The sequence below is a fragment of the Adiantum capillus-veneris genome, chromosome 21 (assembly GCF_014529385.1).
Source record: "Adiantum capillus-veneris isolate H3 chromosome 21, ASM1452938v2, whole genome shotgun sequence".
In the NCBI taxonomy this organism is placed as follows: Eukaryota; Viridiplantae; Streptophyta; class Polypodiopsida; order Polypodiales; family Pteridaceae; genus Adiantum; species Adiantum capillus-veneris.
Window position 1 is genome coordinate 42,670,367 of NC_140951.1, and position 72,089 is coordinate 42,742,455.

General features: G+C 40.2%; 1 protein-coding gene and 1 pseudogene across 3 annotated transcripts; one reads left to right on the top strand and one right to left on the bottom strand.

The window, feature by feature from the left end:
- The first annotated feature begins 22,638 nt into the window (after positions 1–22,638).
- Positions 22,639–41,391, top strand: LOC147430853 (uncharacterized). 3 transcript variants are annotated; one of them, XM_086493393.1, is made up of 4 exons: positions 22,642–23,345; positions 37,421–37,476; positions 40,929–41,048; positions 41,136–41,391. In XM_086493393.1, exons 1-3 carry the CDS (start codon positions 22,967–22,969, stop codon positions 41,025–41,027), a joined length of 534 nt encoding a protein of 177 aa, XP_086349519.1. In that variant the 5' UTR covers positions 22,642–22,966; the 3' UTR covers positions 41,028–41,048; positions 41,136–41,391. The 3 variants fall into 3 exon arrangements, with proteins under 3 accessions (XP_086349520.1, XP_086349519.1, XP_086349518.1); XM_086493394.1 differs by having other exon boundaries at positions 22,639–23,345; positions 37,421–37,553; positions 40,929–41,391; XM_086493392.1 differs by having other exon boundaries at positions 22,643–23,345; positions 40,929–41,391.
- A 19,762-nt stretch (positions 41,392–61,153) lies between these two features.
- Positions 61,154–72,089, bottom strand: part of LOC147430854 (L-gulonolactone oxidase 3-like) — a 25,045-nt pseudogene continuing 14,109 nt past the window's right edge.

Below are 72,089 nucleotides of genomic sequence, written 5' to 3' on the forward strand. Positions count from 1 at the left end.
CCCTCTCTGGCTTGTGTGTGCATGTAGGTTTGATTGGAGTGTGGTGCTCAATAGATCTATGTGTGTGTGCTTGCGATTAGTGTGTTGCATGATAGGATTAGTGGTGTGTGCATCTTGCAATCGTTAGTGTGTGTGATTGGGTTGATTAGAGGTAAAGGGAATTGGATGTGGAGATTGCCCATCATTGTGGCTTAGCTCCTCCATAGGCCCAGAAGCTCACCTCATAGAGTTAACCATTTGTGTTGCCACAATTAGCTCACTAATCGTGTGAGTGTTTCCATGTCCTAGCCGGGTAGCTCGTCCCTCCGGATTGATAATTTTGTTGGTCATTGGAGCTATTGCAACGATGGGACCCCCAACATTGTGTGTCATCACATTAGAGATAAAGAGGCATGATGCATCTCTACATACATGATTTCTGTATGTGACCACATTTTTATTAGAAAAGATTGCTTTTGTGGCATTCAAATCAATTGCTATAAATAGTATAATCTTCTTCTTACTTTGGCAAACACATAATGATATTGAGAAATTTCAAATGGACTTCATTAAAGCTCTAATATTAACCTTATCAATTCCATGCTTTTGACTTTAGTCTAATACAACATAGTAGTAGAGCTATTTTCATTCATAACGATAATGTGGAACCATTCATAATCAAACTTGGGGCCTTTATTCACCCAAACATATGGACCTAACCAATAGGCTACTAGTAAAATTTGAGCCTTGATGTAGCAAGAGAGAATCTTATTCTTTATTTTATGGATAAAATAAAAGAACAAATAAAAAATGAGACTTAGGAATTCTCTAATATGGAGCTAGGTGCACGATGTAAGCCTACGGGCTCTTCTTGTGCTCGTGTCTTTGATTTAATTTTTGCCTCCTTTTGTTGTTGAAATAGCTCTCATTTTGCATCTCCTTACAATACAATTCAATTTTGGTTTCTCTATGATCTCTAATTGTGTAATGTCGAAGGGTTGTGGATTGTACCACAAGACACTCTAAAAATATTCACCCCAATTGTCTACCAACTTTTAGATGCCCCAACATAATTGAGCCAATTTGTGGTGGATCTCTTTTTCTTTATCCTAGCACATACATTCAGTCAATATCATTGCCTCTTATATCGCTTAATCATCTTTTCTAGTCTTTGATTTTGGGTTACTTTTGGTGTAGACTCACTAGATTCATCCTCTTCACTCCATGATAAATTGTTATACGATGTACTACTAGGCACCGAAGATTTTATTTCCAAACTTAAGCTAATATGTGATTCCGATTTTCTATTCAAGCTTGGAGTCTATTTTGTTAGTGATTGAGTCCCTAAGTCACGTTGGTCACAATATTTTGAGGCACTACCTATTTCAATGTTAGTCAAGTCTTCATTCTTTAGAGTATAGGTATTGCTCTTATCATGTTTACAGGTACAAGTTGTGGCACTTTGCTGCCCTTAGGTGTTACCGAAGTTGTTCCTCCTCTATTTACCCAGGTGTGTATGGTTGTTGTTAGGTGTACCCAATCAACTTTGTCCAACTTAGCCATTCTAAGTAGGACATCCATATAAGAAGAGTCCTTCCCAATGTCTATCTCTTTTTTATAGCTATAACAATAATATAGTGGGGTAGAGTGAATTGTGGTGTCAATTCAATTTGTCAATTATAAATCTATTCCCTAAAGAATGTGCTTGATCGTTTACAAGATCAACTCAAATGATATAGTACTGGAACTACAACTAGACATGGATTTTAGACAAGTCATGCACTATTTTTGCTTCCCTCATGAAAGGACATCTTAGGATCATCTCATATGACATAGGATGCTTGGAGAAATCCATAACAATGAACGTATGCCTTATGTTGTGTCAAAGGACCTTGAGCTTAATATCTTTAAGCATTCCAATAGGTTTGGCAATAAATCCATTGGCCATTTTTGCCTCTATGTTTGTGATTTCTAGGTGAGGTCTTCCCATAGATTCCTAGCAGTTTTTAGTGACAATGCTGACTCCAACACCTCCACCAAGGATTCCCTTCATAGTTTATTAGTGAGTGGTAGTCTTGCATCAAATTCATCGCCTTTAATGTATTTTCCCAACTTGTTAACAAGTATTTCAAAAACACATCTTTCATCTAGATTTGGTTGTGGATCCAAGCGTTCCTCCTCAACTAGAATTTTCTTGGGCCTATCCATCTCTACAAATTATGGTGACCTGACTTTTAGTTCTCCATTGAGATATTTCCAAAGAGCCAAAAATAGCTCGAGATCTCTATACACTTTAGACATGGTAGTGGTTCTGACTTCAAAAGCCATTGTGCTTCTCACCCTATTGGCCTCATTACCTTATTTCAAAGATAGGGAGGTGTTTCCTTCCTCTCCTTCACAATATTCACTTACTTTTTTTGTAGGCATTGGTTCAACATTCTTTGGTTTGCACATTTTTTCCTTGGGTTCTACTTCCATGGTTTTAAATAGAAAATTATGATCAATTTTTCTAGGTTCTTTTTCCACTTTAACCTATCTAATTTTTAGCAACTCTCCTAGTATTATTGTGCAATGAATGGGTGTAGACTTCAATTCTTGTAAACTCTTAAATTCAATCATTTTAGGTATTGCCTTTCATTACCATGGTACATCTCTTACTTTCAATTTAACCTCTGTTCTCATGTGTAAGAGTGTAAGGTTCCCATGGTGCATGGTTTGCTGTCTCTTGAGGCAATAAATCCCAAGTGACCATAGTGTGATTGGATATTAAGGCTTAGATTCTCATGGCCCATGTTTATCTCAAGGTCTCGGGGTGGATTGGTAGGTTGTGCTCCCTACCTTTGCATTCCTAATGGCTTTCCATAATTCATTTGGCCATGGTTCCTCAATTTTTGAGATAAGCGCTATCAAATATGATCTATTGTCATCTGAGGTGTTCACAATCACTAGCTAGATTTTTGGCCCATTAACAATTTGTGGTCAAGTTTCTACCACAATGTTGGTTTGTAGTTCAGGTGCTATCTCTGTTTGAGGGGATGATTTGTTAGTCTTCTTTGGTGTCTCAGTCTCAACTCTTTGTCGTTTTGTTGTGTTGTGTTGTGATGTTTGGATAGGTTCAATATGGCTTGTGCAAACCTATCAATTTCTTACACATTTCCCACCTAATAGAACACAGTGGTTCAAAGACTTTGTCCACCAACATTGATCCTCCTGAATTGATTGATGGGATTGTGTTGGGATCTACAATATAAATTTTTTTCTCTTGCTCTTGTCTCAACTATTCTTGATCTTGTGAGAGCTATGTGTCCATGGTTGCTTCTTTTTTCTTTCACATGGCTTTCATTCTTTCCCTCTTGGCTTTTCATGATTTATGTCAAGTCCTTATTAGTTTAACATTTATTTTTGTACAATTCTCCTTTATAAACTCCTTTCTATTGTTCTCATCGTTTAGGGATTCTCGAACTTGGGCTCTTATGATGACATTGTCTGGAGCACTTTGCTTTGAATTTTATATGTTGGATGTTATCGTGTTTATTGGTATTGTTCTTTTTTTGTCAAGATTTTTGGGTTAGTCTCAAATGACATGTGTTTTTCCACAACTCAAAAAAAGGCCAAAGAATTTGACATATCTTCTTTGGGTGGACAATTCAAGGCCCACTTAAATTCTAAACATCATGGCACTGACAGAATCTGAAAAACTGCTGAAAATAGTAACTTATTCCATTATATTCAGTTCATGGTACAAGGGTGCTCTTTTTGATCGGGGTCAGAGACCTTACAAGTTTGTACCCAAGAAGTAGTACAACTGAACCACTCTCAGTTCCTCAGCCCAGTGTAGTTTCTTTAAATCCGTGGTAAGACATCCCAGCTTCCAAGCATTGATGTAATAGGTCCCGCCTTCATTGCTCCATTCGAGCTCCCAGCCTTTATCTATCCGAGAAGAGACTAGATCTCCCATGTACGTGTATTTTTTTCAACTATTTTTTGTCAATTGTCCAGTATTCTCTCCCATACCTCTCTCATAAAAGGATATAGATTCCTTGGATACCTGAGTACATGAATTCTTACAAGTTTTTTAGTCAATAATTCCTTGAAATTGGGCTCTAAACATTTGTAGAAATTCTTATCTTCATTCAAAATCCTTTAAAGGCCCATATAAATGTAGTCTATCCAAATTCTCATGGCCTTGACTGTCTTGACGTACTTGGCATTTGGCTTATGGATTAGAGGTGGTTTCTCCTCTGGATTATTGTCTACCTTTGCCTTCATTCTCATCATGTCCCACTTATCAACAATGTAGAGATCAAACAAAACCCTATATTCCATTCCATCATCATAAAAATATATATCCCCATTAAAGTCCATAGGCACCAACTCCCTAAACACACTGGGTCTATTGTCCACCTTGATGTAATATTGATCCATCAAATCCTTGTAGATCTTGGCTCCTTCATCATTATCAAAAACATGTTGCATCTCCATGAGTTTTATCTTAGGTTTGGCATTAGAGGTCCCGATAAACTCTTCTTCACTTTTCAACCTCACATGGGCTAATCTTTTTAACATGATTTAGTAGGGTTTGTCAGATCATATAGCTGATAAAATTCCTTCCAAAATGGTCTCTAGAGAAGGTTGGGATTGAAAGGCGGTTTGTTATGCTCTTTGGTGGGTGCCAACAACAAAGGGTGTCAAAACAACATCATTTTGAGATGCTCTCTATGGGTGTGGAGGACAATGGATTCAAAATAGAAGCATTTTAAGATGCATTGATACTTGGAGGTACCGATGATGCCAAGATTGCTAATGGAATTTCAAAAGGCATATGCAGATCCTCCATCCATAGGAAACTCCATTGTCAATGGAATCTTGAGAATCTGTCGACTAGGTAAGAAATGGAGAATCTCGCCAAGGCAATAGAGGTAGGGTGTCTTGAGATGCATGTTTTGGTTGCACATGCAATAAACAAAATCCATAACTCATGAAGGTCAGTGAAGAGGGCATTTTGAGATGCATCTATGGGTGGGTTGCAAAGGATTCAGTTAGGGTAGTGCTAGTGGATGAGCGTTGTGAGTGAAGGCAATCAAGAGCCACATGTTGACTTTTGGTACAACTTGAGGACCTCCACATGAAAAGGTGCCCCCTTTCCCACTTTGCAGTAATAATCTTGATAGCTTGATAACTTTGGAGGTTAAGATCCTTGGACTTTTTTCAAAAGTTAAATGTAGCTCCACACCTCTCTCTCTCTCTCTCTCTCTCTCTCTCTCTCTCTCTCTCTCTCTCTCTCTCTCTCTCTCTCTCTCTCTCTCCCCCCCTCCCCTCCACACACACACACACACACAATCATACAAAAAACTGAACAGCCATCACATACACCTAGACTTGGAAAAAAATCAAGAGGTCTTGGTCTCCTCTATTTCCAGAGATTAAGAGCTCTATTAATGACATAAAATTAAGAAAAATCTACACAAACTGATTGGATCAATTATTATGTAGAAAGCGCGCGCGCGCGCACACACACACACACACACACACACACACACACACACACACACAAATTTATGAGCATAAAACAAAACTCTTGATTAGTTTCAATCGCACTCATGAGGGTAGTGGCCTATGGACATGCCCTCAATGATGTAATTGAAAACTAATTAGAGGCTTATTAGAGGTATGAATGATGATTGTATGGCAAAGAGAGGTGCCAAACAATCTAGCATAGGGAAGTTGAAATGCATAAAGATCGACAATCATGGACTCTGATACCACGTGAAAAGTTATGGTGGATAGAATAATGTGGCATTCATTATGTAATCATAATGATTGGAAAGAGAAAGATTAACTAAGAGGTTAACTCAATGCACAATAGACTAGAATGTAGACACACACAACTTGATTATTCAACTTATGAAAATGATTACAAAGCTCATTATATAGGCATATCATGCAATTATTACACCTATCCAAATCTCAATTGACTCTTCATGAAAGGGCGACATGCCTCTTGACTCCTTTACACATGACTCTTGGGACATCACATGCCAACACATGGGCTATCACAAGACTATACACACATGGCATCCTACATGGAAATCTACATGGATAGGGTGAGTTCTTGTGGTGAACATGTGTATGAGAGATTCTCTATTAGAAGAAGCATACAGGTTCTATTTTTGGCTTTCTCTCAACACAATGTGGCCCTTGGTCACTTGGTTAGCCCACAAACTATTATTAGTCTTGTTGGGTCCTAGTTTAAATTGCCTATGTTGGGCCTTGCCTTGTGGGTAGACTTTACTTTGGTAGTGAATTTGAGTTGAGGTTGTTTTTAGGTCCACAAGGGAATTCTCACGCAATCAAATACTTTTTTGGATGAAGCCCTGCTTTTGAATGCACTTGTCTTCTTCATTTCAGCCCATAAACTTGCTTTGGGTCTGCCAGAGAGGAGTCACATGCAAACATTATCGTTCAAAAGGCACTTGGTGCAATCTCCCTCAAGGGGAGGTTTTCCACCATAAGAGCTCAAGGTTTTCTATTTTACTATAGGTTGTTCCCACAGTATCAGAGCTAAGCTAGACTATTGTTAAAAGGAATTTCCCATAGCTTTATCAAAGGTTCCAACATCATCAATAATCAGCAATGGTGTTCCAAGCATACCAAGGAGCTTCAAAGATCATCATGCAAAGGGAAAATTCTCACGGCCTTTTCTCTCTCTCATTAAACTTGAGCATCCAAGCATAAATCAATCGAAAATTATCGTGATCATTCAATTTGTGAATGACATTGTGTAATGCTCTTATAAAAAGATCAAACATTGACATATATTGGATACATCAAAAGATCAAAGGTTCCAACATCATCAATAACAAGCAATGGTGTTCCAAGCATACCAAGGAGCTTCAAAGAATATCATTGCAAAGGGAAAATTCTCAGGGCCTTCTCTCTGTCTCTCATTAAACTTGAGCATCCAAGCATAACTCAATTGAAAGTTATCATGATCTAATATTAAAATATATTATGGATGGTAAAAATTTGAAGTGGCTTACTTAGGCCTGGTAAAACTGTACACCTAAAAGAGTATACACATAACTCTTATATAGTAGAGTAATCAAAATTATAATATAGTTAGGCCCAAGGTAAGGGGAAATATCTACACACAAAGAGTGGACCATAATGTTTTTAGGGGTTTTATTTTTATTTTTACTTTTTTGGAAATAACTGGTAACTCACACACACCTATGTACAATGAGAAGAGAAGGTGAAGTTTTCAAACTTGTGCCTTGGGTAAAATGTTTTGTTGCTTTGCAAAGATAGCCTACCCAAGATCACATGTTTTATTGTAAGAATAAAGAGCAGTATCTTGTTGTTCCAAAATTAAAAAGCCAAAAAACAGATATCATTCAGGCCTCCCCCAAAATGATGGTACATTCATGTACTCTTTTCCGAAGAGAGTGGTTTTGAGTCCTTTAGGATATTTGGTATCTTGACAAGATTTTCATTGTGTATCTCCTTGTCATTTCAGCTCCTTGTCATTTCAGCTCAAGTTACACACATGCATCATTTAGTAATACTTACATGAGGTAGTAGCTCTTTGACAATGCTTTGGTAGATCCATTGGTAGAAGGAAACTCAAATAGGGATTTAGCCGATACCCGTTTACCATCCTAGAGTGCTCTTTACCATTCAAGTCCATGAGTTGGTAGTAGCTTGAACTAAAAGCCTTCTTCACTATGTATGGTCCTTGCAATCTAATTTCAAACTTGGCATCAAACCAATTATCAAGTCAATTATCATACCTTAGCACAAGATCTCCTTCCTTGATGCCTTTGTCCTTCAATTTCTTGTCAAGCTTCTCCTTTGCTTATGTAGCTTTCCTCTTGTAGCAATCATAGGTTGCTTCTCTCTTCCACTCAAGCTCCACTAATGTAAGAATTTGATCCATCCATGCTTCTTGATCATCTTGTTCCCCTTTGTTGTGAAGCCGCATTGTTGGAATGTTGAGCTCGATAAGCTGCAAAGCCTCTTGACCATAGACCAAATGAAATGGTGTGAACTCTGTGGCCTCCATATAGGTGGTACAATACACCCACAATGCTCTATCCAAGAAGTCATCCCACAACTTTGTCTTGTTTTTTATGATCTTTTTTATGATACTTGCAATGACACCATTAGCTTTCTCTACCAAACCATTTGACTATGGATAGTAGGGTGTGTTGTGCCGATGTAGAATGTGAAGTTCTTCACAGACTTCTCTGAGCAAGCCCTTCCTTAACCCTGGACCATTATCAGAAACAATTTCCAAAGGTGTGTCAAATCTGCAACTCGGGGGTTCACTACATGTAAAACCTATATATCCCGGTGAATCCTTGAGGAATCTTGGCTTTTGTGAATTTTGCTAGAGTGGAGTCACACCTAGCTTAGTAGAATCTTGAGTGAGGACATTACAGTCAAGGAGATGTAGACATGGATGATATTAAAATATATTACGGATGGTTAAAATGCAAAGTGGCTTACTTAGGCTTGGTAAAAATGCCACCTAAAAGAGTTTACACATAACTCTTATATAGTAGAGTAATTAAAATTAAAATATAGTTATGCCCAAGGTAAGGGAAAAATACATACATGCAAAGAGTGGACCATAATATTTTTTGGGTTTTTTGCTTTTATTTTTACTTTTCTGGAAATAGCTAGTAGCTCACACACACCTATGTACAATGAGAAGAGAAGGTGAATTTTTCAAACCAGTGCCTTGGGTAAAATGCTTTGTTGCTTTGCAAAGATAGTCTACCCAAGAGCATATGTTTTATTTCAAGGATGAAGGGCAGTAGCTTGTTGTTCCAAAATTGGAAAGCCAAAAAACGACTGTCACTATCACTAAAAAAACAACCTAAACTTGACCATATGTAGGCCAGAGACTCATCTTTTAAAATCAACAAACAATTTCAAGCTAAAAATGAACAAGAATAGGGCATTGATCATCACATTACATGTCAATTATGCTCATTTCATTGACGATGTATAAGTGACTTTGATGCTTGGGATATCTTGGAGGAAAAATTTGGGGCACACGCGAAGAAGAGTAGAGTTAGGCTCAAAATGAAATTCTCTAGGCTCACTATGAAAAATGGGAAATATATTGCAATCCTAGATAATAGACTCATTATTCTAGTTATTAACCTCACTTATTGTGAAGTTGAGGAAGAAGATAAAGTTGCAGTAATGCTAAGAGCACTACCACCTTAGTATGATAACATAGTCACCATCTTGGAAGAAAAGGAATCACCACCAAATTCTCAAGCTACTACCAATTCCCTACAACAAGAAGGAAAGAGGCACAAGAACCAACCAAAAGGAGGAGTGTATATAGCTTTGACTTCAAGGACCAAGTGTTTTACTTGTGGCATGCTAGGTCACCAAGCCAAGAAGTGACAGAAGCACCCATTTTGGTAAGATAGGGAACCCCCTCGTATAATGCTTCTTCAAGGATCAACCAAAAAAGAAGGTCATCACCAACAAGAAGTCAACCAAGAACAAGGCCAATGTTGTAGATGAACAAGAGGAAGAGGATCAAGAATATAACCACTTCTATGTAGGTTCTTACTCAGGCATCCTCTAGAAGACACACATGATTATCACTCTCTCTCTTTTTCAATTATATTAATTATGAGATATCCCCCATGGGTGCTTGAGCACTAGTTTGCAAGGATAGTACATGAGTATGAGTTGCATTGGCACCCGGGTACAAGTATGAGCCTTGTAGACATATGATTACTTTCACATAGTCTAAACCCCAAAGGGAGCTTTGTTGTGTATGGGCTTTAGCCTATGAATAACCTCTTACTTTATGCACATTGGAATCACATGATATGGCACCACATGATGTCAAATGGAATTTTCATTAGAGTTCATGCACTTTGCACTAATGTCCAAAAGCATCTTCTACATTGTAGTGTTGACTACTCCTTCTAGGACGCCGTCCACATGGCCCTTGGCCTTTAGCATGAGTCTTCACCTCCACCAGACACACATACACTCAATGTCAAGCTCTAGGATATAAGCTCGGCTCTTATGTAGGAATTTTTTTCCTAGTTCAATAATCAAGCTTTCCATATTCATTTCTCCATTATGTAATGTCTCAATGGTTATGCTCATTATGAATGGGTCTTTGACTCATCATCCATAGCTATATACTCCATCAGAGTCTTCTACACATTTCTTGTAAGCATTGAGCTTATAGAGCCTAAATGTGGAGGCAAAAGTATGATAAAAACCAATAGCAATATAATACTCATTTAAATATCTAATGTTCGCAAGAAAAACATCCACATCATTCTCCTTATGCATAACTTGGACTTTAGCTCCTTGCAAAAGTAGGAATTTTTTACCAAATTAGGACTTGCAACAAATAAGCTAGTGTATTCCATGCTTATTTTGCTATTTGTCCTTACCAATTGTGTGGAATAATGGTGCACTTAATATAAAGTGCAATCAACACATAATCCTATGCATGCTTTGCAACCTAACATGCCTAATCAATAGTAGACAATAAACTTCCCTAATAGAATTGCTAGAACTTGCACCACCATCCATTGAACCTGTATCCACAAAAGGTGCAAGGGAAAAAGGTGCCTTGATTGTAGCATATGTGATCATAGTACCTCCCTTGAAAAATATGCAAATAAGCACACATACAAGCAAAAAATACAATACATTTGCATACCTAATAACTCATACACACACATAATCCAACCAAGACCGGTTTGAGAGGAATAGAGAGTGGCATGGGCACCTTTGAGATTGGAGTGCTACACACACACACACACACACATACATATAGAGGATCAACACTAGACAAGGGCAAAGGCTCCTCCCCCCCACATGGATCCCTTAATCTACCCATGTGAGCTTGTTTATAAATTTATGAAGCATTGCAAGAAGAGAGAGAGAGAGAGAGAGAGAGAGAGAGAGAGAGAGAGAGAGAGAGAGAGAGAGAGAGTTTAGAAAGTAGACGTCTTTGCTAGCCTTCTCCGTGGGTGCATTTAATATTTTTCATCTTTTCTTTAGAAATAAGCAATTGGCCTAGGTTGCTTTCCATCTATCATCCATACCAAAAAAAAAATGTTAACGCAGCATGAATAAATACCTTACACCTATGGTCCTAAGTGTGTCCGCATACATCACTACCATAATATGGTAACAATGAGAACAAAAGGGAGGTAATCAAATTGCAATATCCATCATTCAATCATTGATTAAATACCTAGATACATGGTGAGGAACAAGCTCACCCTCTAACACATTGGCATGAAGGGAATTGAATTTTTAAAGAACCCACAACTTATATGTGGAAATCCCTAGTGTGCCCTAACATATAAGTGATAGTTTAGTGCTACCATTTTGGAGGCAAGAACCCATTACAAAACATTTTCTCAAAAATTTTAAAAAAATGACATCTCAATTTGGCATGGAAGATATTGCAAATTTGGCCGACTTGCCAAGGCAAGTCTGGGATGAGGCTAAGTCTGAGGGATCCGACCATCAAAGCATCACTAGCACCTCCAATCACACTACCTCCGTCTTATTTTTTCGAAACCCTATCCAGTTTGACTTCTGCCTTGGTAAGTAACTCCAACACAATCACATTATAAATATGAGGGAATAGTGGCTTAATGGTTGTTAAGGTTGAACGGTCATTGACAGGACAAATTATGATGGTGCAATTCATAAGGGTATCTATTTTGACACGTGTTCATGACATCAGTGAGTTAGCTCTTGTCAGTGGCATGATTGATGGCTGGACAGAATTGGCACCGATAATTGGTGAAGGCCACAATGTAGAACAACAATGAAGAATTGGCATGCAATATACGCGACAACTTCCACCAGCATGACAAGTTGGATCCAAGTAGTGATCCATCATAGGTTGTAGCACTAACATAGCAATTAAGAAATTGAAGAGAATTCTATAAGTGGAGGCAATGGTGCTACTTGCCAAGTGGTGGGATGAAGCTGAAGAGGTTGAGGGCTACGATGAGGGTACCAATGACACAAGGTGAAATTGCTAAAATTGAAAGTGGTCATCAGTGATAATCCCACATAATGCCAAGAAATTTAGGGTGGCATTCCTACATTGTGAACGAATGTGTGTGTGTGTGTGTGTGTAGAGGTGTGATCGTGGTGTGACGAGTGAGGGACAAAGGAACCCTGTGCTCTAGATTCTATAGCCCCTATTTGTGTACAGCTTGCTCTGTGCCTATAGGCTTCTGCGCGTCGCTTTGTCCTGAGCCCTTCCACTTCTGCACGTTGTCCATTTCTGCGCCCAGCGGCCCTTGCGTGTGGCAAAGTTTGGCGTGCAGTTTGCAGCCTACTATTTTGAGTGTTCTCATCTGCTAATGACTCCTCAGCGCCTGTTTGGCCAATTTGGTTCGTCTCGACACTCTTTTGTTCTCTGCATAGGTTCATATGCAGTAGTGTTTCACAACATATTTTACATGTATGCTTTTGTGGGTGATGTACATATCTCTCGGGTTTTCAATTTTTTGTACATAGCTAAGATACAAGTTCATTTCTTGCAATGTGTGTTCCAATAGGCTCTCTCCTTTAGCTATGGGTTTCCTGCTACATGTTAGAGTTTTGGTGTGTGTTCAAACGTTGAAAAGCTATGGATAATTCTTTGGAGGACGCTTTTGAAATTAAAGCTTGTTTGTTTGAGGACTTCAAAGAGGTCGAAGGCTTGGAATGGTCAAGCACCTGCCTTCGAAGTGCAGATTCCTCTGCAGATCTTATGGACCCAGTTGTGCAGTATGCCATGGATGTAGTCATCTTGATTTTCCAAGGCAAAATGCCTACTGTGCAGGATGTCGTGCAATGGGTTGATTTCCTTCTTAAATGTTAGGCTATCCTTGGCGTTTATTTTGGTGCTCATGGTTTCTATGAAGTTTAATTAGCATGTATATTGAAGCCAATAAACTTTTGTTGGAGATGTCCCCCCTCTTTTTTGGTACACAAATGACCCATGTTCTATCATGGCCGCTCATTAAAGATTATCAAAGTCGCCACAAATGCCCAGTGTGGGTGGAAATTGTCCATTCCCCATGCAGGTGGAGACATTTCCTACCAATGTTGGCTGTGCAACTTGGTTAGGTGATTTGCTCTCCGAACTTGGATGCCAATACCAACAGGTTTTTCATTCTTTGGGACAATGACAAGCAAACCCTCAAAGGAAGAATGGTTGACTCAGGGGATCCATGGGTGGGCAAGCGTCCTTTTAAACTCAAATAGGGCAAATTTGCCAATTCTTGCTTCTGATGTGGTAAAAATTGGTCATATGCAATCTAAATGTCTGGAGCCAGTATTGTTGGAAGTTCCTTTGTTTGCCCCTATCCAAATAGGCAAATTTGTCAGTGAAGTTAAGCAAAATGGAGCTTCTGCTTCTAAGGTGGTTCCCAATGTGGAAAAAGGGAAAACCAAAACGCCTTAGTCTACGGATCCTGGGAATGTGAATGATGCTAAAGGCAAAAATATTGGACTTGGTGATACTAGCTCATGGGTGGTGCCTAAAACGATAGTGAAGATGTGTACCCCCTCCTCTCGTAATTATGTTCCCCCTATTAATTCTAATAAGAATGCATCTTTCAAGCAGCTTCCATGTAATGAGACAACCGCGCGTTAATTGATGCATGAGAAAAAGCGATGCACTCTTACAAAGATGTACTTCTTGGGGAGACCTCCACCCCTCATGTAAATCATGTGGACATGTTTCTTGCATTTAATCAATGGATGGGTTCTGGTTTCGAGGTTCTGGTATGGATGTAGTGGATGAGGATGTGTCTATGGGCACCTCTGCTTGATACTCATGTTTCTTTTGCCTCTTGTACATATGGTTTCAATGCATAGTCAAGTCAGATTTATCTCAAACAATGTGCGTGGGTGTAACCTTGATAGATGGAGACTGACCTGGCACTATGTACATACATGTAGGGCAAACATAGTTACCTTGTAAAAGCATAACCAACATGAGTTTTCAGGTTAGTGCTCCTATTTTATCAGTTATTGGATTGTGTATGCTGGCTTGAGAGATTATTTGGGTGTATTGATGCTTGTTTTTCATGAGCTTCAACCTATTCTGTTGCATAACTCTCTCTCTCTCTCTCTCTCTCTCTCTCTCTCTCTCTCTCTCTCTCTCTCATATGATCATACTTCAATGGATGAGAAAGAGTCAGATCACTCTGGAAAGTTACTTTTTCACATGTGCAATAGCACGGGAATGCTCATATGATGCACCATTTGAAACTAAATGAGAAGCTTTCAAGAAAGTTATTCGTTCTTGTGCCAAAGAATGCTTTTCCATAAAGCATTACCAAAAGCAACTCAATATACCAACAAACTTATCTAATGTAATATGTATTAAGCCCAGAAGAAAGCAATACAAATTTTTGAAATTTTAGCCAAAAAGGACCATTGAGAAGGACCACAAATTTCTCAATCAATCCCAATGGTTTTGTTTACCATTAACAAAATTAGCACAAGCAAAACCTAGCTTAGCACAACCTTCATATGAAAGACAAACAATTGGGGTTATCAATAAAACCACACTATTCGGATATGATTGCAGAGTAAAAATTCAGCAGAGATAATCCAATGCCATATTTCTTAAATCCTTAATGCATTGGCATCACAACAACCAGTAAAGGCAAAAACCAAGAAAAAACAACAAATTAAGTGTATTTTTTATCATCAACACCTCAGCACCAACCTAAGATGTATTGTTTTGTTCGACTAACTCCATAGTGTAAATCTTTAGGAAGGGATACCACACCACCCCACACACAATAGTTTGTAATGAACCAGTGTAATGGATAGTTCACTCACACAACTCACTTTCCTAGACACACACAATGCAAAGCAAGGATAAGTGAGGGGAAGATCATCCCTTACCTTGTTTAAATAGCTCAAAGTAGATGCCAATCCAACATAGAGTCCCCCAAGATTCGCTTACAAGATCGGCCCAAAGTCCAAGTATGCAACTACGTTGTTAAGCTATTAGGAGTTGATGCGAAGGTGCAAGGAGAAAAGAGAAGGGAGAACTATAGAAAACCTTGTTATGTAGTGGGCAAGTTGAGAGTATTTGAAGTTGAGATCCATTGCATCATCATCTTGTTGAAAGAAGGGGATCATAAACTACAAAGTTGAAATAAGAAAATAAGGCATGGGAGAAGGAAAACAAAAGGTGTGATGTGATTGGACAAACCTTTTGCCATTTTCGGGCTTCGAAACACCTTTTTTGCATATCTTCGACATACAAAGTCAGATTGGATATGATATAGGAGTTTTGGTTGGGGTTTTGGCATGTTCAATGCATGATGGTGATAGTTGGAATCCTAAATTGTAAAGCACTATGTCGTTTTCATTTTTGGATAAATATATCACACTATGGTGCTATTTGAAAGATGATTTACCTTGCATCTATGTAAGAAAATGTTGGTTTAGGATGGCTTTTGGATTGATACACATCTAGATGCAGTTTTGTGTGCATTGAGACTATGTGGGATTTTAAAAGAGTTACATGCTCGGTTTTGTATGGTTTATGGTTATATATACCATATGCAAATACATGTGAGCTAGTTATAGCTCATAGGTGACAAATTCATAGGTGTAGACGTGTTTCAAATGGGTGGTGTTATCCAAAGAGCTACATGTATGAAACTTAGCTTGATTGCCATGATCTTGGTAGTTGATGTATGCCTCATGTGGATTTGTGATATGAAACGGTTTTGCTACTGATACTTCATGCACTTTGTTTACCCCCAAAAAAAATCTTAGTTCTCTCCATCTTGTTTAAAGATCCTTTTAGTCAATTTGACTTGATGTATGATAGATTGTGGATGAGAGATTTGATCTATGTTTAGTGCATAGCCTAGTTGGCTTCAGAGGCTTTGTGTATGCTATTTTTTCAATAATCTGTCAATTTTTCTCTAGGATCTCACCATAGTTTCTATGTATTTTCAGCTTACTCTGTGATGCTTTAGTGATCATCGAGTGTGACTCGCACTTTGACAGTGAATGAGTTTGACTCTTGCTTTAATAGTTTTTCAGTCACTTTCGGGCAAACATTAGAGTTCTTGCATTCCCTTTTGCAAGAGTGAGAAATAGTGTACTCGTTGTGGCTACATACTACAGGTTATGCACTATTTTTGATCGATGGATATTTTGATTGTGAGTCTACTGCTTATAGGCTACATGTAGTCACAAGTTACATGTTCTACATTTTTTTTTGTAGAGCTATGTTGAGCTACATGTTGCATATGCATTGATCATAGTTATAATTGTGTAGTGGTTGAGATGATCTCCCCCTTTGGCATCTTTGATGCAATGTATGGTTGAGATTTTGCTCAATTTACAATGGAGACCTAACAGATGTAGTGGGAGCATTTGCAGTAGGGGCTGTCAGTTGTATGATGACTCACACTAGCATGATGCATTATGGAGCTATGCATACTATACAAAGATGTTTGTAGGATTTGCATATAGTCTCTAGCATGGATTCACACTTTCATCTATCACTAGTGCTGATATGACTGCATGTAGATTGAGTGAGGGAGCCAGTGGGCATAGGTTGAGGGAGTCTCTCACCTATTTCTTGTACATACTAGTAGTTTAGCTAGTAGAACCCACTTATCGGCACATTCGCCTTTAAGTGGGAGTATGTTGGTGTAAAAGTGTGCCTTGTCTCGAGATCAAACATCTAGTGTCGATATGCCCACTAGCTTCACCGACCACTGAACTTATTCTTTTTGCATAAAAGAATAAGGGGTCTCACTCATGTTAGTAACGAGCACTCCACCCACAAACATTGTCTATCACTCTATACTCACCATGCATGCTCTTCACATTGTCATGCTCTTCAAGTATAGCTTAGGATCTAGCCTGAAAGTTTTGTGAGCCGCTAGGAGGGCATGTATGATTAGGTAGGTCAATAGTTGCATACCCTTGCTTGCACAAGCATTCATAAAGTCATGTAGGCATATGAACAATCCTAAAGTCACTTAAGTCATGTATTACTAGATAACCCTTTAGTAAGTGGAATCGTGAGTTTTAAAGAGCTTCTCAACTTCCTCTTCTAAGTCTATTTACGTGAGCCTAGGGTGCTCCTGTAGAGTATTTTGAAGCACCCGCATGATGTGTAGCAAGCGCCAATAATACCCAGTAGATAAGCACCACCATTTTTCCCTCAGCATCCCCTAGCATTTCCATTCTCGATATCATCCTTTTCCTTAGCGTTATTCATGCTATATTATTAGTGTTTTTATCCTAGGGTAGAGGAGCCAGTAGGGGGACGGGTAACTTGGGGAGCTTCAATCTCTTTCCTTCGAGCTCGACTTCTTGCGCTTAGTTGCTCATTTTAATCGCCTTTTCACAAGCTTTCAGAAGAATTAATTTGGGGTTGGTTGGGTTTGAGAGCCGATGGTTGCGGCACCATTTTTGAAATCGCGTGTATAAAAAATCGGCATGAATAAGAAGATCAACAAAGACCAAAAGAGGTAAAATGTGACCACGGAGGCTTGAGCCCACACGCTGGCCAATGAGATGATGTTATTTCAAATCAACTAGCCATTTTGGCTGCTCTTTTTCGTGCTTCTTTGGGTCATCAAGTGTGTTATATTATGGTTTTATTTGTCCTTCCTCTGGGGCCGTACCACAACTGGCCCCTCTACCCTATAACATCAGCGTTTTAGTCTCAACATCAACACCCATAGTACCAACAGATCGGCCCTAGTGTTTTTGCATCAACATCATCATCTAGCATCTTGCAGATCATCAGTGTGGAGCACTCAGTATTCAACATTTCAACATTTTAGCATTTGTGAAAGTAATTTAAAGAAAGTCTTACTCTAGAAAGAGAGCAAGGGGGCCCTTGAGGGTGGTTGGAACCTGACATATAGTGTCATCTCTCTTCTCTTTGTTTCTCTTTGCCTTTCTCTCTCTCTCTCTCTCTCTCTCTCTCTCTCTCTCTCTCTCTCTCTCTCTCTCTCTCTCTCTCTCATTAAAGCAGCCTTGTGTTTGTGGGGTGTTTGTGCAAAGTACTAGATTTAAGCTAAAATTATTCAATCCTTCGTTGCACCTGACATATGACATGAGCCTTGTAGACATAAAATTACTTTCACATACTCTAAACCCCAAAAGGAGGTTTGTTTTGTATGGGATTTATCTTATGAAAAACCTCTTACTACATGCACATTGACATTACATGATATGACACCATGTGACATGAAATGCAATTCTCACTAGAGTTCATGCACTTTTCACGAAGCTCCAACAACATCTCTACATTGTAGGGTCGACCCACTCTTCTGGGGAGCCATCAACATGATCCTTGGCCTTTAAATGAGTCTCTTATGTTTGAGTCTTTTCCTAGTTCAATAATGAAAATTTCCATCTCCATTTCTCTATTGTGTAATCACTATGTTCATTATGATGCCTCATCACCCATAGCTATATACTCCATCATAGTCTTCCATGCATTTTTGTAAGCATTGAGCTTATAGAGCCTAAATGTGGTGGCAAAATTTTGATAAAAATCTGCAAAGCATCAATAGTTATTTGCATGAGAGAGCAGAAACAACAATATAATACTCGTTCAAATCTTCAATATCCACAAGAAATACCTTCATATTATCCTCCTTGTGCATAACCTTGGACTCTAGCTCCTTACAAAAGTAATAAATTTTTGCCAAATTAGGACTTACAACAAAGAAGCTAGTCTATCTCATGCCTGTTTTGTGGTTCGTGCTTAGTAAACGTGTGGAATAATGGAGCCATTAATATAAAGTGAAATCAACACATAAACTTATGCATCCTTTGCATCCCAAACGTACCTGATCAACAGTAGGCAAAACAACTCTTTTAGTAGAATTATTAGAACCTGCACCATGATCCATTGAACCTATATCCACAAAACCTAGCCTTACATCCGAGTTACATCCTAACCCAACATAATGTTCCAACCACCCCTTTGCAACAAGGAGATGTTGCATCATTGCACAAAACTAACCTATGATGTATCATAGAGCCCACAAAAGACTACATATTGCCTATTTTGCAAGAGTGTCCAAAACTTGCACAAAAGGAAAAATCACTGACGAAGTACTACCAATAGTGGACAAATCACCTATAAAGTACCACCAATAATGGAAACGAAGGTCAAAATGAGCCCATATCAAAATTTTGGCAATATGAAGGCATATGAAGATTTTGTTGCCCTACGAACGCTCACCAAAAGTCACCTCAATATAAGAGCTTGAGCCAAAGTGTGTTGGCAATAATGCTCAAGATGCCAAAGCATGCTCTAATACCAATTTTTGAAAATACTAATGCAAAAACTCACAAGATGGACAAGATGGAGGAGATGTTCAATAGCACACAATAGTATTACTAAGTTTGGTAATAGCAGGACAAGGCTTGCCCTAAAATGATGGATGTATATACAAGCCAAACGAGGAAAACCTCCTCACGAGGAAAAAAAAGTGTCTTGATTGCAACAGACGTGAGCGTAGCAACCTTGCAAAATATGCAAAGGAGCATACATCCAAGCAACGAAAACAATAAATTTATAAAATCATATGCACACACAATCCAACACGAGGCCAATCTAGAGGAATAGAGAGCGTCATGCACACCTCCAAAACCAAAGTGCTACACACACCAAGAGAGAGAGAGAGAGAGAGAGAGAGAGAGAGAGAGAGAGAGAGAGAGAGAGAGAGAGAGAGAAGATCGACACCAGACAAGGGAAAATGCTACTCCCCCCAGATGGGTCCCTCAATGAACCCATGTGATCCTGTTAATAATTTAACAAAGTGTTACAATAATATATATATATATATATATATATATATATATATATATATATATATATATATATATATATATATATATATATACACATACATACATACATACATGTATGTATGTATGTATGTATACATGTATGTATGTATATATATATATATATATATATATATATATATATATATATATATATATATATATATATATATATATAGAGAGAGAGAGAGAGAGAGAGAGAGAGAGAGAGAGAGAGAGAGAGAGAGAGAGAGAGAGTTTATGAAGTAGAGTTCTCTGTTAGCCTTATTTCTGTGTGCATTTGATATTTATCATCTTTTCTTGAGAGATAAACAAATGGTCTAGGTTGCTTTCCTATTAATGCACTATAAGTAAATACCTTACATTGATGGTCCTGAATGTGTTCACAGAAATCACCACTAACAATGAGAAAGAAAGAGAGGTTATCAAACGTTAAAAGCCATCATCCAGTTACTGATCAAATACCTCGAGACATAGTGAGGGACAAGCCCACCCTATATGCCCAAAGGAATTGAATTCTATTCAAAAAACCCACAAATTACATGTGGAAATCCCTAGTGTGTCCTAACATATAAGGATAGTATAATGCTACCATTTTGGAGGTGGGAACACATTACAAAATATTTTCTCAAAAATTAAAGAACGACATCTCAATTCGACATGGAAGATGCTGTAAATTTGGCGCACTCTCCATGGCAAGTCTGGGGTATCTTGATGTTAGGCTGCTAGGTCTGAGAAATCCGACCATCAAAGCATCTCTGGCACCTCCAATGACACTACCTCATCTTATTTGCCTAGGACCCTCGAGTTTGACTTTGGCCTTTTAAGTAACTTCAACATAACGACACCCCAATTTCACACTTCTTATCTTTTCCTTTACAAGTAAGTAACTTCAACACAATGACATCCAAATTTCACACTTCCCATCTTCAAAAGGATAATGGGCACTTAAGGCATGATTAAAAGGGGTTCCTTTATAAAAAGCATGGGAACAATGGTTTAATGGTTGTTAAGTTTGAATAGTCATTGAAAATATGAATTATGGTGGAGTAATTTGCAAGGGTCACTAATCCAACAAGCATTCATGACATCGATGAGCCATATCTCATCTATGGTATGATTGATGGTTGGACATAGTTGGCATCAAGGATTGGTGATGGCCACAACATACAACAATAACGAAGACTTGACATGCAATACAATTTCCACATGCTTGAAAGGTTGGCTACAAGTAGTGATCCACCAACAACAAGTCATGGAATTGGGCAAAGCAGCATAGGTTGTAGCACCGACAGAGTAATCAACAAATTGGAGCAAATTCTATGGATGAATTGGCATAAGTGGAGAGTAAAGTGCTAATTACCAAGTGGTGGGATGAAGCAGAAGAGATTGGGGGCCAAGACGAGGGTACAAACAACATGGGGTGAAAGTACTAGCATGTGTTGATATTGAAGAGTGGTTGTCAATGATAATTTAATATAATGCCAAGTGTTTTAGGACATCGTGCTTGCATGTGTGTGTGTGTGTGTATGAGAGAGAGAGAGAGAGAGAGAGAGAGAGAGAGAGAGAGAGAGAGAGAGAGAGAGAGAGAGAGAGAGAAAGAGAGAGAACCTGCACTGAAACCCATGCTCTTTGCTACTACCGCACTTCTTTGCTAGCACCCATGTTGTTTGTTGATGTGCGCGCTGATACATTGTTTCACGTGCAAAACCTATTTAAAAATCCTTACCTTCGACCTGTAGCTTTTGTAAGGGTTTCTCGTCAAGGTTGGATTTACTATCATGCCCTTAAGTTTTGCTATGAATCTCCTAAAGTCTCTTAGTGATGTTAGCTATTTCTTATTCCTCATCTTTGTCACATCGACTATTCTCCCCCTTCTATTTGGCGGGTAGGCTTTTGGTGGTTCAAGTTTTTGATATCCAAGTGCAACATGTGCTTATGGTGGTAGACGTTCCTTGTCCTTTTCACCACTGGTGGCTTTTGGTGGTTCAAATTTTTGATATCCAAGTGCAACATGTGCTTTTGGTGGAAGTGCCTATCTTTCAGAAGGTGTTGTCATCTTCTCTCCACTTAGCTTGCCAGGGCACTTTTACTCTCTCTAGGAAAGGTTTTTTACCTTGGTCTTCACTTTCTATAGTTTGCCTATGTGGCTAGTTATATCCAATTTTTATAGTTCTAGCTTGTTACCTTTGGGCTTGCTTGATGTAGTTGCCCTCAGAATTGGCACCATTTTGGTATTTTGAGGGATCTTTCAAGTAATAGAAATCAACCTTTTTTCGCGCGTGCGTGCGAGAGGGAGAGAGAGAGAGAGAGAGAGAGAGAGAGAGAGAGAAGAAGAAGAAGAAGAAGAAGAAGAAGAAGAAGAAGAGAGTTTTCAATGTCGTAGGAAACTATCCCAAGAGACCTTAAAGATCTAGCTGACGAGGAGTTGAACTCAAGACTGTTAAAAGAGAGAGAGAGAGAGAGAGAGAGAGAGAGAGAGAGAGAGAGAGAGAGAGCGAGCATACCCGTGTACCAATTTTTGCATGGGTTGCTCCATTTTTTGCATAGTTTACACTTTCTTGACAATTTCACCAATGAGCTCACAAATAGAGGCATTTGTGTCTAACCATTCCATACGGAGAGCCCATTGCTTCTATCATCATGTAAGAAGAAATGCAAAATAAATTGTCTTTGGAGATGTTTAATATTGAAAGAAGGCATCTTTTGGGGATTTTCAAAATATTTAAAGGAATTTTGGGAAATTTTCAAAAATATCTAAAGGAATTTTGGGAATTCATCAAGCATTCAGTCAAAATGCTGCTCTTTCAGCTCAAGGAAGCTTCCTTCACAGGTTAACTAAGGGGCTTTTCCTTCCTTAGCTCGAAATGTAATCGTGCCGTCTGCAGGTTTCTTTCCATACATTGCTGATCGCCATGCTACCAGAGCCCAAGAGAGTATTAGGCATGGGCACGGAAAGGTGCACTCTACGCATTCTCTTGAATTTCTATCTACTGAAGGCGAAGGAAACGATGTTGCAGAGTCTAGGAAAAATATAAATTTGCCAGCTTGAAACCCCCAGATCTGCAGAGAATAACCAGTTCAAAGCAGTTTTTTGTGCCAACTTCGTGACATGCAAAGCCGAGGTGGCGGTGCTACACATGATGTGGGTGTTGACCTTGGGAGCAGCAGCAACACTGCTGAGGAGTTCAAACGCTTTGCCCACACAACTACGCCTTTATATGGATCTGGTTTGAATTATTCGTCAATGCCATTGTCGCCAAATTATGTTAATGGCTATGGGTATGGTTATGGTGCTTGGACATTTGGCCCACCCTTAATGCCATTGCCGCCTCTTCTTCCCTATACGTCCCATGGACGAGGTTTGTTATCTCGTCCTTTGGCATCTCTCGGCGTACAAGGAGGAGGTGTTTTAAAGAAAAATTCACAGGGCGCTTTAGCTCAAGGCAGAGGTCATACACGGGGCCACACAAGTGTGCGCTTTAACAGAGGTATGAACTCTGTTGTTCAAGTTATGTTTTTCTACATTCTCTAATCATCATTTTTATAGTTTTTTTGCTTATTGTTATCTATTCATTAAAAAAAAAACTCTCTTTGTGAATTAAAAACTCTTTTTGCCTCACTAAGATTTTTGTTACCTATGTGAGAAAAAAACAACACCAGATTAATCATGATCTGCTTTCCAAAGGGCTACATCTACACCACATAGGTGGGAGTAGGAAAAATACCATGAGAGTGTGAGCTTTAGATTCACACGGTTTGTGTAGTCTTGTGTACAAACAATGTAGTAGCCCAGATAATCGGATTGTAGGCATGTGTAGACAACTGAGGCCCCCTTTCCTCTGTTTGAAGAAAGGCCTCTTGGTGTTGCCGTTGTCCAACCTATCTTGAAGCTGGTTAGACTTCCAAGGTCACCTTGAAGAAGACCTCCAACTTACAAGCTATAGCACTTCATGAAATGCGCAAAAGCACTTTGAGGATCATTGCAGAGGCAAAGCATCCTATCATAGCTCAATCAACATGCTTGCGTCATAAATTATAAGGCCACAACTTTGGATCGTGTCTCCCATCATCTTTGTCACGATTATCGGGACTAGCTATTTTCCTCTATCAAGGGCTACCATGAAGGGTTGTGCCTACTGAAGGGGATTTGTCGTGAAGGGACGTGTCTTTTGGAAAGGTCACAACTATATTAATCGCCACAGCTATATTGATCGCCACAGCTACCTTTAAAGGACACATTTAGCGGTCATGATCCTACACAGGGATGGGGCTCTTTGTCATACCTCTTCAACCTCTATTTAAGTAGGTCCTCTATCAAGCAGTGCAACCAAGTTCTCCAAGTGTGTGTGTGTAGAGAGAGTGAGAGTATGAGAGATTCTTAGTTTGAATTTTGAGTTAAGTGCTAAGTTCAAGTCTTTACATTGGTATTAGACGCCTACATGCATACAAACACATACTGTGTTGTTGTATGGAAGCGGAAGAATGGTGGAGACTTTTAAATAGGTGATTGGATTCAGGCAAGGTTGCATAAGGAGGAGGGTATGAAGTTGCTCAATAAATTTGCCACACCGGCAAAGAAGCGTGAAGGCCTACCTTGATGATGGTCAAGTTTCCCCTCGCGAGCCATGCTTGACACTCAAGTTCTTGCAAGCTCTTGGTGGTAGAGTGGAAGACTTACTCATACTCATTTGGTGCAAGAGGATCCTTGACTGATTTAAGGACGAAGATTGCGTTGACCTCTTAGGTGCTGCCTTGACATCCTAGTTCTACTCTAAAAGCCTCAATATTTGTTAAGAAAGTTGAAGGTTCAGAAGATTTTGGTGCTTGTGCGAGGAATCCAATGTCCACAATTCCTTTTCCAACCGTGATGCAGGGAGACGAAATAGTCTCATCGTCACCTTTGTAGAACAAAGTCTTGGCCTTTGAACAAGTACCTGTTGTAGTGGTGGAAGATGACACTTCTTCAAATTTGAAGACCTAATGCAAAAAAGGAATTTTTTGCAAACTTTTGCAGCAGGACTTTAGTCGATGTGTTTGAATCCTTGGACATAACGTGTCCCTATGCAATTTCTACGGAGCTGGAAGAACCTTGGAATGGGACTTCTCAATCTATAACATCCCTCTATAATCGTGCAAATAACAAGTGCTTCGACATAGTATTGGAGTTCTAACTTTGATCTGATATTGGAATTTGTGTTGGGTGCTTTTTTGTGGATCTAGAGATAGGTTTGACGGGCTGATTTACTACCGATCCGCTTGGGGCTACTTTGGAGTCTCTTGCTCGATTACCTATGTATCGTCTCTACAAAGAGAACATATGTGCGGATTTTGTATCAGATTTAATTGGGTCGTTGTGTGTGAGCTCTCTAGGATCTAGAGTGCTTTGGGCAAGGTTTGAGAGGAGACACATCGGCTGCAATTTTTTTCAGATTCCGAGCGGTTATCTTGATCGTGTGTCTACGGGGATGCAAGAGCAAGGTAGGATGTGTACAATGTCGTGATTTTCTCGATGTGTTTATTTGTATGGTATGTTTTTGACTACGTGCTGAACGTTTAGCACAAGATTTTTTTTAAACTGCATCTTTTCAAGTTGGCTGTAGTTTCAACTTTCACCTTTCCATATCTAGCCTATGGTGCAAGTTGTCAAAGGAGTACATTGGTTTAATGGTGTGTCTATTATCACAGTGGTTTGTTGGTGTGAATTAGCATGGTTTCTTGACTGTAAGATTATGTTAGTTTTCTCATCTTTATTCTTGTATATTAGCTTTTGCTATTCAATAATGCCATCTTATTTCTTTACTTGTTGAGAAAGGATACTCATTCAAAAAGAAATGTTTGTTCATTTTTGCCATGTAGTAAGTTTATTTTCAACGATTCTTCTTTTGCAATGTTCAAGACAATTAGTAGTAAATTCCATAAATGTGAGGATATTAAAAGCCCAGACATTGTTTATCTTAGTAGCACACTAATTTGTTGTTTAATATCTTTAGCAATCATAGTTTACTCTTTACTTGACAAGTGCTAGCCTTTATCGTGTCTGAGTATGCCCATCACCTCCAGAGTGTGACAGAAACTTAGTTTTTTGGTTTTATAGAGTAGGTTCTGAGTAGGGATGAACTCTATATAAACCTGAGCTATTCTTGGGCACTAATGATGTGAGTAGGGATGCAATAGCTATTGTCCAGGCTATGCATGATAAAGGTGATAATCTTATTTTACCTTTTGCGACAAGCAATGAAGTTATGATCACGTTTTGTCAAGTTTCCAACTTTTAACTAGCAGGTTACTTTAAGTCTTTGTGACGTCTTATCTTGTTTGTTTGAAGTTGAGTACTTGTTTTAAAGCTTTAGTCAAGTAAGTTTCTTCAACTTATTTTGCCTATCTTAATTGCTCAATGGTTCTTTTTTTTTTCTAATTTTATTTAGTAACAAATAAATGATTCACTCTTTTTCTTTGTTAGTTTTCTTGTGTCTCTTACTTTTGTATTTTTGTGATCGTTTAGACTTGCTTATAATTTTTAACTTTAGTCTTTTTTGACCTTATGAAGGTATGTATGTTAGTTCATTGAATTGTTGGTTATTAGAGTAGTGTGATGCAATTTTACCCTCCATTTTGGGCACGTACCGATGGTTATTAGAGTAGTATGTTGCTTCAATGATTTGCCATTTATCATAATGGTTTAATTGTGAATTAAAAAAGAATAAATATTTTACTCTCATTCAGATGTTTTGAGAGTCCTACACTTCATGCGAGTAGAGATAGTCACAAATAATGTTGATGAAGCAAAAGACACTCTGCGCACACTCACCCACCCAGACAACTTAACACAACACAAGGAGTTTACTTAAATTCCACACCACACACACCACCACTCAAGATCTCAATGAAAATCCTCCCCACAATCCCCATTCAAACTTCAAAGTTCAAACACCTCGACCTACAAGCCCTTGCCTGCCTGTAGACACTACAAGGTGAATCGTGTTGATCAACGCTTGAAATCACACTTGATGGTGACCAAAATATACAAGAAAAACCATCAAAAACTCAAAAACTCCAGCCACAATAGGCCTCTCTCAAACCATTGCCAAAGCTTCACCAAACTCCACTCTGTTGGACTCTTTGGAGTAGCCTCAACCCTAATGGCACGGATACAGGGTCACATAGTCTTGCAGAAAGCCGCACCTTCTTCCCTTAACTCCTCGCACACACACATCCATGGAAACCTTGGAACTTCCATAGACTCTCCCAAGTGCAAAATTGAAGAGAAGAAACTCTCATTCGCTCCTCCATACACTTGAAAACCGGACGTGAACAAGGCGGGAATGCATAGGACCACCTGTAAAAACCTTGCTTCCTCCCACGCACACAGAGGTGAAAGTGCTGATATTGGCTTCAAAAGTTCTCCTTCCGCCTAAAAATTCAGGGCACCGTGATTGATGTGGCAATTTGAAGCCTTTTCACACCATTTTTGACCCTTTTTTGACATTTTTTGGGCTATTTATGGCTAGTTTTGACCCCGGACGGGCATTTTTCACGGAAAAATACTAAACGGATTCCAAAATCCACCAAATTTTGTAGGCTTGGGCCTTGATACCCAAACTTCATTTCCACATGCCCACGTTCCATTTTTGACCACTTCGAAGGCACTTCGCGCATTGCTACATATCAGGCACCGCAAATAGACAATTACCGCATGTGTCAAACTTCCCAGGCGGGACAAGAGTGCCCACACTTTTTTCTTGCATTATTTACATTCTAAAAAGCTCAAACACATGCCCTAGAGACAAAAGAAGCCACTTAGGACCACATCTAAGGCTTTGACACCCTATCCAGGCATGTATGGGTGCTCGACTGCCAGCACGCAAGCATAACTATTTACAATGTGTACACGTCGCATTGTTTTTGAAACTTGAAACCACTTTGCAAAGCTTCCAAATGCATGTATTTACACCTTTTTGTATATAGACCCATGCATATATACACTACTTTGTACACGCCAAAAGCGGTTTATCATCATTGCCCAACCCCAAGTCGAGCATTTATGCTCAACACTCATCCTAAACAATGACATAAACTTGCCGAATTGACCCCAAACTTCCTCCTAGATCATATGGAAACTCATCCAGTTTCATAGCACCACCTATGTGCCCAAGCATGCCACTCACACCAAATGCAAAAGCATCTATTTTCTTGCCAGAATGCCATCACCCACCTGGATTCCAAGCACGATATGAATCTTCTCCAAGGTTGGCAAATGCCATGTTGTACCATACTTTGTTCCAATCAACCGAACCCACAAATACCTCAAATTGCATCTCATAACTAGTGTCACGTGACACATCCAACCCTATGTGTCCGTGGACAAGCTACAACATGACTAGGGTTCAGTTCTGTCAAGTCAATCTAGAATAAAAAGTGATCTAGCACTTTTGTGAGTCTGTTCGCAGACTGTGCATGACCAGTCACTTGATTTAGATGCATATCCTCCGGTTGCACACAACATGATCATCAGCATTCCCATTAGAATCCATCAGGGGAATTTTCCAGTGCATTAAACCTATTTTCTCTATTTTTGACATTTTTCACTTATTTATTAAGTGACTTTTGTTGGGAACTAGATAGGGCAATTTTGCTAAGATAATATATAAGCAAACCAAAGCTAGCACTTTCTAGCAGAGGAGGCAACAGGAGCATTGCTCAGCAGGCCGATTCTCAAGCAAGACAAGAACCCTCAACCTGGCGTTTTTCCCCAACCTCAAAAGACCAGCGCTTTCAGCAACAGCCCCCTATCGCCATCAGCCTTGACCTTAGCGTTTTCTGCAGTAGCAGCACAACCATAACCAGCATTTTTGTGCATGCTGTCCGGCCACAGGAAATAGCGTTTTTGCACAGCCCAGACCAGCGCTTTTGGTAGCAGCAGACAGCAGCTACTTCAGCATTTGCAGTGTCAAATCAACGTTTTCCAACAAGGCAAATTCAGCAGACAGAAGAGCAGTAGATGTCACAAACGGGAGCGCATAACAATATAAAATATACTTGGATAAATAGAATTTATCACTTAATACTGAAGCCAAAGGATATAGAGAGAAATAGATAGAGAGAGAGAGAGAGAGAGTGAGAAGATCGACACAGTATTGGGGACCAGAAGATGGGCTGGTCCCCCCCTTAAAGAGAATCCTTTATTAGGGAGAATCTTTTTACAAGCACAAGAACCGGAGAAAACCCCTCCGTTCTAAATCTCTGACTCGGTGGTCCTTCCTTCCTGTAAGGGAAATCCGAGAGACGAGCTCTCAATCCTTTTTCCGTCTGTACTCGGAGTCGAAACTCCACATACAATTTCCAAATTCTGTTCCCGGAATTCCTAAGCGTAGGCCGAAGCCTTCTCGCTTCTCCTTCTCCTTCGCAATGAAGTACCTGCAAACACACATACAAACATGCGACAACAATTCGTATGACGAATCCACAATAGATACCTGTCGCTCTTGCGCGGGAAAAGCGACTTCTGTGCTTCGTAGTCTCGCGCGAGAGACTTTTGGCGGCAGAGTCTTCTCTTGCTGGCGTTGGTAACCTTCTTTCAGTGAGGGCATGTGGTGCTTTTATAGCTCCTTGGTCACGGCACGAACAGTTGCTTGCGTAGAGATCGCGGCCGTGTGTTTTTTTTTTTTTGCCGCTGTTCTACCCAAAATAGGGAGAGAGAATTCGCTGGCTGGTTTTGTTGCTTCATTTTCTAAGTGGCTGCCCACTTATTAAGTGGGTGGCCGGCATATTTTAAAATTGGTCTGAACCTGCCCAAAAACTCAATGAAACCTTATAAGTTCAAAACAATTCCTTTCACAACACTTCCTAGGCGTCCCTGGATGCAACCACATGCACGAATGCAATGCAAACATAGATTCCTCGCGGGAAAGCGTCTGCTCTTCCCGGAAAACTCGTTAAAATATTCCGCTTTTTAAGAAAAGCTTCTCAGAACCCATCTTTATTCTTGTGCTTGCGTCTTTACGCGTATTCCTCTTTCCAGTTCGGATTTCCTCTCAACTATGGATATCCCCTTTCCGATGCACCCGTCACCCACCTTGTGACGCATCAGGAATACCCATCACCTAGTCCTTTCCTACCGAACTTACGGTACAATCCCCTTCACGATGCTCTATGTCACCCATCCTATGACGCATCAGAGATGTCCGTTCCCGGATGGTCGGATACTTCTTACTGATGCTCCCTGTCACCCATCCGTTGTGACGCATCAGAAGTACCCGTTCCTGGTGGCCTTACAGATATTCCCTTTCACAGTGCTCCTGTCATTACTTTGAATGACGCACTAGGGATACTCTGTACTCGGATGTCTCCAGTGAGAAAAACCCTCTCACTGTAGCAGATAGCCTCATCTTCGTCGTCCACACCGTCGACATCGACATAACCCCATTATATTTGCATCAGCATCTTGTGCAATCAATAGTAGACCACTCTCGCCATCGAGAGTGGGGCCTTCGGAGGAGAGTTTTACAACGTCCCGGTGTTGTATTCTCTTCTCTCTCTATCTTTGTCTCATGCATCTTCACACACAGTGTCTATTCACTTTGTTTGTGATCACTTGTACTCTCTCATTAAAGAACGGAAGGCTCTCCCTTCTCTAAGTAAAAAGAACCTTGAGCATTCATCTTGAGCTGAGCAAAGTTCAATATTCACTTCCGCTGCACCTTACATTGGTATCAGAGCTTTGGCAGTGTTCTGTATCACTCAAGGAAAGAAGAACACAAGAACCATAAATTTTTTTTTTGCTTGTTGCGGTCGCACGTAACCCAAGACCTCTTGGGCGTGTTGATTCCTATTCGTGTTTTTGAAGAGTGACAGGAAACCCAAGAAAGAAGGACTTGTCCAGCCTCCCCTTGTGCCTCTTTTCACTCATTGAGAGCGGACCGTGCACTTAGCAGCCAGCCAATTGACGTGAGGTGGGAAAAAGCAACCTTGGTGTGAGCGCAAGGCTGCCAAGGGGTGCGCCCGCGGAAAAGAGCAGAACTCGGGTGAAGAGAAGATCCTTCTCTTACACAGATTGCAAGCGAAAGAAGAACCTCAAGAACTCAAGACCCTCAAGAACCCAAGAACCCAAGACCCACAAGAACCCAAGTTCCTCGTGAACTTAAGAACCAAAGATTACAGTGTATGGTCATCACCGAAGCGGAATGGATACTCCGCATGGAGGTGGTGAGCATTGGAGTGGCGAAGAAGAGTTTTCCTTACCAGGAGGTTTTCCCGACCCTCCCCCTTCCCCATCTACGCCACCGATTGTACCAAATCCTATGGAGGCGATGGTCAAGTCGATGATAGAGATGATGGCACAACAACAAGAAACGACTCGCGTTGCGATGACACAACTAGAAAGAAAAGCAGAACGACAAGAAGCCTTGGAGCGTGAACGCCAACTCAGACAAGACACCTTTGAGCGTGAGCGTAATCAAGCGTGCTTGGTGGCTGAAGAACAACGGGCAGAGCGTGCGGCACAGAGTGAACAACGCATGCAAGAGTTTGTACGACATGTTCTCGCCTCGAAGTCCGAGCCAACCAAAGATGTTGGTAGTTCTTCAAGTGGCGCAAGCTGAGATTTGGAGCGTGAACGCCAACTCAGACAAGACACCTTTGAGCGTGAGCGTAATCAAGCGTGCTTGGTGGCTGAAGAACAACGGGCAGAGCGTACGGCACAGAGTGAACAACGCATGCAAGAGTTTGTACGACATGTTCTCGCCTCGAAGTCCGAGCCAACCAAAGATGTTGGTAGTTCTTCAAGTGGCGCAAGCCGAGATTCGGACTCCCCAGTCACAGAGAAGATCCAGTTCAGTAAGTATGATGGTAAGATGGATGCTACGATTATTCATTCTTGGTTGCATCAATTTAATGCTTATTTTGCGACAACTAAGAAGACAAGAAATAGCAAGGTTTTGACGGCAGCTATGTACCTTGCCAGTGATGCCATCAATTGGTACCATGCATGGCAAGAGGCACAGTTAGCCGCGCACCTAGAGGAAGCCGACGAATTCACGCCCCTTTCCTTCGATTGGGTTGATTTCCAAGACAAGCTCAAGGCGCGGTTTTTGCCACCACAGTACCTCGCACGATTGAAGGACGATTGGCGCGGTCTCAAGCAAAATGTATGCCAGTTATGTCTTTCTCTAATCGTGTTTTGTAGCTCGGCACTCAATTACGCAAATTGGATGCGGAGCGCAAGGAGGCATTCCTTTATGGATTGGACGAGTATATCAAGTATGATGTCGAGGTACTCGTCCAATCGATCTCAACAAGGCGGTAGCGATTGCTCTCGCACAGGAGATGAAGCACAACAAGGGAAAGCCTAAGGAACACAAGACTTCCACAAGTACCTCTCAGACCTCTCAGAACCCTCAGAACGGTAAGAACGGTAAGAACGGTAACTCTTCTAACCAATCTTCCGATAGTCTCTCAGAAAAGAACTCTTCCAATGAACCTAAGGGTAAGGCTAACACAATTGCTAAACCTAAGCTCACTCAAGATGAAAAGGTAGCACAAGGAATTTTAGGAGGATACATCATGTCGGAAGAGCAAAGCACTTATTATAAGGAAGGTCGTCGTTTTCATTGTCACATTAAGGGTCACATAAAAAGAACATGTACTAAGCTTGAATCGAATGAATCTAAAGAACCCACAGAACCACTTCCTCTGTCAATGCAATAAATGACAACACAAGTGTGCCCCAAGTTTCTCATGACCCTCTTATTGACGAGTCTCTCATTAAATGTTATGGTCATATGACAGGGCAACGTTTTGTCATATTGTTTGACCCAGACAGTATGCATGATGTGATTAGCCCCCCTCTTGTTGAGCGAGCCCGCTTAGAGGTTAGTCATAAATCTCCTCTCGAGGTTTCTGGCTTCGCTCCCGGTATGGACTCTCTCATCACGAAGGAGTGCCTTGATGTGTTGTTTACAGTTCAACAAGCTGCTTTCCGTAGAAAATTTTTAGTCTCTCCTCTTTCTGGATGTGATACGATTTTGGGCATTCGATGGTTTCGTGAGCATAACCCTCTCATTGATTGGGTGGAAAATACGTTCACTTTCAATGTCAAAAGTGACTTTCCCATTGTCATTCGTGGAGAGCAAGTTGTTCATTCTCCATCTTTCATTTTTAATGTGCAGGCGAAGATTGAACGGATTCAGGAGAAGGAGACTCTCTCAGTCTCGTCTTCTCCAAAGCATGATACACAGGAATTGCATGATTATGTTAAGGATGATGATTTATATGATCAAGACGTGATTGTTCACAAGGATGATGGTTTAGTTGATGCCTTTTCTAGCGTAGCTAACCTATTTGCAGATTCGATCGATCACGACGAATCGATCTTGGCTTTCAAGTCGAGGTCCACAGAACCCCCACAAGAAGATTCGATAGATCCCGAAGAATCGACCTTGGCTCTCGAGCCTAGGTTCAAAGAGCCCTTACAGGAAGTACTATGTGTTCGAATGATTCGTCAGCACGCATTGTTCGAGTGTTTCATTCGTGATCGTTTCCTGTATTTTAATCAGCGTCTTTATGTGATCCCTTTTCCTAGGCATGACATATTGTACGTTGAGCACGTTTCACTCATGAATGAGCACGGATGTATGCGGATTATTCATGAAAAGTATGCATTCAAGGAAGTCACATTCCATGTCTCTTCCTTGGCACGACACAGTTGTAGAAAGAGCACAAGAAAGTATGAGCACCAAGCTTGGGCATTTCCGTTGTGAATTGCCACAGTTGATTGATGTAGATCAGAAAGACAAGATTCGCTCTCATTGTTTGCGTGTGTGTGGTGAACGGTTTGGCACTCCGTCTATTTGTTCATCTACATTGCATGCACAGGTTTTTAAGAAGACGAGATTTTTTCTAGTCACTTTACATGGAATAGGTATGTTCATGTTTTTGTGTTGGAAGTGGTTTCAGGAATTTTCAGCCATGGAGATTCTTGACGAAGGAAGAAGCATGACTCTAGACGAAGTTGAAGCATTGAAGGAGCCACAGAAGCCTTTGTGTCGCTTTCGGCGCGGCCCAAAGAAGCAAGCGTTGCAAACCTTTATGAAGTTCAAGTATCGCACGACCCACACCTCAGAGTGGGCCGGCGAAGAGTCCTTCCCAAAATTCCGGATGCTGTTGGCGATCTCCCTCGATGCCATACAGTTCGGTACCAATACCTCACTTTGAAAAGGAGGGGATGTCACGTGACACATCCAACCCTCGTGGACAAGCTACAGCATGACCAGGGTTCAGTTCCGTCAAGTCAGTCTAGAATAGGAAGTGATCTGGCACTTTTGTGAGTCTGTTCGCAGACCGTGCATGACCAGTCACTTAGATTAGATGCATATCCTCCGGTTGCACACATCATGATCATCAGCATTCCTATCAGAATCCATTAGGGGAATTTTCCAGTGCATTAAACCTATTTTCCCTATTTTTGACATTTTTCACTTATTTATTAAGTGACTTTTGTTGGGAACTAGGTAGGGTAATTTTGCTAAGATAATATACAAGCAAACCAAAGCTAGCACTTTCTGGCAGAGGAGGCAACGGGAGCATTGCTCAGCAGGCCGATTCTCAAGCAAGACAAGAACCCTCAACCTGGCATTTTTCCCCCACCTCAGAAGACCAGCGTTTTCAGCCTGGAGCCCTGGCGTTTTCAGCAACAGTCCCCTATCGCCATCAGCCCTGGCCTTGGCGTTTTCTGCAGTAGCAGCACAGCCATAACCAGTGTTTTTGTGCATGCTGTCTGGCGTTTTCAGGCCACAGGAAACAGCGTTTTTGCACAGTTTAGACCAGTGTTTTTGGTAGCAGCAGACAGCAGCTACTTCAGCGTTTGCACTTTCAAATCAGCATTTTCCAACAAAGCAAATTTAGTAGACAGAAGAGCAGTAAATTCAGCAAGTCTGAAGCACGATAGATGGCATTGTTGTACATCAAGTCATAGCAGCAGATAGCTTTATCTTCATTGTCCACACCGTCGACATCGACATATCCCCATTAGATTTGCATCAGCATCTTGTACCAGATTGTGCAATCAATAGTAGACCACTCTCGCCATCGAGAGTGGGGCCTTCGGAGGAGGGTTTTACAATGTCCCGGTGTCGTATTCTCTTCTCTCTCTATCTCTCAGTCTCATGCATCTTCACGCACAATGTCTATTCACTTTGTTTGTGATCACTTGCGCTCTCTCATTAAAGAACGGAAGGCTTTCCCTTCCCTAAGTAAAAAGAACCTTGAGCACAGTTCGGAGCACTCATCTTGAGCAAAGTTCAATATTCACTTCCGTTGCACCTTACAACTAGAGCCCATTCGATTGACACCTCGAGAAGGGTCTTATTCGACCTAGCACTTCTCCCTTACTACTGTTCACGAGTTTTGCTTGTTCAGAAGAAAGACGGCACTTTTTGAATGTGCATTGACTATCGTTCTCTCAACAAGATTACGATTAAGAATAGATTCCCAATTCCCCGAATCGATGATATCTTAGACAAACTACAAGGGGCACGAATTTTCAGCCGCATAGACCTTGAGAGCGGCTACCATGAGATTCGTATCGCTCCTGAAGACATACATAAGACCGCATTCTGAACAACTTAGTTTCTAGTAATGCCTTTTGGCCTCACTAACGCTCCAGCAACTTTCAATCAAACGATGGACCGAATTTTTTGTCCTCATTGACAGTTCACAAGCATCTTCTTTGATGACATCCTAGTCTTCTCTCACACACAGGAAGAACATAAACGACACCTACAGACCGTGTTTCAAGAATTGCAGAAGCATAAACTTCAAGTTAATGCTAAGAAGAGTGAATTTTTCCTGACAGAGATTCACTATTTGGGACACATTGTCTCCCATAATCGAGTATGCATGGACACAACAAAGGTTCAAGCTATTTCAGATTGGCCACAACTTGCTTCGGTTCATGACGTCCAAAGTTTCTTTGGCCTCTGTTCCTACTACAGACGTTTTATTCGCTGGACTAATGGGTGTGTATGGCTCTCTGCTAACATATATATTAAATCCAACCGAATTTAAGCATATTTTAAGCTGACCGTTTTGGCCCCCGTTCCCGTTCCGCTTTTTTGGGGGGGCCCTGTTCCGGAAACGTTCCGCTGTCCCCCGTTCCCATTCCGTGTAACTGACACAAACATCATAAGAGATTGACACCCGTCTCACTCCCATCCATTGAGCACACCTGGCTCACCTCCCAGATTGGGAGCTTCTAGCTACTTAAGCCTAGTGCCGTGCATTAAGCTTCAGTCCACACAGTAGCTTAGGTGTCAAGGGTGTGTGGTGAACACACAAGATGGTCCATCCTCACATCTTGGGGCACACACGCTTCTCCCCTTATATTTAATTGCTGTCCTCGGGAGTTTCCTTGATAATACAACCAAGGAAGTGACTCGTAAACGACCTCGTCGACTCCCAGCTCACAAGTGACATAGGGCGATGCTTTTACTTTATTAGAGACTCTAGGCACGAAGTTCATTGGGATTGCTCCACTGTTAAAGTGGAGGATATCATCCTCCCAGCTAGAAATCTCCTCTAAACAAAACAGGTTCATCTAGGAACCGTGTAGCAAATGGTGCTATTCACTCATAATCATAAGCATGAACAGACTAGAACCAGTTGCTGCTTTATCCAAGGTTCGGATCTGCGCTTGTGTGGTTTTGTGCATATTTCATATGCATAGTGAGTCTCTTTTTCAATGCCCAACTCTGGTCTCTATTTTGGGGAGCTCGCTGTTGACAGCAAGTACATAACTCAAGTTGATCTCTCACACTGAGAGTCTCTCCTTAGCACAGTGGTAATGCACCTATGTGTACTTCGAGTGAGCATACCGACAACCTCGCTGATCAATTTGCAAATGATTCACGAAGGCGTTGCCTCACGAGAAGTTCGAAGCTTTTGCAGCTTTTGCTTTTGCTACCCTTTGTGGGTCGATCTTCTTAGAGCCTGGCACTTCGCTGTACAACTATGCCAGCTCCTGTCCACTGCAGTAATCGCGGAGATTTGTGTGGTAGTGATGTAGGTGATTTGTGAGCATACTTAGGACCTCTGGGCACTCTTTTCCCTTTCTAAGTTTTTTTTTTTGCTGTGATGCATTCCGCTGCAAATAGTGATGTAGGTGATTTGTGAGCATACTTAGGACTGCTGGGCACTCTTTTCCCTTTCTAAGTTTTTTTGTTCGTGTGATGCATTCCGCTGAAAATAGTTTGAAGTGAAGAGAAGATGAAAGATTTGACTTTCTTGTTTATGGTTTTAAATTTTTTGTTTGGGATAGGAAAGGCTCTGTTTTGTCTTCAAATGCCTGGCCACTGCTCTTGAATCACATTCCAGGATTCTCTTTTCTTTATACTGTTGGTCACTTTATTGCTGTTCTTCCAAAATCCTCTGCCCCCCACCCTAAATACCCCCTCCTCTCTTTCGTTCCTCGCCTGTTTGTGGTGTGATTCTATCTGAATATTGATGCTTGGTGAATCATTGATTAAGAGTACTCACTTCAGAGATGGCTCAAAATCTTTGGCTTGGTTAATAGGTGGACGTGGAGGGAAAAGTCTTACAAAAGAAGCTCTTGATGCTGATCTTGATGAGGTATACGCATATGTGATGGTTGGGGTTTAAGGCAGGGAAATACCTCACTCACGGTTTTGAATGCAGTTAAATGTCCTGTAAGACTTTTGAATGTTTTCACATGTAGGATAGTTTTCTTATCTATTTTTTCTTGCATATCTTGTGACGGTTTGGGTGTTAAAGTTTACTCCTGCAGTATTGTTGTATTTGATGAGATGTATGTTAGTGATTCGTCTGCCAGAAAATATGCCCTTCTTGAAACAAGATGTGCCGAAGCATATTCATGCAGATTCTTGCGTTAATATTAAAGATCTCTGTTGTATGGCCTCACAAAATGAAACAATGGGCAATGTCACAATCAATATTCCTTTTGTGAGAACAGATTGTTTAACATAAATGCACAGAAGTGTTCAATTTGAAACGTGAAGAGTGAAAAGCCATTGGAAGCCATAGCCACCATAGCCATGAGTTCCATGTGCTGTGCGCATGAAGTCTAGGGACAAAGATTGGCAAATTACCATCTGGCTTGCCTATATGCGGTGGTCTCCCTCTGCATAGTCCTTTGCTCCCTAGATTTTCCTTTGACCCATGTTCCTAGACCATTGTTCCCCCCATGTGGAAGAATTTTTGTCCTTGAAAATCTCATGTAGAGGACAATAATATTTTCGCATGTGGAACCTTGTCAGGTGTACCTTACCACCTATGTCCTCACGAGTCACATGTTGTGTATGTATGCTTGTAGCGTATAATGGAGAACTCCGCATAGAGTGGTCATCAACTTTAAAATGATATGCAAGTTGAGCGTGAGCCTAGTATTCAACGTTTTAGTACCGCATGCTAAAAAGAGCTAGAGAACTGAAGATCACCATCCCTAACAATAGACTTGGTTAGCCCCCAAAAAAGTGTATGCAATCTCAACAAATAGCCGTGCTATGTATATAGTCAAAAACTACTTTAGAATCAGTCAAAAACTTACAACATCTAGTAGGAAGACCATCACGAGATTCTATATTTTTTCACTTGCCGTGAGGGATCTCTACAACATGCATGGGCATACCTGCGTAGAGATGCTCTGCCATAATGATGTGGCACTTTGTCACTGTAGGATGTAAGGTGTAACCTTGGCCAGAAGATATTACCGTTTGAGATTACCCTCTTACTGTGGCATAATTCATGTAACTTTCAAAATGGACAACAATTGGGACTTTTAAGGTCACTCATTATGAAGGTGGTCCAAGGTTTTGTTACTGTCCAATATGTAGTAAGTACTAGTTGCTAGCATTGGAGTGAGAGGAGGGACCCCTCGGGTATCTCCACCCTGTAGCATATGACTAGGCATACTAAGATGTCCATTGTAGAGAGTCAGACACTGGAGGATTAAATGCTATAAGAGCAAGCTAATCGTTGGCAAATGACAAATTCCGACCATCATCACCTTATATTACCTGTCCTAATACCATATATGGCAATCATGTGCTAGAAGGATCCTTGGTCCATGAGCCTTGCAATTTGTCAAAATTGTGAGAACCATGAATCATTGAATGGTGTTGCACAAGCGCAACAATGGCTCACTTCAGCAATGGATTTGCCAGCCTCCTCTGCCTTTGACTCTTCTGTATTACACACTAGGGTCCATTATTACCTAGGGGACAAGGAAATATCCTAGCAGGTAGAACTACATAACATAACCTGGTATCTTTATCCACGGATTATATGGACCTTGTGGACAGTGAGAGATTCTTGGTTGCTCTTGTTCCACTCTGTCATACGCTTTCTCCGGAAAACATGAAAGATAAGAGAGAGTTCTGATCCTCTATAAATGGCTCCACTCAGCAGCAGGTTGCGGCCGAGACCTTAAATCAAAAGCTTGCGATGTGAGAGGTTCTCCGTTCATGCAACCCCGGCTGCACAAGAGTGTCACTCGAAGACTTGCGGAAGACATTTGAGAGCTTTCACCTGCCACCTTCTCGTCAGGAACTGCCAGAGACCTCGTAACCTAACTGGCAAACATGTGAAATGCATGTAGCAAATCTGTGTTCAAAAGTATGTCTTTGGCGGATGAGGACATTGTCGTGCTTGCAAGTTCATCTCCTCTTTTGAGATGCTGGGCAGTGTACCGTGCAACATTGCATGACATGCGACTGGCAGAGCAATAATATAGAGATTCTTTTCCAAAAATTACATCTTCCCTTCAGAGCACGGCCAGTGCCTCCTCGAAAATTCCACAAACTGGCGTTTGAAAGATCAATCAAAGATTAACAATCCCAAAGGTTCGCGACCGTCTCTTGAAAGATCTACAATCTGTACAAAGATCTGGTATCTTCGCTTTGGAAACCCACGATCTCCTAGCAAAGATTCTTCTCATCAGTGATTCCTCATTGCACGGAGATAGCCTTCAAGGCGTGTAATTATACCGTGTGTCGTCCGAAGCTTGCAAAATCACATGACCTTGGTCAGGCAACAGGCCAAGAATCAGTAAACTTGATTGTTTGCTACTGCATTCAAGTAAAGTGGCTTACAAAAAACTCATGCGAGACCTCCTTGGTCGATTGGTACATCAGCATAAAAACGCAGCTGCCCAACAGCCCACCTGGTTATAGCTATATTGCTTAAAAGCACAAACATGCTCATTTTTCTTGCTTCAGAGTGATGGATTCCCAGAATGGAACAAAGATCTCCTAGCAAAGATTCTTCTCATCAGTGATTCCTCATTGCACGGAGATAGCCTTCAAGGCGTGTAATTATACCGTGTGTCGTCCGAAGCTTGCAAAATCACATGACCTTGGTCAGGCAACAGGCCAAGAATCAGTAAACTTGATTGTTTGCTCCTGCATTCAAGTAAAGTGGCTTACAAAAAACTCATGCGAGACCTCCTTGGTCGATTGGTACATCAGCATAAAAACGCAGCTGCCCAACAGCCCACCTGGTTATAGCTATGTTGCTTAAAAGCACAAACATGCTCATTTTTCTTGCTTCAGAGTGATGGATTCCCAGAATGGAACAACGAAAAAAGCTGTTGACGGTAAGGGTTTCTCCATTCTCCTCATCTGCTGACTACATCCACCCTCGAGATATTTGGGAGGCGTAGGCAATGATCTTTGATTTTGGCAATTTCAGTAGGAGAGTGTGGTTTTAGATTTAAACAATGCTTTAGACTAGTATTGTGCAGTCTAAAATCTATTACGGGGCGCTTTTACCTCCTTCTTGGAGTTAGAGTGCGTTCACATGCAGGAACACTTAGGTTGGGATTTCTGTAAATCTTGCAAATTGGGTATTGCAGGAATCTTGATTGGTGTTACAGTAGAGTAGCTATGAAAATTGTATTGGTGTCTATACATGCATTGCATTTCTCAGAAGCTTGTGTTGCTATCCTGCTGTTTATTTTCTTGAATAGCTCTTAAATCTGCTTGGATTTGATTTGTGGAGAATGTTTGTTGATTCTAATGGTATAAGCTTTCAAATGTACTGAATAGTGGAGGTTAAAAGATAAGCGATATGCCGGGCAGTCACTTGATGCTGAGCTTGACAATTATTGGAGTAAGAAGGACAACCTTGACAGCAATGCAGGGTAAAGCGAGTCTGGAACAGCGAAGGTACCTTCAATTGAAAGGAATTTGATGCCATTACCCTTGGTATGTACTGTTCAGATTAGCCAATGGACATCTTTTAATGGAATGTAGTGCCAGTTTGTTAAGGTGGAAACAGAGTGCAACCAGGGGAACCAAAGTGCAAAAGTCATTGATTCTTGACTCAGTATTGGCTTGTGCAAGAATTTATGTTGTATTTAAATTAGTGGTAAGACGGAACTAGAATATCCCAATTGGATGTGATCGTTCGGTGTGAGCTCCATTGCAATTGGTGTCTGTCTTAAATATTGACACAATGTATTGCTGTGTTTGGGTTTATTCATCTCCAAGGTATACACTTTCAGTTGCAGTTGATTTGGGTGATATATTAGACTCGGGGAGGTTGCATATGATATATGTACCTATCATGTGGGGTCAACCAAAGAACGTATTTAATGCCAGAAATTATCACATCTTTATTTTAAGAGGAGTATCATTTAAGTAATGTCAAAAAAAAAAAAAGATTGAATAGGAAAAGGGTGTGTTTTAATCATGGAAAGATCATACACGAGGGATTACAAGTAGCCATGTGCAAGTGTCAAATATCCTCTCCTCCACTTGTAGATCTAGCTTTGCAAGTGGACAAGTGATGTCACTATACTTGTCCTCCCTAGAAACCATACTTGTCCTCCCTAGATGCTTTCTAGACTCCTATATAAGGAACCCCTTCTTGTAGACACTCTTTGGATAATGCAACTTATGTTTCTCCCATTATACGAGTCATCAAAATTAGAAAATGTATCGTGCTGACAGTATTCTGATGTATGACTTTATGAAAGAAGTACTTCAGGCTAGGAATTCCCAAAATGAATCTATTACATGTGCTCTTTCATGTCAGCTAGACATGTGCAAGGGTCAACTATCCTTTCCTACGTTTGTAGATCAATTAACAAATTTGGGACGTGGACAAATAATGTCACTGTATGTGTTTGCCCTATATGCTTTCTAGTATTCTATATAAGGAGTCCCTTGTAGAAACTCTTTGGATAATACAAGTTATTGTTGTATCCCTGCTAAACCATCATTAGAAATGGAGAGGCTAGCAAGTGGATGTTTCAATTTGAAAAATTGTTGTTGGTGCCTTGCTCATTTCTAGCATGATTTTTGACCCTAGTTGCTATCTACTCCCTCGTCTCACGCAACTCTTTGGTTCCTTTAGCCACATTTGCTCATAGACAAGAAGAGAGAGAGAGATGGAGCGATGAACGAACTTCAGTCCTTTAGCCACATTTTCTCATGATAGAAGAACTGTAGACATTTAGCCATATTTTATCATAGAAAAGAAGATAGAGATGATGGACAGAGTGCGGGGTGAGAGAGAGAGAGAGAGAGAGAGAGAGAGAGAGAGAAAGAGAGCACATGTAGGGAGCGTCCATATTTAATGGACACACCAAAACAAGCAAACAACACATGGTAGTAATGCTATCCACTACCATACACTTTTACTTAATTGACAATTCAAATCATGAGTAATGAAATCTATGATAGAGAGAATCATACAAAAAGGGCACACCATGATGAAGAGAAAACATGGATGAAAGCATGCAAGCTTATACATGTACTTGGAAAAGTCAATCAAAGTATATTAAAAAATGAAATAAAACCAAATCATATGTGTAGTTTGAGATTGAACATATCATCCACTTACGCGTAGCGTAGTCAAGTGTAGTTTACAAACCTGAAAGATATAACCTGAAAGGTGCCTTACCAAAAAACTAGCCTTAAAGAGCTAGCTTTTCATTGACCTGCTAAACACTAAATGAAAGATTAGTGAAAATCAAGTAGTATTGAACTGGTAACTCTGGGTGTTGCCTTTGTAATCCAAACCCCTTGGTTAGAATCTGCAATGTCAAACCCCTTGGTTAGACTCTGGATGGAAACTGCTCAAACTAGCAATCAACGATGACCAACATAGTCTACCGTGTCTAACAGTGATTGTAATCAAATTGAGAAGTTGAACTTGCCTATTGCCCCTTGGCAGATTGCGGATTTCCTTGGAAGTATATATGTGATGGGATCATACTGTGACCCTCAACACCTATGGAGTGATTGTCTATTAAAGCCCCTTAAATACCACTCCTAGAGACACAATGACTGCTGTTAAATACCACTCCTAGAGACACAATCACTGCTGCTGCAACTAAACTATAGATCTTCTCAAGTTGGAATCTCATTCATAACTAGATCTTGAAATAATCTTATTTCGCTATGAACAGAAAGATGTCAAACGCCCAAAGAAGGTAGTCATACTAAATTTTCTTGGGTGTTCAAACAAGAGATTACGTGCTGAGAGGCTCTCTTGGTCAATTCATGTCTTCTCATGAATTACTTGCTTGATAACGAGGCCATGCCTACTTGCTATCCACAAAAAGTATCATCTATATTGGCTTCACCCTACACATAGAGCCAATGATTTAAAGTGCCTGCGATTGTAGACATATACAATGATCACAAGCCAATCTACTAGCCTCAATTCTGCCTAAACATAGTAGCTGATGGTATAGCGGAAGCCTAAACAATGATTCAGCGGAATGAATCCCATTGTATTGGTGTGCCATGCATGCATATAAAAAAAATAAAGTGATAGGCTTTTGGCTTCAATGATGGTCTCAACACAATGAGCCAATGCCATACGTGTCTTGTACAATGTGTTATGGCATGGATACATCATAGTTTGTCATTGTCAAATCTAACTGTGAGCTTATATCTTGTTTTTGTCAAACCTGTGTGTCAATGTATAGTACTTTGGTAGGGAATAGAAGCATTGCTTTGCATTAAGTATATCAAAGCACTTTGCTTTGCACAACAGAGAAAGCTTTTTCAAATGAAAAGTTAAAGACAGAAAAACAAGTAGAACTTGAAATTGTCTAACCTTGTCACTCCTCTGAGAAAAATTGCCTTCACTTGAATCTGGCTCAAGCCATGTATGCTGATAAATTTAGAGTTTTCTGATGTACCCTACATGCCCTCAGCTTGGTTCATACGGACCTCGAGTGAAAATCAAGCAAACATGCTGCAAAGTTTCCCAAGTTCGTATGCTGATAGCATATTCCAAACTTTGAAAACTTCTATACAATATTCCTTGAAGTGAAGCCTTGCTTCAGAGAAGTCCATAAAAAAGATGAGACATAATAGAGCCTGAGTGTTTTTAGCTTCTAACATGGGCTCGTGTCGACACACAAATGTCAACACACAAGACAATCGACCTTGTCGAGCATTCATAGAGAATTGGCCTTGCCGAAGCATACATTTGATTGAGAATCCTTAAGATTTCCCAATCTTGAAATAGATAGCTCAAGAATCTTAGCTATCAAATTTTTGCTTGACCGAAGCAACATTTGCTTGTCAACATTTATTGATTTTTTGGAATCACCGCCCTTGGCATCGAATGGTTGTTGATGTTGGATTTTGCATGCACTCCAGCAAGCCATAAATGATTTGGAGTGACCATGCACCCAATGCATATATACCGATATAGAGTCGTGCTCCTAGAAGCCTTGCTTTTTCCCTCCAATTGATAGCACCTCAAAGAGACACTAGCCAACGAAATCGATAGCCACAAAATACAGATTCCGCAATCTTGAGTATCCTTGATGCGGAGCATTGCCCCTAACCCCATTGATTGTCGACCATATTGGAAGCATACAGTAATTACGCAAACAAAGTGTACCTGAGTTGACCAATATTGCGGCTTGCATGCACCTGTTTCCAATCACCTTTGAAAACCCACTAGATCTGGATTGCAGACAATGGGTTGATCATAAGCATTTTTTACTACCTCAAGTTCAAAAAACTTGCCTAAGAGCCTTGCCCTAACAAACATTCAAACCCAATATTTTGAGGTAGAGAGAGATATATGTGCCTACTTCTTGAACATCAAAGAGCCGGGCATGCCAAAACATCTTGGCACCCATGATCATAGCTAGTAGCAAGCCTTGTCTTTGTATCAAAATAAATTTTGAAAGCCTTTTGGAGGCGTCCTTCAATATACAACCATATATGAAGTCAAATAAATCACATAATCACAAAGTTTGCCAACCTAAGGTCCTTGTTTGGTAAGCTACTATGCATTATGCCTTGCACGTTTCGTTGTTTTCCCGACTTTGGAAAACCCTCTCTGAACATTTTGGGTGCTGATGGTATTCAACTTGCCTTACTGCTAGGCAACCTTGTTTACTTTGCCCAAGCTCAATCAATTTATCCAAAAAGGTGCATTTTGCCGAAGCTCGAACCCTTGCTGATCGTATTGTCCCTTTGCGTGGCCATTGCATGTGTCCCTGAGGTTCGTCCACCCTTGCATGGCGTATGTTTTTGAGCTTCCGTGGTTATACACCTTGCAGGTCCGTAGTTGACAAGAATTATGGACACCAACCTTCAAATAATAAGGAGTAGTTGAATTGTAGAAGGATAGGAAGAGTAACAAAGTAGACGAAATCCTGCCTTGAAGATCTTTGGAAGTTCTGCTCCTAATTTTGGAGGCTTAAAATTTTTGAATATCGAGATTCTGTACATCCTGGATAGTTTGGGTGGATGCCGACACACAAACCACACCTTGAAGAACAAGATAGAGAACACCTTGGGCTATGGGTTCCTTCCCTTCGAAGGGAGCCCTAGCAAGTTTGGACGCCCTTGCAATTGATGATGTGAAACCCCTCAAAGAAGACGATGTCGGTTGCACAGATTGCACCTCAAGCTGGGAGAGCACAAGCATGAGACACATTGCATATTGCAGCTAGCTAAAAAAATGAGAATGGACTTCCTCGAACCTGCGACCTCAATGATGGCTTTTGAAGCATATTTGGTGAAGGTTGATGCTGGCTCCTCCTTGTGTATAAGAATCCCTTCCCACACAATCTTGACAAGGGTTCTTCCTTGACCTTGGGGCGATGCCCATGCTGTGCTTCACAGCTCCAACTGTGCCATGCAAGAATGAGGGAAGGAATGAGAGAGAGAGAGAGAGAGAGAGAGAGAGAGAAGAAGAAGAAGAAGAAGAAGAAGAAGAAGAAGAAGAAGAAGAATATTTTAACGTCGTAGGAAACTATCCCAAGAGAGAATCCATGCCTACGCACACCCTCTTCTATTGCCCTTCTCCCCCTGAGCTCTAATACTATAAGGGACTAGGGACTAGCACATGCAAATAACCACCCAACCATGCCCTATGCAGGCTCTTGGCTACGCTATTTATAGGACCCCCTTTACCGCATGTTTGTCCTGGCCCTTGGCCTACCCGGTCTTACCTTAGGGTTGACATGTAGCTTATGTTCACTTGTTTGATACTATGCATGGCATTTAAATTGATGATTTTCATTTTGCACATGCATGGTTTGACATTCATCAAAATAACTGTTCGTCTTTGGGACATTACACGTTTGCAAATGGCTTTCTCATGCCACAAATGAAAGATTAGGGCAATCACACTCCATCTCTTTAATCTCACATACACTTGGATTGTTGATGATAATCTCTCACTAATCCCTAGAATGCACACACTAATGAAGCGCAGACAATCACATAGAGCTCTAATTAGAGAGAATGTATGCTTAGTTATGCATAGATCTAGTGCATGTGCACGTGCATGGGCGTGCACGCGCGCGCACACACACACACATTAATGAAGCACATAGACAAAGAAATCACAAGATGAATGAGGAATTAGAGAATAAAGAGATAATTAGATGAAAATTAGGAGATAATCAAGCATCATAAACACAAATGGAAGTGATTGAGAAGATAGAGAGTCACTTAGCTTGCATTTTGTGGAGCCAAATGGTTGCAAGATGATCTACAAGAGATCCGAGATTCTTCACAGATCTTATCTCTAGAATGAATAGAATCCCAAATTCTCCTTTTATAGTTTGAGAGTTGACCTTTATACCTAGGGTTTCCAAGAATTTTTTGGGCTCCCAAACCTATTTCGCTTCTATTGACATCTACACTACCTAAGTTTCTTCATTGGCAATGCAATTATAACTTGGAACTCACATTGAACCCGATTTATGATATTACATCTCCACATTGTAGTCGTTTGCACAAAATTTATTACAGAGTGATATGAAAATTAATGACTACCATCAGTTATGTTCAATTGCTTGGTAGTTTCTCTCTTTTTGGTATCTTGTAACTATCATTGTCCTTATTGTGGTACAACATCATCTTTTTGTCATTTTCACAAAAGCTTTTACACAATGATAGGAAGATTAATGGCTGCCATCATGTGCAACTTCTTGGTAGATTTTACCTTTTTTGCATCTTGTAACCATCTTATCCTGTTCATTTTTCACATCCATGAATTTACCTTTACTTTTAGCTTCCACTATGTATAATTTGTATATGGAATCTTCAAAAACATCCTGAACTATTTGGAGAATCTTCAAAAAACCGACGAGGGGAATGAACCCTTGAGACTACAATAAATCAGTAGTAAGAGATTCTAGGTTTGAGTCGTGTATGAAAGAATTTCTTACAATCTGAGAGCTTACCCAACATAAAGAAGAACCTTTTGGTGGCTGTTTGCTTCAAATTGGTTGATTGTATTTAAGGAATAATGTCAACCCATTGTTCTCAAGATTCTACAATGGGTCTCAACTTGGTTTCCATCATTTTTAAAAAGTAGGAGCCAATAATATGGGTGCTAGGCTAGAGCTCAATCAATAAGTCCACCCTTTATCTTAATGTTGCAAGGCTACCAAACTTGGGGCTGGTTTGGAAAATCGAGATGTAGAAAAATCAAAATTGATCCTTGATGCTATTGTTGGTGATATAATTGTCACGTTATCCCATGGATGAGATAGTTGACAAGGATTTTGTTTGTACAATTGAGTTGTTTTAAATCTGTTCATCTCTCAAAAGAACTTGTACAAATCTATTTTTGTTGCACTCTAGGCAAGCTTGAAAATGGCTAACATATACAAGACATTCAAGACCTCAATTGTTCCTATCTTTGGTCCATGAAATGACAGTGCCTAATCATGCCCTTTTCTTTCAAGGGAGCCGGTTGTATTGAAGTGATTACACACCTGTCACGCAGCTGATAAAGTAGAAGGTCAAATAAATAAGAGCAATGGTAATTATTGGCGCCAATGATTCAATCCTTGAGATTTAATGCCACGCTAGCATTCTAATTGGTGAGCACCCATAGCTAGGTTTAGTTATAGAGAAGATGGTGATTATGAAAAGTAAGGGATCTTATTGAAAATAATTAAAGAAATATGAGAGGAAAAAATGACACAACCATTAAGTACACTGATGGATGTTAGAATTCTTATTTGCATTTCATTCGAGAAGTGCTTAATCTTTAACTAGACAAGAGTACATAGGTCCTCTTACAATCCATCAGCTCGACACAAAACCTTTTTTTTGTTTGGCAAAACTCACAATTGTGAGTGGATAGTATTAAAAACATCATAAAAATACACCAACCTCAAGCTCAGACCGAGCCTTGAGGGTCAAAAGATTACAAGTTTTATGCTTGACAGAGAGACCACAACTACTCCAAAGTTTTACTTATTACAAGTTGTCATCATGACATGTATGGTTCTATACCAATCCTCTGAGGCATGTTTGCCTCCGATCATGTCGATCGTCACTTTGCTCTGTTGTATGATTTCACAAAAGCTTGCCACAACCAGATCCCCCTCAAACATGCGGCGATTCCTTGCTTGCCAAATATGGTGAAAGAAGTAGTATCTCATTATTTGAATGCACACAAGGAGAGCAAGACTACCCATCCTGTTACTACCAAAGAGCAGATCAGTCTTGAAGAACTTAATTTTCCATGTCCTTTGAATCCACTTGCATATTTTCCCAACCATGCCACTGATAGCCTGACATCCCATGAAAAGGTGGGCTAGGTCTTCAGTAGCTATTCTGCACCCTAAGAAACGATCGGACCCGATTCCTCTTTCTTGTAGCTTTACGCCCGTCGACAGAGCACCCCACATCACTTTCCATAGAAATACCTTCATATACTAAGGCCACCTTGGCTTCCAGATGTTCTCCATGACACAAAACCTAATCTTTCCTTCATTGGATCTCTCAATGAACCTATGGCCTCATTAGACTTCTCATCAAAAACTCCCTTTTAATATAAGGTTGGGCTCATAACTTTTTACACTCGTTACACACAAGTCAAAGGGCATGCCATACCACCCTGGCATTGGCAAACTTCTTCTACATTGACATATATTAAAAGCAATGTTTTCACTCAAGTGATATTTGGTTGTTGGTTGGGATGCCTTGGCTCGATCCGAGCACGGTTGCTTTCTATAAAATTTTTAGTTATTAATTTTACTACTCACAATTTGTGAGTTTTGAAAAAAAAAAGAGCAATGTTGTGGCAAGTTAACCTCCTTAAATTTTTGTTTTTGTGATAGTATAGGATAATTGATTTTATATAATGTTCCAACTGCCATAAGAATTAAGTATCAATTTTAACTCCTTCATTCCAAACCTCCAATCAAGTAACAAAGATAATGGATAAATATTTATTGACAAAAGTGGAGGGTGATCTGATTATATTTGCAAATGTGAAGCTATAAAATCATGGAAGAAGGGAAAGGGGATATAATTCTAAGTACAAATCTAAAAAGAGTGATGCAATGGTAACTAGTCAATGTATATGAATCAGTAAAGCATGAAGAGGATTGAGGAGAGAATAAAAATTCAAGTACAAATGTGGAAAAGAATAATGCAATGTAGTTGGTCGATGCATGTAAAAGATTGTGAAAAAAAGGGAGGAGGAGGATCAAAAATCTAATAAGATATAAAAATAATGTAAGATAAGTGGAGCTATAATTGAAAAAAGAAACACTTGTTTTAAAAAAGTGTTAGACTGCTTTACATTATCCTCTTAAGAGAATCTAGATGCATAAATGTGTGTATGTGCGCACATGTGTTTGTGTGTGTGTGTGTGTGTGAGAGAGAGAGAGAGAGAGAGAGAGAGAGAGAGAGAGAGAGAGAGAGAGAGAAGAAGAAGAAGAAGAAGAAGAAGAAGAGATTTTCATATCGTATGAACAATCCAAAGTGTCTACAAAGATCTATCCATCGAGTGTTGAACTCAAGGCCTGAAGTTCAATAGAGAACTGGGATAAGCAATTTACGAACTTTTGGCAATTTATCTATTAAGCTAGAAAGAAGTTTTTACACCTTGCTTCTACCATAGGTTGGTTATGAGGGAAAGAAAACATCAGATTTTTCTCCATGTCAAAATACAAGCCCTATGGAGAGAATTGTGGTAATTTCTAAGCCGTAATTTTATGTAAAATTTCAAGCTCTTTTGCCAAAAAAATCATAAAATTCATATATCTTTTTGTAGAGGTGAGCTTTTTTATGTTTTTAAAGGCCAAGGTCTAGTACTTAGTATTACAAAACAAGGGAACGATCTTCAAGGAATCAGTTCAAATTTAATTGCAAGTTATAAACATAATTTCATACTTGAGCACGTGCTGACTAAGAGCATAATTTTGGCCTTTCAAAGGTCCTCTCATGGAATTGGGGCTATTCTAATGCAATTTGACAACATCAAATGACTTTAGATGTTAAAACCAAGAAACTACGTATTTTTTCGGATCCTTAACTTACTTAAATCTTGTCGCGTACACCCTATCTTGAAATTTTGATTGTGCAAAAACTCTTGAGAATCTTGAGTTCTCCACAAAACATCGAAACCAAGGGTTTAGGTATCCCATTTGTATTCATACCATGCACTTTGATACATTTAGTTGATATGTGTGGAAGTTTGAAGTTATTTGAGGTTTGAATACTTATGTCTCAAGAATAAAAATATCAAAATTTTTGCATGCCCATTTTTGAATATTTGAAATGATCCAAAAATTGTTTCTTACCAAAGCATTTCTACTTGCCACCTTGAGTTACCAAAGCATTTCTACTTGCCACCTTGAGTCCTCATTGGAGAGGGTAAGCAATGTATCACTTTCTAAAACTCAAAAACATATTTTTTCTATGCATATAACGTTATGCTTGAAATGACCATATCAAACACGTAGAACTTCCCATTGTTTTATATACTCTGAAGTAAATTTTTTTGCACATGCAACTTGCAATTATCTATAGCACAATTCTAGAAAAGTCGTGTACAATTTTTTACAAGGTCGCTTCATTTTTTCTTCGGCTTATAAAGTTGATTTCTTCAAAGCATCAATCACAATCTTATGGGGGTCCACTTGATGAGTATATTTCTTGATCATGATAGCTTCTAAAATGCAAGGTTATATTTTTCAAAGACCCTCTAGCTAACATATTTAATCATGTCAAGAGGGTTTTATTAAATACACCGTTTGATGCAAGTTGCAATTTATCTAAATTGTAAAAAACGAACACTTAAGTGTCCTGTTTTGGTACCAAACTAGTGTTAAGTGATAAAAAACATGAAGAGAGAGAGAGAGAGAGAGAGAGAGAGAGAGAGAGAGATGGTGTGGTTGAATACTTAGAGACTACAAGGTCATGATCATGAGTTTATATGTCATCTATTCCATTGTCAAATGATAATAGTATTAAACAATTGGCACATTAACGGTCTCGTTAATCTATGAACCCCAAGAGCAGACCCAACTTAACTTATGAAATTTGTATTGACATCCTTGTAGCATAGAGAGGCAATGTGGAAGAGAAAGGTAGAAGCCATTGTCAGCGGATACACATATAGTGTGCAACTGCTTTCAGATATAAGTGCCATGAATGGATAAATCTATCTTTATATCTCTTTCACCTTCCATCTCCAACACTTCTAAGGTTCCTACACCCTTATGTTCAAAACTTCTTCTGTTCAAGTGTTTTTTTCATTTATATTGAGTTGGGGGTCCCTATTGGACGAGTTTATGCTATTTTTAATATTATGGTATTACCAAGCCTTTGCCCCCCCCCCCCCCCCCTTTTTGAAAATATGTTATATAAGAAAGAGAAAAAGTTTTACATATTCACGAGACAAAGCTCAAGCTCAGTCAAATGGAGGTGGGTAAATGCATTCAGAAATACTGAAGACATATTATATCAACAAGACCTAGAGGCATGGGCTCTTGCAAACGTATGATCGACAAGCAACTTGGTAATCTTGGCTACGTTGCCCTCCTAGTTCTAAGGAAGCGTTGTTGCACTGCAATTTGAGTCTCAGTTGGATAACATAACACATGTAACTTTTTCTTTCTCGCAACGGTTTTTCAAGAAAAGAAAATCCAACTTTCTAGGTATATTCCTCTTCCCTTTATGGCAAAAAAGATATTGGGAACAAAAAAAAAAAGAAAGGGGGGGGGGGGGGGGGGGGGGGGGGGGGGGGGGGGGGGCGTTTTCAAAGAGCAATACCAACATCCAAAGCGCTTTTTACTGTCTTTTGATTGCATGGGTATCAAGAAAAGGTGGAATATAGGCTAAGGGCAAGGTAAAAAGTGAAAATGCTTTTGAGGGGGCTTTTACTGGTGTGGGGTTAAAAAGTTAACCATCGTGATCGATTCCCAAGTAAAAATAAAGTACTTTTTTGGGGAGTTCCAAGTTCCAACAATGCTCGTGGGAGGGGAGTGGTGAATTTATTGGAATGGACCACTAACCAATAATTAAATAAAAAGGATGACGTGTCAGTCAGGGACATGTGGGCGGGAGCTGTCAAAATCCAATGAAAACAACGGGGCAATTGGTGTCCTCGGAGCCGACCACGCATTTGGACGCACTTGGGTGACAGCCAGGTGTGAAAAGTAGTGCACGTTATTAATGAAAAAGGGACTCGCTAGCCCCAATGTGAAAGTTTCCTGGGCAGGGGACCAAAAGTGGGGCGGTCCCTTGCTCGCTGTGTGAAAAGGCACCCCCCCCCCCCCCCAAAAAGTGACTAGTGGCGGTTGAAATTTCTGAGTTTCCCCTCCCGCGACCAGGTTGGACGTGTTACTCCACATTCCCGACACCGGCCCCAAACCCCTTCTTAGCAAGCAGCGCGTCCTACGCTCTCGTCTCCCATTGCCAACTCCTCACGAAGAAATATTCAATTTTAACTCTCAAAACACCTCAATTATCGTCAAAGTCTAGGATGGTAAATTGGTATGCTTCATTCTTCCATTCTTATTGTTTTGTTAACCCCTCTTCATAGCCTCATGCCACAAGAAGATTTAGAAATTTTCTCATGTAGGAAAACTGAGTCTTTTTCATACAATGCATAACATCTTGAGCTTCTCTTCGAGAGGCACCGCATACCTAGCTAAGGTACGATTGGGGGCAGGGGACGGTCCCCTGCCACCAGTCGTACCTAGCTAGGTATGCAATCCCTCCCTCACAAAAGCTCATGAAAAGAGGTAAGTCACAATGTGAGAATTTGTCCAAAATTTATTGTGATGGCACATTGTCTATGTGTGTGCTGTAAAGACAAGCCCTAGTCTTAATCTCGGACATTTCTCCTCCATTCTCTTTGAAGAGCGCCCCCCTGCCCCCAATCGTACCTAGCTAGGTATGCAATGCCTCCCTCACAGAAGCTCATGATGTTGAGGTAAGTCATAATGTGAGAATTTGTCCAAAACTTATTGTGAGGGCACATTGTCTATGTGCGTGTTGTAAAGACAAGCCCTAGTCTTAATCTCATGTATTTCTCTTCCATTCTCTTTGAAGAGCAGCCCCCTGCCCCTAACCGTACCTAGCTAGGTATGCAATGCCTCCCTTCACAGAAGCTCACGATGTTGAGGTAAGTCACAATGTGAGAATTTGTTCAAAACTTATTGTGATGGCACATTGTCTATGTGCGTGCTGTAAAGACAAGCCCTAGTCTTAATCTCGGACATTTCTCCTCCATTCTCTTTGAAGAGCGGCCCCTTGCCCCCAATCGTACCTAGCTAGGTATGCAATGCCTCCCTCAGAGAAGCTCATGATGTTGAGGAAAGTCAAAATGTGAGAATTTGTCCAAAACTTATTGTGATGGCACATTGTCTATGTGCGTGCTGTAAAGACAAGCCTTAGTCTTAATCTTGGACATTTTCTCCTCCATTCTCTTTGAAGAGCACCTGTTTTTGTGAACCCTTCATCATAGCCTAGTGACAAAGTGTTCATGTGTGTGCATAACGACGAGCCCTAGGTTTAATTCTCAATGCACACCCATTCCCGCATGAAATTTTATAACAACGTGCCCCTTACTACCTTCTTGAAATAATGTCCCCATTTAAAGCAGTGGAAATAGGCATTTGGTAGTGAATTGAGCTTCCACTACCAACTTTTGACTTGTTCTCGATGCCTCGTGTATCATATTCTCAACACATAGCAACTAATTATGCCCCCAATAGGGCTAGTAACATCCCTCGTACATTAAAGCATAGGGCTGTCTAGACTTGAACCAAAAAAAGGAGGATCCTAACCCTAAAAAGGAGGATAGTTTTGCTCTTCCTGATATAAGGCATTTAATTAGGAAGAAGCTTCAAAGTAGTAAACAAGAGGTGGTCTAAATTGCAAACTTGAGAAACTTGATCCTCATGATTGTCCTATTCAAAATTGGTCTCTTTTCCTGTATTGATAACATATTAATCTCAAACTGAGAGTTTTTCAACTAGGAGCTCTCTACTGCAATTGGATTGAAGTAAGGCTATTATCTTGATGCTTTTCAATGGATGTACTTTTGTTAGTGTAGTCTGCAAAGTGTTAGAGTGTCTTGATAGTCATCAATAAGATTAAATACATCCTAATGACTCAAGGAAAAGAAGAGGCTTTGTCCTTGCAACCCATTTTCAAATCCAAAAAAAAAGAAGGATAGGTCTATGGATCCATCAAGATCCATTGAATTTGGCTAAGATCTCTTGAACCAACCAAAATGGCTCTTTACAACTTGCTTTAGAAATTCACACTCAATGTGAAAGAGATTACATACTAGTTAGAGCAATATTTCTTAAGTAGTGAGTGCAAGAATTTTGAATGTTAGCACTTTGGCTAACCAGCCGCTTTGATGCTAGAATCCACAAGAGAGATGAGGCTCAAGCTCTACACCCACCCATACAGGGGAAGATGGGACTTCTTCTCATTGTGGGGCTTATATAGTGGCATGCATACCCACAGGCGGAGTCACCCTTGAACCTCAAGCATGCATGCCTCCACATTTGGATGTGTAGGATTGCTACCGAGTCAAACCTTATGTAGCACTATTGCCTATTGTCTATTGTCTATGAGCTCCATTAAGACATCAAGAGAAGTGGGTGAAGGGACTCTTTCAACCTGCTACTATTAAACACTGGATGCACTTAATTTTTTTTGATAATTTGAGTTTTTAAGCTCTGTCTCTTATCTCCTTAAGGATTTTAAAAGGTCCATAATACGTGGGGAACATTTAGCACACTTCTCATTTTCATTGTCTCTCACATGTAGGTATCTTTAAGAAAAAAAACTCACCTTTTGCAAAGGTGTTGGATCTGTGCCTTTTGTTAGCATATGTCTTGGCACAATTTCTTGTGAACTAAAAATGTTTTGTTCTTCTCTGCTGCTCACGTGCCTCTCTTTAGCTGAAGTATGTTGTGGCACCTATTACTGGACTAAAAAGCTGGAGCTTTTGCCAGTGTAGTCTGCACTACACTAGCAGTCTTGGACTTGGACAATCCTAAGACAAATGACCTCAATTTCCATAGTTATAACAACAACTTCGGGACTTCTTTTTAGTGCTTGATGCTTCATCTACGGATTTATCACTTTTTAAAACTCAAACCTTTCCTTGGGAGACTAAGACAGATTCCTCCTCAATGAGAAAAAATATGAGATCATCAAACCCTAACTTTTCCTTCATGATTTGCAAGCATAATGTATTTTCCACCATCTTGTACTGCTCAGGCAACTTTGTAAGTACCAAGGCAACTAACTGAGTACTAGCCAATGCACTGTAAAAAGCAGAGAGTTGAACATGGATGACCTTTCCTTCATAAAAATGATTGCATGGAAATCGGGGCTTCAAGCTTGATGCAAAATAATTGTCAAAGAAGGTTGACCACTCACACCATAGATTCTTGATCAAACATATCTCTGAGCTTTGACCACATTTAAATAAAGGATGATATGTACAGTTTGCAAAAAAACCCTAGGTTGAGGCTAGGATGCGTCAAGCTTCAACTGAGAAGCTATATACACATGTTGTACCTTATGCTGCAATTCGTAAAGTCTATACTGTGAGAGAGATTTCCTTTGTAAGTGCTTGAATAATGGTTGACATGGGCTTCGCATTACTTGCATCCCCATCAATGCATGATTGGAGTCCACCTATTCTTGCCGTACCCCACGGGTCTTGTCTCTGTGCCATTTGATGATGTCCCACAAGCCTTTTCCTAGAAACCGCATCTGCATGTTTTAATATCCAATGAGCATAGTTGTCTCTGATAAGTTTTCTACTGGTGTTTGAATACAAAAGAGCCATTGTTATAGGTCAAAATCATAGGAAGATCTTCCAATTTGCAATTAAATTGAAGTTCTTTTGAGTGTGGGAACCGGCTTAGGTGGATTAAAAAAAGGTTTGGACCACTAGTTGCCCAGAGCATAGTGAAAAACGTGTCTAACAATCTAGAAAATAAGCACAACACCCACTACCCAAATGACTTTTGCATTTCATTGCACCCGGCTAGCTTCTCTTGCATTATCTCCTCGAGAACTTTGATCGAGTAGGTCTGCTCAATTTTGAAAATTGCTTTCATTACATCAAATCTGGCAAGATGCTCTCATGCTATTTGAGGCGAAAAGGCGGGGAGGGTGCCGCATGGAGAGAGAGAGAGAGAGAGAGAGAGAGAGAGATGATGATGATGCAATGGACTGCTCCACTGCTTCTCCTTGTGTGTCTTGCAATGTTCGTTGGCCGTCGTGAGTCCTATCCAGTGCATGGCAGGTTGCGCAGTAGGGGAAGAGAGAGAGGACGGTTTGCTGGCAGGTGATGGAGAGAGAGATTTTGCATTGATGCTACAGGAGCCTTCACTAAAGATCCTCTCATCAATACTATGGTCTATCAGCACCATTTCTCAAAATATTGCTTGCTCTATGGCAATGACATTTTCAGCTGGTCCTTGCCTTGGAGATTGACGATGCGCTACCCTCCGAGAGCTGCTACTTGCGACGGCTAGTAGTGACACTCAAAACTTGTCAAAATGTTGCATGACATCGATCTCAGGTCAATTCCACTTTAAACTAGTGGAGAGTATGGAGGACAATGGAGGAAGCTAGGCTGGAAAAGGAGGAATCTCGATAGATTCCACCTACTAAACGGTTGAGGATAAATTTTGAGCACTACCTCCAGCGTGGCGGAGGTAATGCCCTACCAAGATGGCAACTTGCCCACCGTGGCACGTCGCAAAAAGGCTGCAACCAGTCTTGCACGCGCATAGTACAACGTCTCCTGAGTCGCCTCTGCTCGTCGCTGCCAAAAAGCTGCAGCTTGCCCTTGCGCTTGTACAGTACTGCCACTCCGTCATTGCAACTGTCGTCAAATCCCACGACCTTCTACCTTCCTGCCCCCCCCCCCCCCCCCCAAAAAAAAAAAAAAAAGACCTTGCAAACATCTCTAAAAACAATTTTTTTTGCAACTCTTCATCGGAGGGCTCTTCAAATGAAATCGTTGATCATTTTTGAACACAGCTAGCTCTATTTGTGAGCTCATTGGTGAATATCGAGCAGTCAAGAACAATTAGTGTCATAGCTGTGCAAAACCAAAAAGGTGGAACAAGATTTCCTATTGTATAATAGCCAAGACCCCTAGACACCGAAGATTGCCAATAGTCTAATTAAAGAATTAGTTCCCAATTCTTTGGAAATTAAGTAACAATTCATTGATTTCTTATCGCTTTGGATACAAAGTGAGCACATCTATCGCAGCTTCTAGTAGCTCTTAAGAGTCTTTTTACCGAATCCATCTCATCAACATCCTACACCAATTTAACTTTACGAGTATGTAACATTGACCTTGCAGTATACCACATCAAATGGCTTTTCTGATACTAACAAAGGATGCCATATTTAATTGCTTCTTTCAATGCTCTTGCAAGGTATGGAGCTTTGAAGGACCATGAGGGAGATACTATAGTTGTCTAGAGTTATGGAGGACCATGTTAGAAGCACATTTTCCAAGGTTTTTTTCTAAGTATGGATAAACAGGAAGTCAATTTGCTCTCACTTTAACAAGGAAAAAGAGGAATAATAGTAAGGCTGTACCTATTGGCAGTGAATTTGAAGGCCGCAAGCAGCTCCAGGTGATAAAGATTAGGTAGGTGCCAAGGTGCTTTGGACATAAAGCACTTCCCATCTTTAGGTCAAAATTTGAAGCATTTGTTGGTTTTAACATCAAAACTTGTAAAATTTTGTCGGATTTCTTCAAGCCGAGCTTGGATTAGCAAGTATTTCAAAAATTTAACATGTTTAAAATACAATAAAGTGGGATATGTGAACATTGGGACTCTACCGTCCACACATGTCCCAATTTTCAAATTCCCAGTCCCGTTTATTAATTTTTGAATTTAGGAGAAATTACCAAAATACCCCTCTTATTTGTGGAAATTCCCAAAATACCCTTGTATCTATTTTGGTTGGATTGTTCAAGATTTTCTAATCTTTATTCCCCCTTTATTCCTTTTTGACAATTGAGATCCGTTTTTGCGTACTTAGCATGTAATTTGTCACCAATTACCTCGCAGAAAAAGGTAATTATGTCTGAAGATAATTAGGCAATTCATCTCCAAAGCCTACAACATAATCAACTCAAATTCTAGATTTAGCATCTTGTATTGATAGACAATGAGTGTGGCTCAATGAGTCTTCTTGTGAAAAGCTACAATTTTTTTACTCTTTGGAGAAATTTAATTTCACAACAAGGGGTGTTTGGGACTTTTGGAGTATTTTGAAAATTTCCACAAATTACAGAGGTATTTTGATAATTTTCCCTTATGAAACAAGTTGAGGTCTTACTAAGGCTCGCCGAAACGTTTTTCTTAACTAAGGACACTAGCCTATTTTCTTCAAACCAAGGTTGGAATATTTTGCAAATTTAATAGGTTACTCTGAGCTCTCTCTCCCACACACTCTAGGATTCTCTCTCTCTCTCTCCTCTCTCTCTCTCTCTAAATAATCTTGGCCTTTTGTACGAGCAGCGCCTGTAACATCGATCTGTGACTAAGCCGTGCGGCAGTACATAAAAAAAATTTGCATTCGGCGCAGCTTTTGGCAAGCAGCCCAGCCACACTGGCAAGCATGCTAAGGTAGCAACAGGCGCCCTCCTGCCACGCTAGAGGAGCGCTCAAAATTTATCTCCAGCCCTACTAAACTGGATGGACCGAGTAGTAGTAATAGATCATATAGAATCACTAAATAAGGTTGGGGTCTATAAGTAGTTGATCCTAAAAATGTGGGCTATAAGTCCCTCTTGCACTTTTGCATGGTCGTCTCTCACAATCATCATGCTAGAAGCTGTGATACCATGATCAAGATGACAATGAACAAGAGTAGAGATGGAGAGAGAATGCACATGTGTGTGTGTGTGTGTGTGAGAGAGAGAGAGAGAGAGAGAGAGAGAGAGAGAGAGAGATGGATTTCTCAACTAGCAACCAACTTGGCAACGAATCACTTGATTACTACAATGGGACTAGAAGATGCTTATATACCCCTCTAGGAGTTCTTAAAAACCCCTTGATTAATTGCCCCACCTAGTCTCATGTCAAATAAGAAAAAATATCTAAAAGTAAGAAATTAAATATATAGGATCACAATGGGCATTTACTTGAGATGCCTAACTTTAACACATTCATGAACTTAGTAGTAGTAGATCCTCCTTGTGACTAAATAACACGGGGTCTTGATGGAAGCTTGAGTCATGGGTCTCGATGGAACCTGAGCAACGTGTGCTAGCTCACAATCTAGACTCATAAAAATGAGTTGGGGTACATGATCTGCACGTGATCGAGTTGGTTAGCCCATGTAAAACAAAACCTTGGGCATGAGGTTGTAGGTTCAAATCCGAGTGCGGTGGGGGGGTGACGGAGTCTTCTTATCGCCTCGTTTTTTGTGCTGGTCAAGTTTAGTGCGTCTCGAGATCCCATCCATGAACCCAGATTGTCAATCCCATCACTCCCCCTCACTAAATGCTAGGTGCTACTTAGTGTCGAGGCTCTCCCATCTTTCTTTTCCTATTGTCATGAGCTCCTCCACTGATGGCCCTCCAAACTTACCATCCTCTTCATTATTACGTAACCTAACTTTGGTAGCTCAACTGCATGGAAGATTTGGCATGCCAAAGTTCTAATTGTAAGGCTATTTCACACATGATTGACATGCACATTTTCTTCACTCAAAATTTGCCAATTGGCTACCTTTGCAAAAAAAGAAAAAATGTATGGTTACCTTCTTGAGGACCATTGAAACATGCATGGAAAAGTTGTATAGCGTTTTACCAGTTTGTTGTATGTGCAAAAAATATGATATGGTTGCTTGTTGCCCCACTCTTGAGGCATGTTGAAACATGTACGTGAACGTTCTAGGTTGAAAGCATGCCTTGGTGATACTCAAAAGTGACTAAAGATATCCTTCATGTATTTGGAAATAGGAAAAAAAAAAGACAAGGTCTCCTTTTTTTAATGACATTATATTTAGTGTGTTACATGCATGTTGTTCTGGCTAAGAAAAAAGTGGCCATTGGGTCCCCTCGCCCCGTGGTCCCCTTCACCTCATATTTGTAGGTGTGTGATTGTGCATATGCGCACAAGGGGAGAGGTGGGATTGTAGTCCTTGTAATCACTCCAAAAAGATGACAATTGTCTCTCTCTCTCTCTCTCTCTCTCTCTCTCTCTCTCTCTCTCTCTCACACACACACACACACACACACACACGATATTGAGATCAAGATTTGTCACTATTCAGATGATTTATCAAGATAGGTGATGGATCGTCTGAACATTCATTCCAATAGCAATGTGACCTAGTAAGCACGATGAGACCAACTTGGAAAGGACATAAAGAAACCAAGAATTGAAATCGTACATTACACAACATTTAAAAATTTCACAGTTTTATGACATGGACAAAAGGGCTAAATGTTATGATTTTTGGGTGCAAGCACATGTAGTGTAAAGCACGTCAAAATCTAAAAGCTATTAATATCGAATGTCACCCAAAAGACATACCAAAATAATGATTTTCACTCTGAATGGTTTATGGTTGTATTGTGGCAATACTCCCAAAACTCCCAATGGCACTTTGGCACCATTAAACTCTTCATCTATCTCTATGAGATCAAGAATCTTGACATAGCCCTTTGATTCTATTACATGCACAACCATCTCAAGCCATTGCCATAATCATGGAACACTCCACCTCTTCCTTGAAGGAGCTTCCATGAGTCCCCGTGCGAATTAAGCCAGCAATGCTCACACCCTCCCATAATGGAATAATACAAAGGGCAAGCCCATATGAGGCAACACCATGAAGGGACTATCGAGTGTCCACTCTATTGTCAAGGGAGACGGTCATTCACTCCTTGTCGGCAATCAGCTGATGGCTGTAGTCCATAGTACTGGTAAGAATCCCTTGGCTACCACCGAGGCATGTGCGTTTGGGAGAATTGGCAGTAAGCTTCAAAACGACCTTGATCTTTTGCTTCGTTCTTGCCATCTCCTTGACAATCTCTCTTTTGGAGGTATGATAAACAATTTGACATGCTGTGCAAGGGAAGCTATTGGGCCACTTGCCATAGGTTTTGTAGGCTTTGCAAGAGAGGGAGTCGCAAAGTATAGAGTCAAGAGGAGGGTGAGCCTGGGAGACATTGCGTTGAAAAATGAGTATAATGATTGTGAAGACGATAGCCCGAACTATGTTGAGAAGTAGACAATGCTCCAGGTCTGAAGCTATGCCCTGCTCCTTTGCCACATTACCTAAAGTGAACTCTCTCTCTCTCTCTCTCTCTCTCTCTCTCTCTCTCTCTCACACACACACACACACACACACACACACACACACACACACACACACACTAGGTGCACCCGACCGCCACTTGCATGATAGTGGAAAGGCTTGAAATGAAAATGGCTTAAGAATGGCAACACAAATTTAAAGGCAATGCAAAATTCAATGCACATATACATCGCACGATTGCCATGTGATGTCTTTAATGAAATAGGATGCAGCAACTATAGGAAAAAGAGACAGAGGGAGGTGATGCTGCATATCCGTGCAAGCCCTCTAGCCTTTAGAAGCTGATGCATACACACGCTATAGCTTGGTCGTATTCTCTCTCTCTCTCTCTCTCTCTCTCTCTCTCTCTCTCACACACACACACACACACACACACACACACACACACACAGTCACTCACTCACACACATGTAGCGGCGAGTCTGTGTGTGTGTGTGTCTCAAGCACACATACACAAAAACGTGCGCGCACATGTGGGTGGATGCTACAACTTAGCCTGTAAGATTCAATTGAGAACGTTGAGCGTTGAGTTCACTGAAATGTATTTATGTGATGGACTTTGATTGGGAGTTGCAACATTGAAAGTGTTGACCAAGGTGCATTTCGTTCAGCGTTGTAGGAGATGAGGCGTGAATGTCTCTCCTTCCTCCAAAATTTTAAGCTCCATTATATGTAGTATAGATAGTAGAGTTCGTAAAAACACTCACACAGAAATTCAATCAGAGTATATAGTTTTAACTATTGCACTTTTTTCATTCAAATTTGAAGTGAACTTTTTACTTGCTCACTCTAAGCTAGCTATTTTGAACTTCTAACTCGAGAACTAGGACTCCAAGTTGATTTGGAGGATCTCCTGAAAGAGCCTTCTTGTAAGACTCCATAGCACCTCCCAAACAAAACCACCTCTATGTAAAAGGCCTTTTGAATGAGGGTGTCCATTTAGCAGCTTATTTATGGCACCATAGTTCAATAGTGATAGTTTAGTTGTTGCATAAATAGAATGCGTAGCCGCAGTACATACCTATTTTTAGTGAGACAAGGAATCTTTTCAAGCCTCAGAGTGGTGAACCTATAGCACCTTCCCCCCCCCCCCCCCTTCCCTCCCTCTCCCCTTCCTTATGTACGCTATATGCATCCCCAAATTTTGAGGAACCCCCTATTGTATACTCTTATGGTAGTTCTAACCCCCCCCCCCCCCCCCCCCCCCCCCCTTGTGCAATCACGTGCCACCATATGAAAGGTAGTGAATCCCCCGAGATTGCATCCTAGTAGGTGGAATAGGGATATATATATATATGTGTGTGTGTGTGTGTGTGTGTGTGTGTGTGTGTGTGTGTGTGTGTGTATGTATGTATGTATGTATGTGTGTGTGTGTGTGTGTGTGTGTGTGTGTGTGTGTGTGTGTATTTGCAAAACACAAAATTTGTGAGTGAATTGTTTTGTAATTTTATGTTGTGCACATTAGATTAATAATTAATGTGAATATGTATTTGAGCTAGAGTTTCTCTATTATATGATGAGTACCCAATTAAGGTAGTTGAGGGGTGGCCTAGTGGTTAAGGTGAGGGGCTCTGCGCGCACCCACTATGGTTCAATCCCTGAGACATGCGGGTGTGGGTGAGTGGGCCCCAAAAACAAAAGGTAGTTACGGAAACTTTGTTTGTGTTTAATTTTTTATTTTTATTTTTGCAAAACTCACAATTGTGAGTGGATAGTATTAAGAACATCAGAAATATACACCAACCTCGAGCTCAGACCGAGCCTTGAGGGTCAAAGGATTACAAGTTTTCTACTTGACAGAGAAACCACAACTACTCCTAGGCTTTACTTATTACAAGATGTCATCATGACATGTATTGTTCTAGACCAGTCCTCTGAGGCTTGTTTGCCTCTGATCCTATGGATCATCACTCTGCTCTCTTGTATGATTTCACAAAAGCTTGCCACAGCCAGATCCCCTCAAACATGCGGCGGTTCCTTGCTTGCCAAATATGGTGAAAGAAGTAGTACCTGATTATTTGAGTGTAGACAAGAAGAGCAGGACTTCCCAACCTGTTACTACCAAAGAACAAATCGGTCTTGAAGAACTTAATTTGCCATGTCCTTTGAATCCACTTGCATATTTTCCCAGCCATGCCACTGATTGCTTGGCATCCATGAAAAGGTGGGCTAGGTCTTCACTAGCTATTCTGCACCCCGAGCAACGATTGAACCCGATTCCTCTTTCTTGTATCTTTACACCCGTCACAGAGCACCCCACATCACTTTCCATAGAAATATCTTCATATACTGAGGCCACATTGGCTTCAAGATGTTCTCCACGACTCCCTCCCACCGTTTTTCCGTCCAGTGCCTCTTCCATAATTTGTTGAGGGGGCTACACAAATTAGCCTCGTGCATTAATGCATGGTAAATGCCTTTGGAATGTGGTTTCCAAAAGAGGCTACTCCCAGGCCATCTCTAAGCATCCCATTCAAAGTTGGATTCACAAATTGGCATCACCACCTTATCAAGCTCTTTCATCACCCTGTAGACTAGTAAGATCTCGAAGCCATTCAGTTGAAATTGGTTGGCTAAAGAGTCAACAGTTTTCCAGCACTTCTTGTTGCTATCTCAGAATTGCTCTAGTCGACGAGCCCCTTATTATTCACATTCCTGACCATTTCTATCCAATAGGGGCTTTGCAGCGGCCCCAATATTTTAGAGAGCGCCAAGGGGACCAGTGCAAAATGGAGTTCTTAAAGTATTTGGTTGCTCCCCTGGGATGATCTTGAGTGCTTAAAGTATTTGGTTGCTCCTCTTAGATCCACGAGATCTAAGATAAGACCACTTCGGGGCGAGAAGTTTGTTGTGCATCACAACCCCCTTCCACTTTCCCCCTTTCGATCCCAGTTTTATTGCATCAAGCATTTCCTTGGTCATGATAGCCCAAGCTTGGTCCTGTTTAGCCAATGAGACCATAAATTTGGCACAAAGGGCCTCAACATGGGATACAGGGTTAAGAATGCCGAGCCCTCCTTGGTCTACTGGGCGAGAAACTACCTCCCATCTAGCCCACTGCCATTGCCGGGAGGTTTTCGTGTTGTTCTTCCAAAGAAACCTTTTCACTGGTTTTAAGAATTCTTTCCAATTACACTTAGCCATCTTGAGCACGGGGCTGAGGAATGCAATATTCGGGATCATAAAAGCATTAATCACTCTAATCCGGCTTTGGAAGGGGAGGAGAACAAACTCCCATATTCTCAATTTTTAGCTTATTTTTTCAAGGACCCATTGAAGTCTTTGCCTGTGGGTTACGTCCACCCCTACGGGGGCTCCCAGGTGTCTGAATACACTCCCTTTTGAGATAATCTCTCATGTCCAGACTGCAGGGTCAAAAGAGTCGTTCTCCGACAGGGAGATAAGCCTTGACTTCTCTATATTGCACTTGGATCCCTTATTCTAAATTTTTATCACGTGGTCATATAGTAGACAATACTTGGAATTTACAATTACCAAGAGACAATATCAAAGGCTGTTGCACCTCACATGGGAGACCTTTTTTTTGTAGCGACACTCATATTCCCGTGAGCATGATACAAAGCACGGCAACGAGCTTTCACAAGGTGAACCAAAATTTATAAAACAGATAGTTATTGTCTGATTGCACTTTATTATTTCAAGAAAACCCCCTTGCTGTAGCCTGCATCCATTGATGGGGAGGACATGTAGCCTGCTCCTAGAAGGTGAAAAAGAGGCCTACACTTATGATCATCTAGCAACAAAATACAAAAGGATAAATCCAGCTTATTGGATGGATATGTATCTAAGGGGCCTCTTCCACTTGCTTGCTCTCACAAACCCCAAGGACCCCCTCTCTCCCCCCTTGTTTCATTATACACATAATTCATGGCTTTGTCTTTGTCTTTCCTGTCTATGCCCTAACTAGTCTAAATTTCTAGATGATCTTGTGCAACTTGTGTGGATCATAAATCACTTTAATCTTAGAAATCCTTTTTTCTACGGTTTTACATCCTTTTTTTCCCCCGGCTCACAATGGTGAGTGGATTATATTGATAGATCCAAAAAATTACATATTCTTGTCAAGTTCGTGATGAGCCATGACCACTTCAACAGATCATAGATACATCGGTTGATGGGGGAGCCACCTCAGCCGTGATTTACATTACATCTTTTATATACGAAGAGGTCTAGACAAGAGTAATTGATTCTGAATGGTAAACCACAACCATGTATTTATGCAAGAGAATACCCAACAAAGAACATACTTAATTAACACTCTAGGTTGTTGACATGACATGGTTATGTCTTGTCAACAAAATTTGATGAATTAATTGTGCACAATTTGTCATCGCCTTCTCAAAAACGGATTCTTTTAGAGGCTTTTGCAAGCTTTTAAAAGAATTCACTTTTAGAAATTTTCACTCTGATTTGACAAATTTCCCTTGCATGGCGTACACCCGATTGCCTTCATCTTGGGAAGAAGGGCCATATTGAGATGGAAAAGTTTGGCATGGAAGGCCACCAAAGCCAAAGAACTCTGGTAGACCAAGGGGTTCTAATATGCACGAGGATTCACCTCCAAACCCCTCACCCAAATGCACTAGAAATTGTGGCCAACATCATAATAGTCCAACACATGCAAATGGCATGCATTTCACATCAACGAACCCATTTGATGATGCTAATGGTAATGAGAGTGATGATGAGCATGCATTCGAGGGAGAGGGTGTGGAATGTGGAGATGATGAGGTCATGGAAGCATAAGGTCCCATGCTTGTTGATAACTCTCCTAAGGGTGATTTGAGTTTTTTGTCGTCGTTCCTCTTGATTGGAAGAGTAAGGATACATTGGACTAATAGGCTCTTAGAAGTTTTTGGCCTCTGCCTCAGTTTAATGGTGTGAAAGGAGCCAATTTGAGCAAGTCGCATCACATTTTTTGTTTCATATGTCTTTTAATCTCTTTTCGCTTGACCTCACTGAATCACATATCAATTATATGCATGCCAATAAAGAGATGCAATAGTGTGGTGCCTTGCATGAGTCCATGCAAAGATGGGACCACCTGGTAAATTAGAGTAGAGGATAATGTCTATAAGAGGCCCCAATTTTGAGCTAAGCTAAGCTCAATGAGGGGGAAAGAGTTGATGGATGGTGGAAGAGAGAGAAATGGTGCTCACTACTTGAGAAAGCAAGGAGAGGGATGATGGAGGTAGCGGTTGTGCAAGCTTAAGAGCTCTAAACATCCTACAAAATGCTAGAATGCATGGCACATGCCCTTTTAGAGGGAAAGTGCTATAGAGAGGAGCGGGGCATGCCTTCAAATATACAAAATAGCATGCTGCAAAGGATAGAATCAGCAAATCTACATACCTTAAAGAGCGCATAGACATGTAGTCACCCAATTGATATGATAGAGATAGAGAGCAAGATAGGCATGAGAGTATGTGTCAGTGCACCTCCTAGAGCAGAGTGCTACACCGGGCACAGAGAAGAGAGGTGAGAAATGAGAAGAAGAACACATGGCACTAGGTGGGTCTCCACCCGTGCAAGAGTGAACATTTTCCTCTTGCGCATATTTACTTATAGATTTCTTGAATGCTAAAAAATGATAACAATTTGTCTACCCGTACATAAAGTGCCCATAGATCATAAAGAGGACTTTGATAATGGAATATCAATAAACTTGGTATCCTTTTGCATTTTCCATAGACCAAGCTTGATTGTCCACTTGTCACCTGTAATAATATATATATTTACCAATACCATAACTCTTCGTTAGAAAAGCAATTGTCCTCAATTGCTAAGTCAAGAATCTTCAAATCACGCTCATAAAAAACAATGGTCAAAATTACGTATCAAAAATATCATATATAAAAATTAAAACTCATAAACTTATTTCGTCATCCACATACTACATATTCTATTGTCCCATACTAGGAGAATATGTAATATATGTCATCTTTTGATTATTAGGATATCATTGGTGACAATCATCATTCAATAATCAATTCTCATGAATTTCAGGTCCAATTTCATAAACATTGTCTACAACCAATCATCATAAACCAAATCCAAATCCAACCCCAACTCCAATTTCAAATCCAAATCACTTCCATTATATACTCGAGTAACAAAATCATACTAGGGGCAATGGTGGCTAGTCATCGGTGAATCGACACCAATGAGTTGTGCTGCTTAGATCGGTGAATCGGCACTTGTGCTGCCTAAGCTGACAAATTTGCACTTAATATTATTGAAACTAGTGAATCTGTGGTTTGTTGGTGTGCTGCTTAAATCAACGAATTTGCACGTGTACTACCTAAATCGGTGGATCTACACAGATAAATGGTGTTGATCTAAATAAGTGAATCCACACCAGAATGAGCATTTACACACTGTGTAAGCTGGCAAATTTGTGTGTATGTGACCAATGGACTAAGAAAGGTATGAAAGACAAAACATTTACTACCTGTTTGATACCAACTTGGAGTAGGTTGGAATACAAACTATTTTTGATGATCCAAATCACGTGAGCTCATGTGGATAGCTTTATAGCTCAATGATAAATAATCTCAGTAGTAATTCTATTTAGTACAAGTCCTATCAATGACTTCAAAAATAGTTTATTTTCACAGATCATAAAAGAATGTAGATAAAGAAAAATAGTCCTACCTACTAGAAATATATAATGGTAATCTCCCTTGTTGCAAAACTTCTTGGTGTGGCCCCTTAGGTATATATGCAAAGAGAGTAGCTATTAGGGGATGACACTCTTAAAGTATATTCATGTGGGAAAGTGGGCTTAGAAGCCTAGGGATATGAAAACTTATGGGAATTGAGAAATTGAGAGTTATAGGACATTGAGCAATTGTTCTTGGACCTCTTTAAAAAGGAGTCTTTTGTAATACGTTTGCATGCCACAAGGAGAATGGGAAGTTAATTTGTGCCTTTCCTTGGTCTTTCATTCTCTCTATGAACATTGGTAATCGTGTTGTTGTTTCCTTACTGATAGAGGAGTTGGAGCAGACCTAGCATCCTTGGGGGGCTCTCCATTTAATAAGTTTAATTGGTCTCGCATTGGTGTGGTACACTAATCTTGCGGACTGAACATGGTTGTTGTATTTTAATTGAAGTGTTTGTGATGGGGGGTAAAAAGAAGAAGAAGAAATATGAGGTTCTCATAAGTTGGAAGCATGCAGTGGAGGATTGTCCACATGTAGTTGATGAGTGCTCAAAGGAAGATGCATGTAGGAAATGGTGCATGGACATTGATTTGTACACGAAGTTTCATAAAATCTTTGGGAAGTTGCATGGAGCATCATGCTATAAGAAGATGGAAAGCTCTTTAGAGAAGGTCGATGATTTTGAGGATGACCTTGAGAACGCATATGAATGGTTAGATGCTCACAAAGGGGAGAGGAGGAAATCATGTTCTAGCAGAAAGAAGGTTTGCATTTTGCAAAAAGCACGTGAGAGGTTGAGGAATGCATATGAGGATGAGTTCAAAAGAAGAGTCAAGTGATGATGATGGATGGGCTTGTATGTTGTCATCAAGCCATGAAGTGGGGATACCAAAGATGGACAAGAAGGAGGTGCAAAAGGTGATTGGCCAAAAGATCCTAGAAGAGCCCCTACATACCCCTACCCTACCACTAGAGTATGCTCATGAAGTGAAAGTGGAACATCCATTGACCAAATTTATGAGGGTCATGTCATTTGCATATGGAAAAAGTAACCTTGTTTGTGAGAAGAATCAAACCATACATAACAATAATGTTTTTCATAGTATTCAAAGCCCATTTGAAGAGGCAGATAGTGAGATGAATAAATAAAAGGATGTGATCGAGTTGTTCATAGGTTCCATGGATGATGCGTACAAAATCTAGGATAAAGAACCAGAAAGGAGAAATTCTCTCAAATCAACTTTGCTAAGGAGGAAATTTGGCAAGCGTATTTGTTCAACAAGAATTTCCCCAGAAAGATCCGCATAAGAGGAATTTAGGAATTTCTTGAAGTGAGATCCACACACAAGAGGATACGCAGCCAAAGGATGCTGCAGAAATTGTATCTAAACCATATAAATAGAAGTTCGAATCAGAAAATCAATGGGAAAATTTTTCAGCAAGCACGTTTATTCAAGAGAAATATGGAGGAGCAGGAGCAAAATCTGTTTTTGGACATAAAAGCATGTTTGTTATAGATATTTATTATGGTTACATTTCAAGTGTTGCAAGAATACTAGAGGAGTTTACAAATATTGATTTTAATTAATAGCTGGCAAATTCGGGCAAAAAATCAAACCATTGTCTCAGATGTTGCGCATGATCAGGAGAATTAGAATTTTAATTATTCTAAATGTTTTGCAGGAAATATTTTGATATCACAAGTGGATATCAAGCAAGAATATGTTTCAGTTTTGCAGGGAATTTAGCCAAGTGGATTGATTTATGATTAGATTTGAATGAGAATGGATCAAATAGAATCTTCACTGAGAGCATGCATTCAACAACTGGACTGTCAAGAGCAAGTCTTTCAAGAGTCTAAATTATGTTTAACAGTTTTTGTGGATCAACTAAAGATGGTTGAAATGCAAAATAATGTAACTTCAAGTTTAAGTTCAATGGATGTGCTTTCTAAAATTGATGTGGGACAAGTTGTTGTCAATCCAACCATACTTTGCTTAGAAGATGTGTGTTTGAAGATGGTGAGACAATAAAAGTGGATTCTTGCAGGATGGATAGTCAGATGTGGATGATGGATTATCGGAATTTAGATTTTCATGTCTTGCAAATTTTATACTTGCAAATTTTTCAAAGAGGAAGGTGTTACATTGTACATAATGATCAGGATTTATTATTTGCAGATCAAATTAATTGAACAGCTTCAGAGGATCTCTTTGGATTATAAGCACCTTATTTACTTGATTTTTGTGGACGTTTTTAACATTTAGGTGGATTTGACAGATAGATTAAGTGGAATGTGTTCTACACAATAGTATGTTATGACTTCTCAGATATGGAGTTGTTAAAATTTCATTGGAAGTATGGAATGTCTGTAGTGAAAAAAGTCAGTAGTGCAGCGGATTCATCACAAAAATTTGCAAAGCAGTATTTTGCAGATTAAAAGTCAGCAGATATGCAGGATTTCAAAGAGGATGTTCCGATGGAGTTTGTGTGAAATTGTTTCACCAAGGCAAAATGGTTGCCTAGACTTTACCTTTGGAGTAGAGAACTCCTGATCGAGTTTTGGTTTCATAAGTTTATTTTGTGCGAACTACTTGGATGTATTTGTATATGAGAGGTTCTCAGCCTTGGCATGTTGTCATAAAATGGAGCACTTGTATTTTGCATTTGAGCGTGAGGAGATACACTATATGGGATTGCACATGTATAGGAGTTGATGGATCTAGGAGTATATTTGTGAACCTTGGATTAAGTTCCAGGCACTTTGCTTTGCACACTCTAGCCTATCTAGTTTATGGATCAAGGGATTGTGGCAATCGAGTCAAATTTTGGAAAAATTTCAAGCCACGGGGCAATGCCTATGCTAGGGGATGACTATCCGAAAGTATATTCAAGTGGGAAAGTGGGCTTAAAATCCTAGGGATATGAAATGTCATGGGAATTGGGAAGTTGAGAGTCATAGGACATTGAGACGTTGCTCTTTGAACTCTTTAAAAGGATTCTTTTGTATCACGTTTACATGACACAAGCAGAATAGTAAGTTAGTTTGTGCCTTTCCTTGGTTTTTCTTTCTCTCTGTGAACAATAGCTTATAAGAAATTAAAGAGTATTTATCAAACAAGTGTATTAAACTAGCATCTGATTGTAGTATAAGCAAATTATGTATCATGATGATAAGATCTTAAGGTAAGTAAGGAAATGAATAGCAATAGATACATATAAGAAGTGAGTGATCAAAGAAAATTCAAATCCGTTGCTAATTTTTGTGAATGGGATAAGTCGATTGTCAAGGATTTTGGTATTGTCTTGTATCAGAGAGTTAGTATGCTAAACAAATTGAGTACTATAAGTCATATCCTAGTCTAGATATTTGGTCATATAACAAGCATAGAATTAATGCTAGAATCTTATAAAATGTTGCTAGTGTAGTATC

Excerpts from the sequence above, each read along its gene's own strand:
- LOC147430853 (XM_086493393.1), top strand. The coding sequence starts at position 22,967 with ATGCAAAGCCGAGGTGGCGGTGCTACACATGATGTGGGTGTTGACCTT. Across the intron at positions 23,346-37,420 it reads AAGTGTGCGCTTTAACAGAG|GTGGACGTGGAGGGAAAAGT; the intron begins GTATGAACTCTG and ends CTTGGTTAATAG. Across the intron at positions 37,477-40,928 it reads TTGATGCTGATCTTGATGAG|TGGAGGTTAAAAGATAAGCG; the intron begins GTATACGCATAT and ends TGTACTGAATAG.